Raw genomic sequence first — 72,089 nt, 5'->3', positions numbered from 1 at the left:
CTTCGCCATGCGGGCACTCCCTGACAAACTCCGGTGGCCAGTCTTTTTCAGCTAAAAGGATGTCATAGCCTTTGGAGAGGTTATCCCAAAATAGACCCCTTATTTTCCTAGTCTTATCTCCCTCTATAGGAAATGTTATTTCATTTATTTTATGAGGTTTGCTAACTCTGGTATCTGCAGTTTCCACCTGAATGTATTCATTCGTGTCCACTGTCTCCAGGTGATTCATCAGGATCTTGCGAGCTATGCTCACTTCTGCTGCACTGTCTAGCATTGTCTGAGCCCACTCTCCGTTTTTCAGCTGTGTCCTCAGGATCCTCGGCATGTTTGACTATTTTAATGCTGGCTACCTTCTTTTTTGGAAATTGTAGTTTTTTACTTTGATGAGCAGGTTCGTTGTCTTTGGACTTGACGTGCTCTTCCCTTTGTTCTGACCGTCCTCTTCTTTCCGATTTCTGCGAGGAAGTCTGAAAAGATCAAGAGGGACGTGTATCAATATCTTGATATCTATCAGGTTTCTTTAGATTATCCCTATTTCTAAGGTTGTATCTTTTCTCAGAGGGCTCCCTCTGGGGAGACTTGTGTCCTTGGTCCGGAGATCTTTCTCTCCGCCGAGGAGACTTTACTCTGGACTGGAATCTTTTTTCTTTGGGAGTGGATTGTTTATTTCCATCCCAGTTCTTTTTTGGAGTGTTTAGATTATTTTTAATAAATATCTTTTCAGGATTTTCAGTTAGTTGAGGTTTTACTGGTTTCCCACCCAAACTATCTCTTCCTAGCTCTTCATAGGATTTTTCTATGATTCTGGCAAGTTCAAATGGCTGTTCTGCTATATCTGTTTCTTTCAATTTCTGACGGATTGCCACAGATGCTGCTTCTCCTTTTATATTAGATAATAATAAAGCTGAGACCTGCTTGAAGTCTTTCAGTAATTTCATACCCAGAGTTAAAGCAGGTTCTGGACCACATCGGGTATTACCGCCATGGACGGAACACCATGTGTTTTTGTGTAAATGGAAGCCAAGACTGTGCCCCAAGTGTCACAGTCCTCCACATGTGGTGCGATCCCCATTGGAAGACAGTCAGAATTCTGTGTTTCTCAGTAGGGGTAGTATCCGGAAATACTACCTCTATTTGAGTGAGTTTTTTTGTGCTAACCAGAATGGAATTTGTTCCCGTTTTGCGGGTGTTTTACCAAGACATGATTGTATGTTCTGTGGTGTAATTTTGTTTGTGTTCCCCTGATGAGGGGTCAGCTGTGGAATGTTAATAGCTGGTTGGCCTGTTGAAGTCCGCATTACATATTGGACTAATTGTCTATGTATTTTAATCAGTTGTTTTAACTGTACCAAAAGTTCTGTTATTGAAATTTTTTCGATGTCGGGATGTGGTGTGTAGCTGGCTAGAACCGGCCACGTTGCTCCTGGTCTACCTAGTGGACCGAGCCTGGTGATGTGATTATTATGTTTTAGGGCGCCTTTAAACCAGAGCAGGTGCTCTTGGTATTTTAATGGGATTTCTACCTCCTCGAAAGGAGTGTAGATATCCGGTGGTTCCTCTATTTTGTTATAGTGGAATTCATGTGTGACAGCGTTTGCTGCTGGAAAGTTTATTCATGAATAGAATACCTCGGTGTAAAGTTATGAATAATTGTCCATTTAGTTGTTGATTATCTTCATGTGAATTTATTAAAGATAGGGTCATAGGAATTTAAATATACATATATAAGAAACTTAAGTATATAAGTAAGGAACCCCACCAGGAGCAGTCTGTATCTCGCTCAGCCCTTAGATCAACTGACTCTAAGCTCACTAACATTCTAATTCATAACATTCTAACAGATACATAAGTAGGTTGAGCATTACATTACATTATCTCTCTTTTTATAATGATAAAAGGAGAAACTGAGATGAGAAGATAAAATAGTGAATGGAGGAATCAATAAAGAAGACTAGAAAAATAATGTAAGAGGTACTGAAGGCACTAAAGACAACTCAATGAGAAGATAATGTAGTGAATAGAGGAAACAATGAAGAAGACTGGAAAAGCAAATAAGAGGGATTTAAGGCACTAAAGAGAACTCAATCACCCATCTTCCTTTTTCCAAAAACAAACAACCAAAGTACTCTCACAACACGAACAGGAAGTGACTCAGGTACAAAGATCATGAAAGCTGGCCGGGCTGACGTGAAATAATACAAGAGTACAATCTGAAAAGAAAACATGATACCGTATAAACACCATATGAGTAGAAGTGGGGACACACCATGAAACAAAATACACACAAAATGTTAAACGCATTAAATAGATGAGGACACACTAGATATGTAGATGTGACACACCATAAAACAGTATGAAAAATTAGGTGGGGACACACCACTTAGATGAGGATACACCACATAAGTAGATGTGGGGACACACCATGACGTGGGGAACACACCATAAAAACAATATAACACACAAAGAAACATGTGTAACAGTATGAATGTGTGTTAAACATACTAAATAGATGGGGGCACAACACACATAAGTAGATGTGGGGACGCACCATAAAAACATTACAACATGTGCATAAATTGTAATACATGAAATGTACCTGAGGAGCTTAAAAGCTTGTACCAGTGGAGCTTAAAAGCTTGGTGTGGTTAAGAGTATAAAGATAATGCATTTGCATTTCTAAATGACCACACCTAATAAATTTCATCAACTTAAAGAAAAGTGTACAGTCAAATACATTTGTATTTCAAACAACCTGAGGAGCTTAAAAGCTTGTACACAGACGAATGCATTTGCATTTCTAAAGAACTACATGTAATAAATACTATCAATTTAAAGAACAGTGCATAGTCGAATGCATTTGTATTTCAAAGAACTTGAGGAGCTTAAAAGTTTGTACCAGTGGAGCTTAAAAGCTTGGTGTAGTTAATAGTACACTGACGAATGCATTTGCATTTCAAATAACCTGAGGAGCTTAAAAGCTTGTACCTGTGGAGCTTAAAAGCTTGGTGAGGTGAATAGTACACAGACAAATGCATTTGCATTTCTAAAGAACTACATGTAATAAATACTATCAATTTAAAGAACAGTGCATAGTCGAATGCTTTTGTATTTCAAAGAACTTGAGGAGCTTAAAAGCTTGTACCAGTGGAGCTTAAAAGCTTGGTGTAGTTAATAGTACACTGACGAATGCATTTGCATTTCAAATAACCTGAGGAGCTTAAAAGCTTGTACCTGTGGAGCTTATAAGCTTGGTGTAGTTAACAGTACAGTGACGAATGCATTTGTATTTCAAAAGGACCACACGTAATAAACCACCGAAAATTTTAAGAACAGTGCTTAGACGAATGCATTTGCATTGGTGTGGTTAAAAGTGCATTTGCACGGGAGATTAACTATGACTGTAAAATCATTTCATTTTATACATGCCTACAAATCATGAAAGGTTTACAGTAAAATACTTATTCTGAAATCATCGTAAAATTTAAGTCATTAAGTACTTATGAATAAAGTAACTGTAAATATAATGTAAGTGTAGAGCAGGTAAAGGTAATAGCATCTGCATAATAGAGGTAACACTTAACGGAACTTTCGACGTCTGCATTATCAAACTCCATTTCGCATAAGCATATAAATTCATCATTGAAGTGCAATGATGGAAAATAACCATTAGGTGGCAGTGTTGTGATAAATAAAAGTACTGATAAACAGCAGATCGTCGTGATGAGTTTCCAGAGAAATTGAATTCAGTACCTGTGGAAGATCTGCGCTCTAATTTTCCCTTCGAAAAACAATGGATAGAAAGTACGTCAGTAATTTGTGGAATACAAGTCTGGAGACACGTTGATAGCGGGCCTATCGCTGCGATGAAAATGCAGAAATGCGATAGACAAATTTATTTTAAAAAAAGGCGTGCCTATCGCTGTATTGAGGAAGTTGAAATGACGTAGAGATGAAAACAAGAAGACTGTAAATGAGGTGATAAATCTAAAATGGCTGCACGTCGACGTAAGAGATGCTGGGTGGCTCTCGGTGTTAGTGTGCTTCAAAAAGTTCCAGAGGTGATAGAAAGGCTGACTCACGTCATAGAGTAGGATGACGAGATCAGCTAGGCACGGGAGACAGGTGAGGTTGTAAGTTCTCAGTGCGTGCGCTCGTTGTGAAGCTTAAGTGTAGTTTGAATTTGTATAGCGGTTAAACTGTCATTTATTATGGACAAACATGAGAAAGATATTAATTAAAAATAAAATGTCAGCGCTCACCGGATCTTATAGGGAATGAAAGTCCGGTGCTCCAAGAAAATCTGTTGCCTCGGAAGAGGTGTCAGCACACACGAAAGGACACTTTGGCAGTTGCCTTTGAGAGGAGAGTGGGTTCACCTGAGAAGCGGTTCCCTCTGAAACTGTCATGTCAAATAGACATTACATTTGCCGATTTTGACAATCTCCTTTCCCGCTATACAGATTTCCTTTCAGTTGGTAATGAGAGTCCCACATGGGTTTTCCTACCTTTATCAGATCAAGCATGCAATCTGCTTCGTAGTATGAGTCACTGGTATAAAGGTACTGTGGGTAGAAGCTGAATTGCTGAATAAACGCAATGTGAGCAGGTTATGTGCTTGAGAAACAAAGCTGGTTACTCACATGTCTTTTATGTGAAGAATACGTCAGGGTGGCAGTCAGGCAATTTTAACAGCAGCTGAGGCAGCAGGATATGTTGATAATGGCACTTTAGATGTTGAGGGCGACCGGTGGCAGGTCACTGGTGGGGTTCTCGGTGCCAGTAAGTTTGAGCTGCTTGGAAGGTTTCCTTTTCCGTTTAATTCCTTATCTTTTACTTTTTAAAGATAGATTCTTTCCATTCCGTTTCGTTTTTAAAAGTCTCTTGTAATTGACACGGAGGTCCGTTTAAAAACGTCGCCAGATGTAAAGTTATGAATAATTGTCCATTTAGTTGTTGATTATCTTCATGTGAATTTATTAAAGATAGGGTCATAGGAATTTAAATATACATATATAAGAAACTTAAGTATATAAGTAAGGAACCCCACCAGGAGCAGTCTGTATCTCGCTCAGCCCTTAGATCAACTGACTCTAAGCTCACTAACATTCTAATTCATAACATTCTAACAGATACATAAGTAGGTTGAGCATTACATTACACTCGGTCTGCCGATATTCATGTGCCTCAATTACGAATATGACTGTACCACCTCTCGATGTTAGTCCATTTTCTATTAGTTTAAGAGTTATAGTTTTTCTTATGCTGACCGGGATGAGTATTGCATCTGGGTCTTGCTGTAGGAGACTTGTGTCTTCCGCTAGGAGTTGAGCTGCTATTCTAGCTGTCTCCATATCTCCTTCATTGTCTGACATTTTACTGACAGGAAGGTTTTTTGTTGCAGATCAGGTTTTCAAGGAAACAAAGATTAGGTGCACAATATTTTGGAACACTGTATCCTTCAACGTTGAATAAACCAAAAACTATACATAGAAATCTCTTTCTACTAAGTTCCGGTGGATTTTAACCTTTGACCCACTCCAGACGTCTTTGGAGTATTTACGGGCGAAAGGGTCTGTGTGAAAAAGCACGACTGAGTTACTCTAACGTCTTGCATTAGATTTATCGCCTTACCAAACGTTGGGCGCCATGTAGTGTAGTTCCTATAGTCCCAATAGGCTCTGCGCATTGGAATAATATCTTCAGTAATGTAGACGTAGGACTGAGGTTAACTAGGTCTCCACTGACGATATTTGACTTAAGTTTTTTTTGCCAGCTAGCTCAGAGTTCACTAGAAACTTTCTTGAGTAAGCGAGGAGGAGTTTAACCTCCCTGGATAGACAAGAAAGGATTTAGTTTCTGACAACCATAAAACATGACAACTTTGCTCTCCCTGAATAAGAGTATATCTCTAGAGTTGTGTGAAAACAAAAGACAGCTATTTCACTCAGTCAAAGGTGCGTACTTAGTTTCACCAGATTGCAGAGAAAAAGAGAGACAGGCGTTTTCAATAAAAGGTGTTATTTATTGAGCAGTCTCTTTCCTCATACAATAGAAATTAATTGCTACAATTGCAATACTTATAGTTAAGTAAAGTGCATAAAGTAAAAGCAGGATTATGAAATAATACTGTAAAAGCATGGATATGGTTTCTTAGCCATATGATACATTAAAATGGATAAAATAGATACATACCTATATACATTGGCTAATCGTACTCAACGGGTGCTTCTAACTACGCCTACCCCGGTGTACCTGACCTAAGCCTAATACGTGGGAGGGAGTAAGTAAGTAGCAGTTTAAGTTAAGTTTGTTTTGCCAAGAATCTGACTCAAGAATTCTCTGTAAGGGTGTAGTCAGTTCAGTACCTGGGTATTAGAAGGCAGGAGGGCTGGTATCTCTCTCTCGGGACTCGGTATCCCAGTCACCCGCAAGGGTAGGCTGGAAACGCCAGAGGCTGGATTTCTCGGCAAGAGAAAAGACAGCGTCTTTCTCAGCGCGTCAAAAGGGAGGGGCAGCGTCCCTGGGCTCTCGCATCAGCTGGGCTCTTCGGAAGTAGATAGCTGCTCTGCTCCAGGATTACCACCGTGTGTTTGCTTAAGGCAACGTTGGTATATTTATACCTGAAAGGTGCCGGGTTTGACGTAAGGCTGGACATAAGACGTCAATAAAGATGTCACTAAGAACTGGTCGTTCTTACAGTCCTTTACAGGAGTTCTCGGACGAAATCAAAACAAAGCAGCGGGGATTTCCCAGGTTGCTGGAGGCTTGAATTTGTTTAAGAACTCTGTGTGCTTTCTAGGGGGCTGGAGGAATAGGCTTGCTTAATGTGACAGCATGCGCTATGACAGAATTATGAAAAGGGTTTCTATGCCGTTGTAGGGATATTATTGATTTATAACCGGACAATGGCAAAGAATAGGAATATCTTCAGGTACCTAGATAAAACACACTACAAGGGGTTGAACCAGACTTCAACTCTCCCTTGGTAGAAGGAGAGAATAGTCACCTTTTAGTTCCATCTTTCCATGTCGGGCAACTGGTTTATCAATGAACTGCCAGACAGCAGACAGTAAAGTCGAACCTGGTCCGTAGATTGGAAAAGCAAGACTTGGGTCTTTACTATTCCCTAGTCGTGGGAGTGTGTGAGCAGTGCACCACCTTCAAAGGTTTATATGTGATCAAAGTATCAATTATGTAAGTAAGAGTTTAGGGTGACAAGGTATGGTTGCAGCCAAGCAAACCACGAGACATTGGTCTTGTGAGGGATGACAAATGGGCACATATGCACACAGAGGGTGGATTGAGAGTCTGTTCATGTATGAAATGTGAAACCTAGGAGTGATGGAGGGGGTCAGAGTAGAAGGGTGAACAATGCTGTATGATGAGAAACAGTGAGTACCGGAGGATCCGAATGATGAATGATGCGTGAGACTGACGTGACAGCATCACAGCTCTGCCAAGTGTCACGCATCATGGGTCAGACTAACAGCAATCGTTTTTCACTCCAGAATTAGCGCACTTGAACATTTTGTCACCCAGTTTAAAGAGCTCCTCTCAGCTCAGCAGCAGTCAGTTTGTGCCACCTGATGTCAGTGTCAGAGTCTGAAATTCAGTACGGATTGAATGACCGCTGTGATGCCTAAACCCTCCGGACAGAGTATGATGGTGGATGGCTCCTGCTCTCTGCAGAAGCAGGTCACTTTAACTCCAAAGACAGTCTCCTTCCTGTGAGCAGCACTGTCTCAGTGCAAGCAAGTAAGTCTGAACACAAAATAGGTGGGGCTTACTTATAGCTCTTCATGTTCAGGGCTGGCAGTAGCAGGCACCCTGCATTTCCCTGGTGGGCTACCAGGTTTGGGGGTGGGTTTTGGGCCGCTGGGGACCTATTTTGGTTCAGGGACGTTTTTGCAGCATAGCTGCAATATAGACAGCTGTAATGAAATTGGCTGAAACCGGCCGTGACAAACAGCTCAGCCGTACCCCCAACCGCCAGGGGGGCCAGCCAGCATTTTGCCAGGGCCGGTTTTGATGCCCTGTCTCGCCCTGTTCATTATTACAGCAATTTTTCTGCTTGAATTTGTTTGCAACTATGTTTCTCTGGGAGTGTCACAGATAAGGCACGGGATGTCACAAATAAGCACACCATGGAATGCTACACATAAGCACACCATGGAATGTCACACATAGGCACACCATGGGATGTCACACATAAGCAAACCATGGGATGTCACAAATAAGCACACCATGGAATGTCACACATTACCACACCAGGGAATGTCACAAATAAGCACACCATGGAATGCTACACATAAGCACACCATGGAATGTTACACATAGGCACACCAAGGAATGTCACACATAAGGAAACCATGGGATGTCACACATAAGCAAACCATGGGATGTCACAAATAAGCACACCATGGAATGTCACACATTACCACACCAGGGAATGTCACAAATAAGCACACCATGGAATGCTACACATAAGCACACCATGGAATGCCACACATAAGCACACCATGGAATGTCACACATAAGCAAACCATGGGATGTCACACATAAGCAAACCATGGGATGTCACACATAAGCAAACCATGGGATGTCACACATAAGCAAACCATGGGATGTCACACATAAGCACACCATGGAATGTCACACATTATCACACCAGGGAATGTCACAGATGAGCAAACCTTGGAAAGTCACCCATAGGCACACAATGGAATGTCACACATAAGCAAACCATGGGATTTCACACATAGGCAAACCATTGAATGTCACACATAATAAGCACACCATGGAATGTCACACAAGCTCTAGATTACTCATGATACTAAACTGCACACTGCACTAGGCCACTCTGTGCACTAGAGATAACAATGCTCTAGAGAGTGCACCGCACTATATATCGCAGCACACCGAACAAAACACTCCACTGGAGTCCATATAAGGTACTAAAAGTTACCCTGCACTAGACAGCACAGTGTACTGTAGACACCACTTATCATCAGCATCGGAAACCACTTTAACCCCAAATGGTTCAAAGGTCACCATATAAACATTCCAAAGCATAAGGTTCAATTTGCGAACCCTGATGTATGCCATTTTGGAAGTCCTTGTTCTTTGGGCCATGGTAACAGCCTGACATCTGTTACATAGAAAAGACTGAAACCAATCGGTGCCTATCTCTGAAGCAGAAGGGGATGATAAACAGTGTTGAACTCTGCCGACAGGTCTAACAAAATGAGAGCAGCATTCAACCCCTTGTAGAAGTTCATTTTCATATATTCTGTTACTTCCAACAGAGCGGATTCAGTGCTCAATTTAGGTCTGAAACCTGCCTGCAAACGATGTAGCATCCAGATGTTTCCAAATAACTACAGCTGAATATTTATCAGCTTTTCCAGCATCTTGGAAAAAGCGGGTAACAAAGATACAGGTGCATAGTTGACTTGTAAATTTGGATTGTTTTTTAAATAGGGTTTCCAAGATAGCTATTGAAGAATGAATTGACCACATGATTTAAGACACCAGTAGCTCTGGTCAATACAATAGGGGAACAAGGGTCTGCCGGTGATCCTCACTTACAATTTCTAATTGCCCGAGGTATGCTGCACTTGACATTACAGTGCAGGAGAGGGCACACAGTTCTAGATACACACTGTACTATTAAGCACCCTATACTAGACCACACGCTCCATTCAAATGAATCCTCAAATAGAGCAATGTACCAGGCAGAGCACTGCACCAATTAGCACACTGCATGACATAAACTGGGATGTACCATCTTTAAATTCCTCGTCGGGAATGGCCCAGCTTTCATCTCCTCAAGGATCCAGTGTTATATCCCTTCTCTGGAATTACGGTCTTCCAACCTGAACTTGTTAACCACTCTCTCATTCAAATGTAAAAAGCATGGGGGCCTAGCTCCACAATTCTGGAACTCGCTCCCTTAGGAGCGAGTTCTCTCTATGCACAGTTCAGGAAACAGCTTAAGACTGGGCTATTTTCTCGGGCATATGAGTAAGCCAACTGTCCCGACGATGCCACTTTCTCTCTGCTAACAGCGCCATGAAACCGCTTGGTGTACGCGCGCTTAATAAATATTTTTAACATAACATAACATAATAGGCAGCGTATAATGCTAGGTAATACACTGCACTAGAACTAACACTATATTAGACAGCACACTGCACTAGAAAATACAATATACCAGACAGCATATAGTTCTTGGCAGCATACAGCACTGGAGAGCACAACCCAAAAGACAATACACTATTTAACAAAATACTGCACCAGACAGCACACTGTACTATGTCACACTTACTCGATAATGTTTTGCACTAGAGCACAGTGCACTACACAGTACACTATATTACACTGTCCACAGTGCAGCACTAAGTAGTACACTGCACTAGACAGTAGTTTACTCGCGATAGAATAATGCCGGGAGCCCCGTAACCGTGTACAGCCACTATTTCGGATTCCATTTTTAGTCCTACTAATATTTCGGATGTTTTTAAAGCATAAAGGTAAGTGTGTGTGTATATATATAATTTTGTTTTGAGGGAGGTAGTGGCGTTCTGAAACTCGCGTTTTTGCAAGTGTGGTACATGCTTTGATAGAGGAAAGCTTGCACCGGTGCATTTGTGTCTGACTGAGGGAAGCGTGCACTTCTTTCTGAAGTGAGGGATTATTGCACTTCTGCATCTCCTAAACACGTTCAGAGTGAGGAAAGCTTGCCCCTTTGCATGTGCTAGACCTGCTCTAAGTAAAGGTCACACGTGTGCATGTGAATAGCTGGTCTGAGTGTGGAAAACATATTGTATGTATTAGACCAGTTCAGAGTGACAGAAGCTTGCACTTTGCGTGTCCTAGACATGTTCATAGTAAGGTAAGCTTGCACTTATGCATGTGCTAGACAAGTTTTGACTTAGTAAAGCTGAATACTTGTTCTGAGCCTAAAAAAACAGCTTTGACTAACAGAGACTTCCACTTCTGCACGCCCTGGACATGTTCCAAGTATGTGAATCTCAGTTAAACTTAAGTTGTAGTCTCTTAAGACCAAAACTTAAGTTTAAGTGAGATAGAATCCTAACTTTTCGACTTTCGGTATTCTCAAAGGGCTTTTAGGAGTAGTAAAGGTAGGATTCCTAACTTTACTACTCCTAAATGCCATTTGTGAATACCAAAAGTCGTTAAGTTAGAATTTTGTCTCCGATTACTTTTGAGAATGAGGCCCGATGAATTTAACCCAGATCGGTTGACTAGGGGTGAATATTTGGTTTGTTCTGCATTCCATCCATCATTTGTGTGCCTTTTGCTTTTTTGCCCTAAGTGCGCCTGGTATGCCCAGACGTAGGTGGCTCACTGAGCCACTGGAAACAAACTAGCCTGGCTGATGCAGGGTGTTACCTCAAAACCAGTCTTGGGATGTTTGTTCTGCTCCAGGGAGGACCTGTCTTGGCTGTTCGGGCTGGATTGTTCCTATGAGGAGCAGCGTCCAGACTGATTTGCATATGGCTGGGTCTGAACTGGGGTGGCATGATGAACAAAAAACAATGGATTTAACCCAGACCGCTTGACTGGGGGTGAATGTTTAATTTGTTCGCATTCCGTCCATCATTATTGTGTCTTTTCCTGGCGTGGAGGTGGGCACGCCTACATGACTAGCTAATTTTGCCACCTGTCTAGGTGCCAAAGGTCTCTGGCCGAAGGATGTCAGCTTCCTCTCCAGTGAGGGGAGATAGACTCGCATTTCAAAGGTGACAACTTATGTGAAGTTTGCCTGCCTTAATATGCTAATCAGCAGGTCATCCTGTGGGCGGGGCTGTGAAACCTTTTTCCTGTGCTGGTTTTGTTCCTGACCTCCTGAGAGCAAAAGGCAGGCTGGCAGGAACCAGTCAGTCAAGTCACCAGATGCGGGTAGGTTTTCAGGGGCACCTCTAAGGTGCTCTCTGGGTGCATGTACTAATAAATCCATCACTGGATTCAGTGTGGGTTTATTAACACGAGATGTTTAATACCAAACATCCGTATCTTCAGTGAAGCCATGTGTAGCTGGGGAACGCGTTTTCACCAGTGTCTAGTTCATGGTTTAAAATGGCTTCCCTGGTCATATGTACTGCCAGTAAAGGCAATGACCAGCACAAGGGCGTTTCTGCTCATGCATATGTGTCCTCACATGTAATATAAGGCAACCAGCCTAAGGGCAGTAAGGCCTGCTGTGGAGGTGAATTGCAAATATCATATGCAGTGTTAGAAAGACATAGCTCACAGCCATGTGTGTAATGTCATGTTTTCAATTTTGTCTGCAGCAAAACACGCAGCCTGCAGTGGCAGTTTGCATGAGCTTGGTGCGGGGTACCTTAGGGTGGCGCATTTCATGCCGTAGCCCTTAAAGATCCTATTTAGTACCTCAGGCCCTAGGTACCAGGGGTACCATTAACTAGGGACTTACAGAGACTACTAAAGATATTGAAAATTGGGGGGAGGGGGGTGTACACAATTGTACAGTTTTGGGAGAGGGAAGCTTGAACTTCTGCAAGTGCAGGACCCATTTTGAGTGAGGGAAGTTTGCACCTATGCATGTGCCAGGTCTACTCTCAGTGACACTTGCAATTCTGCAAGTTAGAGCGGATCCAAGAGATGACACTGTGCACTTCTGCATGTTTTGCGTGTTGTGAGCTTGAACTTTTGCATGTGCCTGAGCTGTTCGGATTAAGGAAGCATTCAGAGATGCATTTCCTCAAGATGTTCTGAGTAAGGAAGCTCGCACTTCTGAATATGTGATCTGTTCTCAGTACGTGAAGCATTAAGGGCTGCATTACAATGGCATGTTTAAAGCGAGGGATTGTTTCACATTTGCAGGACATGGTCTGAGAGAAGGAAGCTTGCCCATGCGTATGTGTAGGACCTGTTCTAAGTGAAGGAAGCATCCACCCCTGCATGATTTGGACAAGTTCTGAGTAAGGAAGCTCGCACTTCTGAATATGTGACCTGTTCTGAGTATGAGAAGCATTAAGGGCTGCATTACAATGGCATGTTTAAAGCGAGGGATTGTTGCACATTTGCAGGACATGGTCTGAGAGAAGGAAGCTTGCCCATGCGTATGTGTAGGACCTGTTCTAAGTGAAGGAAGCATCCACCCCTGCATGATTTGGACAAGTTCTGAGTAAGGAAGCTCGCACTTCTGAATATGTGACCTGTTCTGAGTACGTGAAGCATTAAGGGCTGCATTACAATGGCATGTTTAAAGCGAGGGATTGTTGCACATTTGCAGGACATGGTCTGAGAGAAGGAAGCTTGCCCATGCGTATGTGTAGGACCTGTTCTAAGTGAAGGAAGCATCCACCCCTGCATGATTTGGACAAGTTCTGAGTAAGGAAGCTCGCACTTCTGAATATGTGACCTGTTCTGAGTACGTGAAGCATTAAGGGCTGCATTACAATGGCATGTTTAAAGCGAGGGATTGTTGCACATTTGCAGGACATGGTCTGAGAGAAGGAAGCTTGCCCATGCGTATGTGTAGGACCTGTTCTAAGTGAAGGAAGCATCCACCCCTGCATGATTTGGACAAGTTCTGAGTAAGGAAGCTTGCACTTCTGAATATGTGACCTGTTCTTAGTAAGTGAATCATTCAGGGATGTATTTCAATGGCATGTTTAAAGCCAGGGAATGTTACACATTTGCAGGACCTATTCTGAGAGAAGGAAGCTTGCCCATGCGTATGTGTAGGACCTGTTCTAAGTGAAGGAAGCATCCACCCCTGTATGATTTGGACAAGTTCTGAGTAAGGAAACTTGCACTACGTACTATGCCTTTCACTCCACTGGTGTGTCAACAAGTTTAGGACAGTGAGCATGTTCAGGTCACACACTGTGCATCCAAGTGAGTGGTCGTGGGTAAACACATGCCCCTGTGTGTGACTCTTACAACTCTTTGCATTTGACTCCTTTACTGTGTCACTGAATCAATGACAGTGAACATGTTCTGGTCCCTGGCTGTGGCACTGATTGTGTATCTGAGTGAGTGGCAGTGTGCAAACAAACGTCCATAATTGTGACATTGACTGTCACTGTGCCTTTGACGCCAATGCCGTGTCACTAACTCAATTCTGTTCAGCATATTCAGATGCCTCAGTGAACCCGATTACATGTCTGAGTGTAAAATCACCAGTCATGTCTGAATGGAGACTCTTCACAAAATGGAGGAGGATTCTGTGACATAAAATGGCGGCTCTTCTGGCCAATCATATTTCATCGAAAGTTGAAATGTCATTGACAAAGATATACAAAAGTGTTAACGCTTTCAAGTATGCACCGGCAACGTTTTAATATAGTAATAGCTCTTAAACTAGTGAAAGCATTTACACAAAATTACACAAATGCATGTTTTTTTGAGTAAAGTTCCAAGTTTGATGTAAATTCTTTCAAACGTTTGGACTGTAAGGACGAGAAAAATTCTAAGAGGAGTTTGAACGGGAAAACACAACATTTTAAGCCTTCCCTTAACTTTTAACCGTGTGTGGATCCGCTTTAAATTTGTCATGCTGGATGACTGCGGAAAAGCCAAGCGACTGCCAAATTCGGTGCAGATACATTCACGAGATCAAAAGTTATACACAAATTAAAAAAAAATACCTTTTCTATAGAAAGGATGAATGAAACGGAACCACACACTGGCGACTGCCAAGGTGTGATACATTTCAGTGTGTTGCATTTCACTGCTTTCTGTTTTCCCAAGTGAAGCATACACTCCTGCGTTGTAGGACCTGTTCTGTGTGAAGAAATCTTACATTTCTGCATGTTTAAACGTGCGCCAAGTGTGAAAGTGTTGCACTTCTGAATGTGCTAGACCTGTTCTGAGGGAAGCATTTCCTGCTTCATGGACACATTCTGAGTGAGTGAAGTTTGCTCTTCTGCAGCTGTGAACAAGTTTGACTGAGGCTCTTCCAGCCAATAACATTTGAAAACGATGTAAACTTTGATTGACAAAGAGCTAAAATGTTGCAAAAGTGCTAACTATTTCAAACCGGAAACTTCTTTAAGCACTAATATCTCTTCGGCTACAGAAAGAATGTAGGCTAAACGAACAAATGCCCGGCTTCTGAGGACATTTTCACTAGTGCCTAGTTTGGAATGCATCCTTGCAAGAAATCTCCAACGGGCGCGCGGATGGGAAAGTACAACTTTTTTAACCACCCCCTTAATTTTCTTGTTTGCCCTTGTATGGAGCTGCACAAACTGGGACATGCTGGACCTGAGCTGACTTCGCCAATCAATGACCAACATTGATGCAAATCTGTCCATGGGATCAAAGTAATTTTTCGAAGTGCGGCTCAGGTATTACCCAGGTTCAGTAATAGGATTGGTGTTTGTGTAGTAACTGTTTGCAAAGGCGTTTGATTTGGCCAAGTGTGCTGCGTTTTTAGGGTTCTAGTGTTGTGTATTTTACGTAAAGATGTTTTTATGGTTTAGACGTGCTTTAGTTTAGAATTAGAGCTTTCAGGGATTAGAGATTACACTTAATTGTTGAAAAAATAAATGTAAAAGAGGATAGTAGGCCAACATGATGGGAATCCAAAACAAAAATCTGAAATAATACCATGGGAAAAGTAACACAGAGGGGCATATGTACAAGGAAATGGCGCAGAGAGGTGCTGCAGGAAATTTTGCAGCGCAGTGCTGTGTCATTTATGCAGTGGTGCGCTGTATTGACAAGAATACTGTGCACCCCTGTGTTTTCCCTTGCTCTGGCTCTAAAAATAGCTGCCTAGCGCCAACAGAGGGACATAGAAAAAGCAAAATAGAGGAGAAAAAAAAGTCTTTCTTCTCATTGTGCCAATCTAGAGCCTGCTTTTACACATCCTTGTAAATCTGGCCCAGCGGGAAAAAGCAATGGGCATTGCGGTGGAACTCCCACAGCAACACCCATTGCATGGTCCTTTGATGCAGAAACCAGCGAGAAAAGGGCATCATATTTAAAAAGCAGCGTTAAGCCTTGCACAGTGGCTTAACGTTGCTTTGAAAATGCGCCACCGGAACGTTGAAAAAAGTGATGTTCCAGTGACGCAATACCCTTGTACATAGGCTCCCCAATCTCTATCACCGCATGAAAACAGGGTGAATAAATACCATATCATGCAAAGACATGTGGGGAATGGATCATTTGCTTCGCAAAGTCTTCTGCAGAACATTATCACTTCTACATTACTAGGCAGCAGACTGTAGTAAAAGAGCACACTGAATGAGAAGGCACACCTCACTAGACTGTAAACTATGCAGCACGATGGACAGAGCAGTGTGCTAGGCGACACATTGTACTAGATGTTACATTGCACCAGCGAGTACCCAGTACTGAAGTGTCTACAGTACAAAAGTGTACACTGCAGAAGAAACTACTAGCAGTACCCAGCAGGAGAGATGGCACAGCACACTAAACAGCATACTGAGGGATGTAATGTTTACCCGGCAGTCTTTACCCTAGTGGGCTTTTACCTTCACCCCAGATCCTTTACCTTACAGTACCTTACTACACATGTATTTTTTTAAAGCGTATTATGGTAATGCTATTTGTTTAAAAAGGGGGTTAAGGTGGTGGTAGAGGTAATGGGAGTAAAGGTGATTTTACGATTATGGGGGGGGGTAGAAGTAAAAAAAGGGATAACAGTGAATTTAATGTTTAGGAGTGGTTGTAGGTAAAGGGTGGTAAAGATAATTTTAGGCTTAAGGGGTGGCTAGCAGTAAAGAGCATCAGACATCACACTGCACTATAAAATGCACTCCGCTACGGATTACACTGTACTGCACTGAAAAGTTTGACAGACTGAGTGGAGCAGCCCTACTTTTGTTTGCAGGTTCACACTGTTCAGTGTCTACCAGTGAGGGGACTGTACTGCAGCTTATACAGTCCCCCGGATCAGACACACTTTAGTTTCACTGTGTTCATGATTGAGCTCCTCTCTGAAGGGACCCCTTTGGATTGTTCGTCATTTTCATGGCTCCTGTTCTGGGCACGGCCAGATGTACTGGACTTAGAAGGGGTCTTATCACAGACCTGTGTGGGAATTAAACTGATACCTGTCACCCCCCCCCAGTTGTAGACGGTGGGAGCGCTGAAGGTCTGTGTGTGGGCTCCACAAAATAATTACATTCGGCTCAAGTCCACTTACCTTTATATTTGGTGACCTGCTCTGGATCCTGAAACTTCATCTCCTTGCACCTGGAAGGATACAGAAATCATCTTAGAGTCACAGAACACTCAGATGCTACAAGGTCTCAAAAGAAACAGCACATACATCCTGTTCTCTCCCTCTCTTTCTCTCGCTCTCTCTCTCTCTCTGTTTCTGTCTATTTATCTGACCACCAGTGTCACTCTTCCTCTGTCACACCCCTTTGTGTTTCTCCCTCTTGCTGCCTTATTGAGTGTCTCTTCCTAGCTCCCTCTCTTTCAGAAAGCTCCAGGCATCTCAAAGGTAAATGTGAACATTCCTTGTTACTACAAATTCAAACACTCTCACACCCTATTTGCCACATTCTCTCATTTGTTTCACTCTCGCTCCGTCCCCTGTTTTCTCTCTCTCTATCTTTGTGACTATAACAGCACAAACATCATTGTGAACAATGTGTTACTACACTCACACTCTTTCTATCACTCACTCTCTGAGCATCTGTATCCCTCTCATTCTCTCTTTGCTTCTCTGTAACTGAAGAATACTTGTCACTATGCACAAACACACACACTCTCCCTCTCGCCATAACTCGTGGTTTTTCTCTCTCTCCTAGTTCTTAGGATGTCAAAGGCAGATGAATCAGACGCGTACACTCTATCTCACTCCCTCTTTCACTCTCATTCACTCTCATGAATACCACATGTCTTTCATTTTTCAATCATTGTGCTCCTCCACCTTGATATCCTACACTGTGGAATATATGGATCCCTCTACCTTGGAATCTCTAAACCCCCTTCACTTTCAAATCCCGGAGATCTTATATCCTGAAATCCTTGGAGTCCCTGACCATGGGACCTCTGGAGTGATGATCCTTGGAATCTCTGTAGTTCTACACTTCTGAGTTTCTGAATTCCTGTAACTTGGAATAATTGGAGGCCTGTAACCTGAAATCCCCCAAAAACTAAACATTGGACTCACTAAAGTCATGCATCTTAAAGTCTCTGGGAATCTGCACGTTGATTCTCTGGATCCCGGTACCTTCAAATCACTCAATTCCTCCCTACTGAATTTGCTAAAGGTCTGCTCCACGGAATTTATCAAGCACTGCACCTTGGAGACTCTGAACTCCTGCACCTTGGAGGCTCTGAGGTCCTGCAGCCTGGACTCTCCGAATTCCTGCAACTTGGGGATTCTGAGGGTTTGTACCTTGTAGACTCTGAGGTTCTGCACCTCGGAATTTATCCAGCTCAGCACCTGAGACTCTTTGAGGTCCGGCACCTTGGAGGCTTTGAGGGCCATCACTTTGGACCCTGCTGCAAATCTCATTTCAAGGCCAGAACCTGATCTTTGGGTTAACTACTCCTAAATGGCTGCTTCTAATACCTCCAAAAGAGGGATTCACAACTTATCTTCTATTTCATGTTGTTGTGAACTGCTCCCAGGTGCCATTCTGTACAGTATCGGAGAAGCAGCTCCTTTGTTGGGTACCATACAGCTTTATACTGGAGGAATGGATATTTATTCCAGGACAGTTCCGGAAGTCAAACAGAAAAAGCAGATACTCCTCTCTCCAATTCCTTTGTGTGTCTCTTTCGCTCGCCTCTTCTTCACCACCCTCTGCATTTCTCCCTCCTCCTCTTCATAATTCCTTTCCTGTTCAACCGCCTAAGTCTCTTCCTGTTTTCACTTCCTCTCTCTTTCTTCATATTTTTAGCCTCTGTCTCTCCCGTTTTTGCCTGTGTTGTCAGAAGGGAGGAACTGGAACACTGTCAAATGTTCGAAGACTCATTTGATGTTGACCCCTGAGGATGCTTTGGACTGAAGGGAAGTCAATGAGGGCCAAAGAACAGCCTCTTCAGAATATAGAGCAGATATGAGTAGCAGGGTGAGGTTTATGGGGAATGGAAGTGACGTCCGAGGACTGGAGAGAACTTACTAAAGAATGAGTAAAATTAAAAGTAAGTACACGTTGAATAAGAATTCAGGGTAATATTCAGGGTAATATGAATGGAACGAAATCTGAGACAATGAGCAGAACAATACAGAAATTATTAAGTATACTTTTTAAAGAATCGCTCTTGGATCTACCTGCATTTTGGACACATATATGATATTGTGACTCAGAGACAAGTACGAGACCCTTTCTATGCTTAGCATTCTAGTGGACGCAGGACATCTTATTTCAACTGCTACTTTTACTAGCCCAGGGCAATATCTTCAAGTGCAATTCCTTCATGGGCATCTTCTTGACACTGAATGATAATGACATAATCCATGCCCATGTTATGTTACTTTTTTTCCCACTAAGTGCTGCAATCCAACCATTCCAGTAAAATAACCTTTTTTCTTTTAATGCCCTCACTGGTACTGAAACCGATGGCCTGAGATGCAGTCCAGTACACACATGATGGGTGAACATATCACCATAAGAGTAGATGTTTGCTTTTAATTTTAATAACTGCACTAAAACTTTCCCTTTGGAAAACCTTAGTGTTAACCACAAGCAGGCAAAAGTGTGTCAGCACAGTCTTCAGCACATAACGCACCTGTTTTGAATGCACCATTATGCATAAACCTGTGAATGTGACATTTTAAGCCTGAATAACAAATGTATTATAGTATTGTAATTGCCTCAGTTTGAACAACTGAAGTAAACATCTCTACTATACATGTCATTATCTCTGAATTAGTAGTTTTAATTTTGTTGCTAATACAAATTTAACACTTTCATTATTATTGGTAATTTAACTCTGAGTACTGGGGCCACTCAAGGTCAGATACGCACTAACAGCAACTTATGTAGGTTCCTTAAACTAGGGCATACAAGTAGGGTTGTATCCCTCTACAACCCTACATAGGTCATGTAGTGGCATATTAAAGGAGGTTTGGAGTACTGTGGGTTTCTGAAACAGTAGTTTCTGTGGACAAAGGTGCTTTTTGTGGACACAGGCAAGTTTCCTTGGGCTTAGGCGGTATTTTCAAGAGACAGGGAGTCTCAAGGTCATTTTTTGAGAACTCAACTAAAGTTTCTTAGAATGAAAAATAGTTTTCAAAGTCTGTGGATGTTTTGAGAACAAGCCAGGGGCTCTCAACACTGCCTGAAAGATAGGAGAGCAGCTATGAGGTGATTTACATGTAATAATTGTATGAAGTGGTATCGCTCTGTCATCAGAGAGGTGTTATATTCAATTGAGATGCTGCCTGGAATGGCACATCTATGTGATGCTTTGTAGATTCTAGCATGATGTCATCCCTGTGGCATCATTGACAGTTGGGCCAGCTGTGTCTGGCAAGAACATCGTTTGGGATCTTTCTCCAATCAATAAATCTACTTAAAGCTATTCATCACGTCTTCATGTTTTTCATCTACAACAATTTTGGCGACGCTTTGCCAGACACGGAGAAGGCATTGTGTTAGAGAAAGATTAACCCAAACATAAGAAAACAAGAACCCAACTCGTCGTGCTTAGCAGCGTACTGAAGTGTATCTGCAAGGAAAGTGGGGATATCCTGCAGGATGTACTATGACAATACTGCATGAAACTCGTGCTGCAGAGAGAATATTGGCTGAATGGTTATCTCCGGTTGTCATCACGAGTAAAGCTGATAGTTCCCTCAGATTCTGTGTGGATTTGAGGAGTTCAAATAAAAATGTTATAACTGACAAATTTCCTTTGCCGATCATTAATGAACTAATTTTGATGCTTAATGGTGCAAAAGTTTTCACGAAACTTGACATGAGGAGTGCATATCACCAAGTTGAACTTAGTGCTGAATCTAAATCTCTCACTTCGTTCATCACTGGTGAGGGCACTTTTCAGTTTTGCATGCTGCCGTTTCGTTTATGTTCTGCTGCGAGTGTTTTTCAGCGACTAATGAACTCCATTCTTTCAGGTGTTGACAAAGCTGTTGTGTTTCAGGATGACATCCTTGTATTTGACAAGGATGATAGTGAACACAATCAAATCCTTGCTAAGGTATTAGACAAAATTGCAGAGGCTGGATTAACGTTGAGGAGAGAGAAGTGCAAATTCATGACACAACAGGTAGAGTATTTGGGGTATTTGGTTACTAAGGAAGGAATAAGACCTAAGGAAAATCTTGTTAGTGCCATTGTGAATGCATGGGTGCCACATGACAGAGACTCTTTGAGATCTTTTATGGGTCTTGTAGAATATTATTCAAAATGTGTGTTAGATTTTTCACACAAGACCGAGCCTTTGAGAGAACTTTTGAGAAGGGGAAAAAGATTTGTGAGAAAATGCAACAATCTGCCTTTGACATAATTAAAGAAGAAATAGCTCATGCAGGGGTGTTAACTCCTTTTCAAAATGGGCTTGACAACATTGTTACAGTAGATGACAGTGCTGTAGGCATTAGGGCTGTCTTGGCACAAGTGCGTGGGAGAGATGAAAAAAACATGGCGTTTGCCTCACGTTCCTTGTCCGAGTCCGAGCGAAATTACTCGGTTATTGAAAGGGAGGCTTTAGCGGTGGCATGGGCTACTAATGATTTCATTCAGAGTGTTCTTGTGGGGCAGTCCTTTTAGGTTGCGTACGGATCACAAACCTTTGTTAAAAGTATTGGGTCCTGGTGGTATAAGCAATTGTTCTGGTAGATTGGCGAGACTTGCTGTGAGACTACAAGAATTTGACCGCAAGGTAGAGTATGTTCCACGTTGGTGAAACAGGGTTGCTGACTGTTTGTCAAGGCTTCCGGTTAAAGAGGCTGTGGTGTCCGATTTTTCGACTGAAGAAGTAGTAGCAAATGTAGATGATGCGTTGGAGGGGTTTGCCAATGCCATTCCAAGGAAGACTTGGATTAAGGAGATGAAAGAGGATGCAACGTTGATGGCGTTGTCAGGTTGATAAAGGGTAATATCAGAAGAGAGGGTAATCTTCCAGAAGGTGTGAGACCTTTTCTGAAGATTGTGGATCAATTATCCATAACTGCTGATGGGATGATTATGCGTCAAGATAAGTTTGTACCGCCCTTTGGTTTGCGTCCCAGACTGATTAGTTTAGCGCATGAGGGACATTTGGGGCAGACGATGACTATGAAGAGATTGAGGGAGGTTTATTGGTGGCCTTCTATGGATCAGCAGGTGAAAGATTGGGTGGAAAGGTGTGTAGCATGTAAGGAATCTGAGAAAAGGTTGAGGGTTGGTATTGGATCTTCTGATGAGCCCTAGCATGTTTCTTTGGCTGATGAAGTTTGGGAAGAGGTGTGCTTAGACTTCATTGGTCCTTTTTCTTTTCTAAAAGACAGTGAGAGATATGCTGTGGTATTGGTGGATGCAAAATCAAAGTTGGTTGAGGTTGCCTTCATGAGCAGTGTTACCACCTCTGCTACAATTGCTGTTTTTTCTGACATCTTTAAGAGGGAAGGATTTCCTTCTGTGTTGCTTACCGACAACGGTACGCAACTGACTTCAACAGAAATGAAGTTTTTTTTGGGCTCTGTGGGTATAAAGCACTCTTGTTGCTCTTTGTACAATCCACAGGGAAATGGATTAGTTGAGCGCATTAATCGCATGGTTAAGGGTACTATGCAATTAGCACATGGTGCAAGTTTGCCTGTGCATGATTCTGTAAGTGAAATGCTTTGGGCGTATTGCACTACTGTGAACACTGTTTTGGGAAAGCGTCCATGTGCAATGATGCGTGGGAGGGAGGCTGGCACTAAATTACTTCCCTCATGGATGCATGAGAAACCTGTTGTGGGTGGCTCGCATTGTGGCAAGTTGAGTGGTGAGAACAGAAGTTTCATTGATGTGGGGGATTGGGTCAAAGTAAAACCTGGTGGCCATAGCCATTTTTTGAACAAATTCAAAGAACCGTTCAAAGTTAAGGCTGTGGGAGGTAATTGGGTCAAACTGACAAATGGTCAAACATGGAATTCGAGGTGGGTGGCGTTATATCAAAGGCGAGATTGCAAACATGTAGAACATATAGAGGATGAGTCAGAATCTGAGGATTGTTCGCCATGGATGTTGATGAACGATGCTGAATTTATAGAGAACAGCCTGTTGTTCCTTCCTCCTTTGATGAGGTCACTGGGTCTGATGAACATGGTATGGTTGCAAGGGAGGGAGATGGGTCTGGTGGTGTATCCCGTGTATTGAAGGGAGCTGGTGAAAGAAGACTTCCAGCGTATTTGAGTGATTATGTTTCTTGAGTTCACTTGCATTTCCATGCATGTTACTATCGTTTACTTTGTTTTTGTTCATTCCTATTTTGTTTTTCGCATACTTTAGTATGTTCTTACTCTTGTTACTTCCCTGTGTTTAGATTTGTTACTGCAAAGGGGGAGATGTGTTATATTCCATTGAGATGCTGCCTGGAATGACACATCTCTGTGATGCTTTGTAGATTCTAGCATGATGTCATCCCTGTGGCATCATTGACAGTTGGGCCAGCTGTGTCTGGCAAGGAACATCGTTTGGGATCTTTCTCCAGTCAATAAATCTACTTAAAGCTATTCATCACTTGTCTTCATGTTTTTCATCTACAACAAGTGGCTTTCTGTGAGCTCAGTACTGACATTTCCACATTGCAGCCAGACCTGCTCCTTACACACTGAGAGGAGGACAATAAAACAACCTTACCTGTCCAGGTTGCTTCTAACATCCTGCAAAACAGAAGAACAGGCAGAAGGAAATCAGTTTCAATGACAGATTTTAACTCTCTGGCAGCAGTTTAGGTAAAATATAAGTTGTGAAATTCTAGTTCAGTTAAACACATGCAAGTATCTCACCCAAGGAGACACAAGGGTGCCGACCTCACACATCATCACGGTGATATTCTGAATAAGGTCACATGACACAGCACGGCTTGTGATATCCCAAATGGGCCCTCAAGACAGCAGAGCTTTTAAATTTTGAGTGAGGGCAGATGGAGTACAGACTGATATATTCTGAATGTGTTTTGTATTATAGTCTAGAGTGTCTGAGATCAGGCAGCACACCTCCTTAAATTCCGGCATTGCTAGAAATAATTGATGATGTACCAGAGAAAAACTAGGAAATATTTTAGACCACCAGTACAGGAGCTTAATTACAGTTTGGATGAACAGCACTGAACCTTATTGAAAAGCATGAAAACTGTTGTTTGCTACCATATTTCACAATGTAACCATTCTACGAGAAACTTCATTTTTCATCTGTGCACACATGGTTTGTCGGTAAATGTAATAAGGGAAGGTGGGACAGTGCTAGCAGGATGGACCAAAACTGCACACATTAGTAATTTTATTCAGAGGTTCAACTAGTTGATGAATGTAATCAGTGCTCACTCTGTTCTACTAAGTTCCATCGATAAAAGCATTAATTAGAAATGATTTACATTTGTTAACATCATGATGTTTCAGTTTAGGAACAGATTTAAAAAGTATTTTATTTTATACTGTTTTAAGGAGGTTCATCTTTAAACTCTTTGGGAGATTTATAACAATGAAAAATAATGTATTACTACATTCTGAATGAGGTCACACAACACAGCACAGTGTGATATTCTGAACGCAGCAAAGCTTGTGGTTTTCTGAATGGGATCACATATGCACAGTCTGAAATATTCGGAGTAGGTTCAAATGATGCAGTACCATAGGTTAAATGATGCTGCCCTGACGGTGATATTTCAAATAGGGTCAGCTGGCAGGGCCCACTGTGTTATTTTCTGAATATTGTCACATGGCACAGCACCTTCTGAGACATTGTAAATGGGGCCACATAAGACAGCACAGAGACCGTTATAATTTAAGCAGGGTCACAGGACAGCACAGTCTGTAGTACATGATATTCTTAAAAAGTGTTAAATGGCAGAGCAGAGAATGTGACATTCTGAATAGGGTCACCTAACACTGCAAAGTCTGATATTCTGAATAGGATCACATGAGACAGAGCAGTCTATGCCATTCTTAGAGAGGTCACATGATACAGAATAGACTGATATTCTGAATGGGTGAATATACCAAACTCTTTATATCATGTCGGGCTGTCAGTATACAAGGAGGTTATTCTATACTGGACCTGCCTGTACATTGCATTGGGCTGTCAGAACATAATGATTTGCAGTTAATTGAACTTGTCTGAATGTTTTGTTGGGTTGTCAGAATACAGGAGGTCAGTGTGAATTAACCCTGTCTGTTGATCATGCATGTTCTCCACATATATTCAATGCCTCACACACCATATGAATGTAGCTCTTCTGTATTGTCTTGTATTTACCAAGCGGTGTCTCACCTTCAGGAGGTCCCATACTGGTTCCTTGGATTTCTTCTCTAGATCTGTTATCAGGGAATTGATAGACGTGATTTGATTGGACAATTTGGAGATATTTATTTTTTCTACCACAGTAATTCTCTCCTCCAACTCCTCAATCCTCCTGTACAGCGACTGCTCTTTATCTCTCAGGATGTGGTGCAGCTTTTTAATCTCAGTCTCAATTTTCTGCTTCTCAGCTCTCACCTTGTTCTGCCAGAATGAAAGAAATGATGATTAAATTCTGGGAAGCTTTCATTGAGCACCGCCATCTTTCGAGTGCCGGCTGGGGAGGTGGTGTGTGGTTGGGGGGAGGGGGGGGAGGGGTTGTTACTAGGCTTGATACCATATTTAGGGGCACAGTGTATGCTAAAGTAAGAGTAAGCAAGAACAAAGTGCTTTTGTCGGCTGCATACTCCTCTTACCTTCCCTTCTACTGTTGTTGTTCTCCAATCCCATCTATTAGTAGAAAAGTTTAAAGGTGAACAGTATAGGATCAGCCCTCTCTGTCTGCTTGGGGGGTGGTATGAGGCCAGTAACTGGGGAGCTCTACTGACCATGAGTGTCAGACAGAGGTGTTAACACAGATGTGGCAGATGACAATCTGTTGCATGTTCAGTATTTGTCAAACAATGCAAGCAGCCAAATACCTTGAGAATCGAGATTGATGCTAAAATAAAATCATATGCATCCTCTAAACTTCATCAGCGTAGAGGTCCCTGTTTAGCTTCCACTAGGCCTAGTGCTAAATTGATATATTCAGGAAGGTTCCTCCAAGTGCCAAATATAGCCTTCCTATCGCGTTTATACCTTCTTAAATGTGCTTGCAAAGGAACCAGTCAGCAGGGGAGACGGAAATTCGATACAAAGTACAAAACTCACAGATGGCTGAGATTAGATACGTCAAAGGCAGTTTACCTGCCTGACTGCACACAGCTTCCCCCTGCTGTACCAGGCACCTCCCAACAACACATCCACCCCAACTGAGCTGTGCACTGTCCACCAACACAACCCCCACATCCCTTAAAGGAGTTGTGCAAAGTCCCCCACACAGCCCACACATTTACATGTGCTCTCCATACAGCCTCTCCCTCAGCTGTGCACTGTCCACCCACACAGCCCGTCAATGAGCTGTGCACTTCTCACCCACCTACCCATGAGCTGTGCATTGCCCACTCACACTGACCCCCAGAGCTATGTGCTGCACACAGCCACCTCTCTGTACACTACCAATCCACCTCCCAACACTGACCCCAACACTATCTTCTCACACAGACCTCCACACAATCCCCACAGTGAGCTGTGTACTGCTCACCCATTCAGACCTCGACTGAGCTGTGCACTACCCACCCACACAGCCCTCCACTTAGCTGTGCACTGCCCACCCACACATACCCTCACTAGGCTGTGTATTGTCTGCCCGCACAGACCCCAAACATCACCTGCTGCATTGAATTGTTCATTGTCCATAGACAGCTCCCCTCTAATGTCTGTACATTCCACCCACACCACCTCTCACCGAGCTGTGCTCTGCTCAAGCCCTCCAATCCTTAGTTAATCTGCCCACTGAGGTGTGCAGTGCTCACCCACACAGACCAGGATTGGGCTGTGCGCTGACCAGACACCCATCTCTCCACTGAGTTGTGCTCTGCCCACCCACAGCCCTAATTAGCAGCACATTCCACCACACAGACATCCAATGAGGTACACACTGCCCACCCACACAGACCTGACTGAGCTGCGTACTGCCCACCCACAGACCTCCACTGTGCTGTACACTGTTCACCCAAGTCTACACCTGACCAAGTACTGTGGAACTGACTGATCATATCTGTGATAGTATGAAAGAACTTCATAAAATGAATGACAGTTTTAACTTTGATGGATGTAGCATCTAGTCTTGGTAGAAAAGCATTTTTTGGAGAGGGAGGAAGGTATTGGAAATAGTTCTGATGGTTCTCCTCCTGCCTTAACTATTACCACCAAATAAACAAAACAAATGCCAGTACTGATTTAATTTTTTTAAAGCAATTCAGTATAAGCTACACGAAAGACCAATCACTGTAGCCTTGAGAAAATAAATGCATTCCATATTTAAAGAACTGTTTATTATCTTTCTAGAACATTATCCTATGATGCAATAATTTCATACATTTATGGGCAACATAACAATGCAATCTCAACAACACCTTTTGGAGTGCATATTGACAGTATTTACAATACTCTTCACGCCCAGACCACAGAGAACATTAAAACACATTTAAAGACATAGACACCACATAGATGAATGACTTCAAAAGACACAACACAAAACTCCCTGTTAAAAGGTGAGAAATATTATTCCACTTTGTTCTCAAATTCTAGCGGGGTGGCCAAACTGTTAACTAGTTCTTGTTAGACAACCTCTGTGCTACCCACGATATTATTTTAACAATTTCAGGTCTTGATTTACAATACACAGGGGTACTTTTTTGGAAAACACATGTTTTGCTAAACCTAAGGTCGACGCGATTCGAACCCTGCTCAAAGTCTTGGGATTCTCATCAGGACTAACAGACTTCCAACACTTTATGAGATCCGCCGATCCCTTGTCTCCACTCCCTTCACTTCAGTATCTGGTTCTTTCTGAAATGGATCCTACTGTCCTCCATTAATCTGGCTCACTCACATACCATGAAAGTGCTACACTCACAAACATGTGTGACATGCATTTGAAATGTTAGCCGGAGAGACTTGGCATAGACCCGGAACTGGAACTGGAACTTTACACAGGTGGGCCAGAAAGCCTCAATCTGAGTGACACAGATAAAAAGGTCTGATCACATAGATTTTTCTTTGCTATGGTATGGTGTCATCACCACCCTATGTACTCTACCCATGACAGGGACAGTAGTGCAATGCCAACAACGATGGCACATTTGGCGCACCCCTCCAGATCTCAGGATAGGCACAGTACCACACGTCGTCAGGGGAAATCCTAGTGTTAGAACTGGGGGTCTCTAGTTGGCAGAGGTAGGTACCACTTCCCAAATAGGGACCCTACCTTCTAATCAGGGTAAGGAGGAAACACTCTTTAGATAACCTCTGCTCACCCCCTTTTGTAGCTTGGCACAAGCAGTCAGGTTTATCAAAGGAAATGCGTAAATTATTTGTACCAACACTCACAGTAACACAGTGAAAACACCAAAAACCGACTCCACAACAGTTTAGAAAAATAAAGGTATTTAATCTAAACTACACAAGACCAAAATGACAAAAATCCAACATACACAGTTCAAGAATATGGTTGCAAAATAGTTCTTAAAGTTGCGATAAGAATAATCCACAGTGCGTGAAAAGTTCACAGTTGCGTCACGTTTTGCAAACAGTACCTTTTAAATGCGACAAAGTTCCAAAGCAGAAGCTGCTGCGGTGGAAAACAAGCGATGCATTGCTCCTGAGACCATGGGGAGGCGTTGGCAACAGCCCCGCTGCAGCAGTGGGCGTGTTGCAATGAATCCGATCTGTATGGGGAGGAAGGCGATGACTTGTATGGATTCCGGTGCGTAGGTTCCGTAGGAAGTTTATTCTCGCGAAGGCATGATGCGATGATCTGTAGGGACTGCGTCGATCTCCGGGGCGACGATGCGCGATCCAGCGGCGATCTTCCACTCGCAGCTCCTCGATGCGATGGCTCTGTGAGGATGTTCGCAGCAACGTGATGCGGTCCGCAAGCAAGGGGTGCTGCAATCTCACCCAGTGATGACAGGCTCTGCGCCGATGCTCGCAGCGATAGTAATCTTCCCGCAAACGAAGGATGCGACGCCTCCGGCAGCGGCAATAGGCACTGCGATGATCTCGGCCTTCGTATGGGCGAGAATTTCCTTGCACTGTTGGGGATGTGCTCCGCAAGCGAGCGATGCGATAACTTTTCTGTAGCAAAGTCTCTCAAATCTTGGTTTGCAGCTTCCCAACAGAAGTACACCTTCCAGAGGCACCACAACTGGCCCAAGCACTCTAGGAAGGACAGAGCTCTCTAAGCAGAGCTCAGGGAAGCTGGGAGTGAAGTCCTTTTATTCCTAGGACTTCAAAACAGGGAGCCAGCTCTTCTCAGGCCCTTGGAGATTCCTTCAAGCAAGGGGACACAGCACAAAGCAAAGTCCTTCCCCTCTCCTTGGCAGCAAAGCAACAGCAGGGCAATCCAGAATCACACAGCAGGACAGTCTTCCTTCTTCAGCTTTCAGCAGAGGTTCCTTCTTGTTTTCAGGATGATCTAATTTTCTGTAGTCAGGGGTCCTGTACTAATACCCCTAAAAGTCTTTGATCCCTTTGTGCAGGAGGGCTCTGATGCCGGACTGAACCAGCTCTGGGTGTTCCTTGAGCACTTTGTTTTCCTGCCTCTCCTTTCCTTTCAGAGAGAGGGGCAGGGTCGTCAGCCGCCCAGCAGGAGGTGGAGCCAGCATTGTGGAAGGCAGGCACAGCCCTATTCAGGCCCAGGCGCTACCCCCTCCCACCACTTTAGATGCATATGGAGTTATTCAGCCCAGGGATGGCCTACTCAGACTCTGGGAGCCACCCAGCTCCTGCCACTCATAAACCAGACAGTCAATTCACAAACAGGCCAAGGCACACAGAAAGATCAGACAAGAGAACAGCAACTTTCAAAAAGTGCTGTTCTCAAACACAGGATTTTAAAACAACCTTTTCTAAAAGATGTGTTATTAAATTCTGAGTTCGGGGATACCAGACCTTTATGTCCTATCTTGCTCCTATGGGAAGATATGCTGGTAGCCACTGTAGCCAGCATCCCCCATGATAGCCTATGGAGCAAGATAGCCTTCCAATAGTGAAAGACGAAAATGGCTATAATTCACTACCAGAGCATGCCACCTGCACAAGGAAGACATGGCACTTCACATACTGCACACAGGCACTGCGGTGGCAGGCCTGAGACACCATTTTAGGGCTACTCATGTGGGTGGCACAATCAGTGCTGCAGGCCCACTAGTAGCATTTGAATCACCAGCCCTGGCACACTCAGTGCACTTTACTAGGGACTTCTTGGTAACACAAATATGGCAATCATGGATAACCAATTACAATACAATTTCCACAGGGAGCACTTGCACTCTGACACTGATCAGCAGTGGCAGAGGGCCCAAAGCATCTAAACCAGCAAAAATACAGGAGGTAGAGCCAAAAAGATAGGGGAAACCATGCCAAGGGTGCCAGGTCTAACACGTTTCCCCTCTAGCTGAAAGTGGGAAGAACTACCCACCCTGTTGGGAGTTCTCTTCACTAAGGTGGAAAAACCTGGACAGACCTTCAGCATTGGCGTGTTCTCTGCCAGGGCGGTGTTCCACCATAAAGTCCATTCCCTGTAGGGAGATGGACCACCTCAACATTTTTGGGTTCCTATCCCTCATCTGCATTAACCATCTGAGGGGCCTGTGGTCTGTCTGAACACGGAAGTGAGTCCCAAACAGGTAGGGCCTCGGCTTCTTCAGAGCCCATACCACGGTAAAAGCTTCCCTTTCAATTGCACTCTACCTCTGTTCCCTGGGGAGTAGCCTCCTACTAATGAAAGCTACAGGTTGGTCCCAGCCCTCGTCGTTGATCTGTGAGAGTACTACTCTCACACCATGCTCTGAAGCGTCTGTCTGCACTATGAACTCACTGGAGAAGTCAGGTGCCTTGAGTACTGCTGCTGTGCACATGGCAGTCTTCAGGGCATCGAAAGCAGTCTGGCAGGCTTCGGTCCAATACACTTTTCTGGGCTGCTTCTTGGAAGTCAGCTCTGTAAAGGGGGCAACGATGGTGCCATATCCCTTGACAAACTGTCTGTAATACCCGGTGAGTCCTAAGAAGGATCTCACCTCTGTCGGGGTCTTGGGGGCTCCCAAGCCAGAATGATATCAATCTTTGCCTGTAGGGGCACCACCTGGCCGCTCCCTACCTGGTGTCCCAAGTACACCACAGATCCCTGCCCTATATGGCACTTGTTGACCTTGATAGTGAGGCCTGCCCTTTGCAGAGCCTTCTACACTTCGCACAGGTGTTGCAAATGTTCCTCCCATGTGGAGCTGAACCCAGCAATGTCATCCAGGTATGCGGCGCTGAATTCCTCCAGCCCGGTCAGTACTTGGTTGACCAGTCCCTGGAATGTGGCAGGGGCATTCTTCAACCCAAAGGGCATGACTCAGAACTGGAAGTCCCCCTCTGGCATTGAGAATGCAGACCTTTCTTTGGCCCCATCAGTTAAGGCAATCTGCCAGTACCCAGAAGTTAAATCAAACGTACTGAGGTACCGGGCAGCTCCCAACCGATCCACGAGCTCATCAGCTCTGGGGATGGGGTGTGCGTCAGTCTTGGTGACCGCTTTGAGCCCACGGTAGTCCACACAAAACCGGAGCTCTGTAGTGGCACCGGGCACAGCAGCTGTTGGGACTAAGACCACTGGGCTAGCCCAGGGGCTGCTGGAGGGCTCAAATACCCCTAGCGCAAACATCTTGTAAACCTCTTCCTTGATGCTGGCCCTGACCTTGTCAGCTACCCTTTAAAATTTCTGTTTCACAGGTAGACTATCTCCAGTGTCCACATCATGGATGCACCAATTGGTGACACCTGGGGTCAGGGAGAACAGGGAGGCAAACTGACCCAATACCTGGAGACAGTCCCTCTGCTGTTCTGGGGTCAGGGTGGGTGAGAGGACCACACCATCCACTGACCCGTCTTGCTCCTTAGCTGCCAGGAGGCCAGGGAGAGGATCACTATCCTCTTCCCCTCCAGCATCTATAGCCATGAGCATTGTCACTTCAGATCTCTCAAAGTGTGGTTTGAGGCGGTTTACATGCAAGACTCTCAGGGGCTGCCTGGGAGTCTTCAAGTTAAGCAGGTAGGTTACTTCGCTCTAGCGCTCCACCACCGCATATGGCCCAGTCCACTCGTCTTGGAGCGAACAAGGCTCCACTGGTGCCATCACCCACACTTTCTGCCCAGGTTGAAATTCGATCAGAGTGGTATTCTGGTCGTACTATCTTTTCATTTCTTCCTGTCTAGCTTCCAGGTTCTCCTGAGCAAGCTTCCTGAAGCGTTGTGTCTGGTTGCGAATGGCCAGCACATAGCTGAACACATCCTGGGGGGTTTTCCCACAGGATTTCTCCCACCCCTCCTTCACCAGTGTGAGAGGTCCTCTAACAGGGTGGCCATACAGGAGTTCAAAGGGACTAAACCCTAAGGACTTCTGAGGCACCTCCCTGTAGGCAAACAACAGGCATGGTAGAAAGACATCTTACTTCCGATTCATGGGCTCCACTAGGCCCATAATCATACCTTTCAGGGTGCGGTTGAACCTTTCAACCAAACTATTTCCTTGAGGGTGGTAAGGAGTGGTCAACTTATAAGTTACCCCACACTCCTCCCACAGAGACTTCATGTACCTAGAGATGAAGTTGATACCCCGGTCGGAGACCACCTCTCTGGGGAACCCCACACGGGAAAAGATCCCCATCAATGCACGGCCCACCACGGGTGCTGTGATTGTCCTGAGAGGGACTGCTTCCGGGTGGCATGGTCCACCAAGACCAGGATTGCCTAAGGTGGTCTTGGGGTGCAGGGGCCCCACAATGTCGATGCCCACCCGCTCGAAAGGGGTGCTCACCACAGGAAAGGGTTGGAGGGGTGCCTTGCACTTCACTCCAGTCTTGCCACTGGCCTGACATGTTTGGCAAGATCTACAAAAGGTACCAACATGCTTCTTCATCTGGGGCCAGTAGAAGTGGGTGACAAGCCTGTGGTAGGTCTTGTCTTGCCCCAGATTTCCTGCGAGAGGCACGTCATGAGCCAGACCCATTAGGAAGTTCCTGAAGCGCGCGGGTACCACCAGCACACGGGCTGCACCGGGCTCAGCAAACTTAGGGTCACTATACAACAACTCATCTTCCCAGTAGATGAAGTGATATCCGAAAGCTCCACCTGCTGCCTGGCCTGCAGCCTGTTGTCGCATACCAACGAGAGAAGGGCACTCTTTCTGCGCCTTGCAGACTTCCTCCCTGGAGGGCTCACCTTCTTGCTGCCAATGGGTCAGCTCAGGTAGGTCGCCCAGTTTGGCCACCTGTTCCCCTGTAGGTTCCAGGGCATCCCTTCAGGTTCTTCTCCCTCCTGGGCCGTGGGAATGGCTGGGGCTGGTTTATCCTGCCCCCTGCCTCTTCCTCTCTTGGCAGGTCTATGGTCCACTGTTTCAGGCTCCAGTTCTGCTGAACCACCCTTACTGGCTGCCATAGCACGCGTGGTCACACAGATCCACGCAGGCAAACCCAACATCTCCAAATGAGTTCTGTGTTCTACATCCTTCCATGGAGAACCCTCCAGGTCATTACCTAGCAGACAGTCTACAGGCAAGGCATCACTGACAACAACTTCCAAGAGACCAGAGACCCCTCCCCATTCAAAGGAAACACGTGCCAATTTGCAGAGGCGCACTGAGCGGTCAGCTGCAACTATGGGGCGGAGTACTTTGGGAATGACCTGCTCTTCAGACACCCACTGACACCTCACGGATGTCACGCTGGCTCCTGTGTCTCTCAGAGCCTCTATCTTCCTCCCATTGATGGTCACTTTCTGCCCGTATTTCTTAGTGTTAGGGGGCAGTAAGGTTTCCTTGACCATCTCTTGGTCTCCTAAAGAGACAAGGGTAATTACTGCTAGCCCCTCTCCCCACTAGAAATCAAATCCTTTCCCAAAGCTACACTTGATAACCCTGGGGCTGGAAGTTTCTTGGGACATTTAGGGGCAAAGTGTCCCACCTCATTGCAGTGATAGCAGGCAGGGGGGCCTCCGTGGTTCCTGTTGTCCCTGTTGTCCCTGTTGTCCCGCCTGCCCCTGGGGTGCCATGTCTGTCTAGGTCTGGGGGGTTGGGATTCCTTTCCTTGGGAACTATTTTGGGGCCCTTGAGAGAACTCCTTTTGGTTACCCTTGTCCCCCACTCTTCTGCTGGGGACCCTGCCCACCTTTGGCTGTGGTACCCACAATTCCTCTGTGGACCCTGGTGCTGGTCCAGTGGTCCGCCTCCTTAGCAAGCTCAATGGGGTCTGTCAGCTTCATGTCTAAAAGATGCTGGCGCAGCTCTGGGACACAAAGACTACTCAAGTGCTCCCAACTGATTAAATGCAATATCCCCTTAAAATCAGTTACTTTACTGCCCTTCATCCAACCTTCCAGTGCACGTAAGTACGAATTCACACATTCCATCGAAGTCTCAGACTCTCTCTTCTTGGAATATTCTAAACTGCCGTCTATACTGCTCTGGAGTAAGTCCATACCTGAGACATAAGGCCTCCTTCATATTGGGGTAGGTCATGGCACCTGCTAACTCTAAGGGCTCTAGAGCACTCCTCCCAGAAGCCTCAAAATGTTTCCACAGCCCCCCCCCCCCCCCCCCAATGTTGATCAGGCACACCATTCATTCTCAATGCAATCTCATAAGAAGTAAACCAGGCCTAGATATCCTCACTCCTATGGTAATTCTGTACCAGATCCTTGGGAATATATACTTTACCCCCCTGCACTGGCTGTGCGCTGCCAGCATTTGAACTGGCATCCACCTCCTTGGCTTTAAGATCCAGTTCTCTCATGCTCAACTCATGAGCCAAAAACAATTTATTTTCCTCCAGGGCACGGGCATTTTTGCTCTCCTCCGCTGCCCTCTCTACTTCCAATTGCTTCATTTTCATCCTCATGACTTCCAAGTCATAGTCTCTTACTCTCTGTTTTTCTTGTAACTTTTCTTGGGTGTAGCCCCTACTGGAATGGTTGCTGCCAGGCCTTGAGCTTGTTCTGCTCACTGGCAGATCTGTGGTTTGAAAACCATTCCCTGTACTTGTATAATTTTCCTCTTGTGCCTCCCAATGGACCTTCAAGATTCTCTGCAGCTCATCCTTCCTGTAGCCGCTCTTTATGGGGCACTCAAACTCGTGGCAGAATTTATTTCCTAAGCTGCTCAACTTTGTATGAATACAAATCCTCAATGCAAAACTACAATTCTGCCTCCACACTGAGTGCCTTTCCATTCACAGACATAATGCTTTCAAGAGTTACTCAGAAATAGAAGCAACCAAAAAAACAGCAGTATGTGTTGGCGTAGTGGTCTGCACTCACAAGTGATATACACCAACCACTGTGGGTCTAGTACAAATACAAGTTCAAATCCCACCGCTGACCAACAATGTTAGAACTGGGGGTCTCTAGTTGGCAGAGGTAGGTACCTGTGGTGACCGGATAATTTGTCCTATTTGGGCTGATGGTGACTGTTGTCCACCGCCATCTCAGTATATACTCATGAATCCTTTATTTCAGCCTTATGTGTGCCTATTTGTAGGGTTTACCTATTGGCTTTGGCATGATTCTGTGCCTTCTTTGCCTCTTTTCGGGCATAGAGGCCTAAACTAGAGAGTACATATTGGCTTTGGCATGATTCTGTGCCTTCTTTGCCTCTTTTCGGGCCTGGAGGCCTAAACTAGAGAGAAGCCATCTTTGTTCTTGCCTCAGCTGCCTGAGATGCTTGTAGGGTAAAGGTAATGTTTAGAGTTCAGCCTGTTATGTGCTAGAGAGGAGCCAGTGAAGACTGGTTCTTATCGATGGAATGTGTTTGTCTCTTGGGCTTAGACGCAACACGCAAGTGGCCACTGCGGTTGCGTAGAGAGCCTTGGAGCTGGCACAGGAATTCGGTGGGAGGCAGCCTACTGCTGGAAATTTCCATGAGTAGAGAGCATTCTATATTAGCAGAGGGCAAGGAAGCAGAGAGGCAGATGATTTTTGGACAGGCAGACGAACTTTGGGAGAGAAACAACACAGATGATTCTTGGACATGCAGATGATCTTTTGGAGAGACCAAAGCTCTACCGTTAATTGGTCTGTTAGAGCAGTTGGAGTTAGTTTGGAGCCAGAATTGGCATAATCAGAGTGAAGAAGTTAGTTGATTAGAGTGAAGCTTGGAAGTGAAGACAGTCCATGGGAGAGGAGAAGCCAGTGCAGATTGGACGGTGCAGAGCTGAGAGACAGAGACGATCCTAGGGAGAGAAAGGGCAGATGGTTTTTGGAGCAGTTGGAATTACATGTGCAGAAGGGAACGTGCAGTGTGCTGAGAAAGACCCAGCTATAGTTTGGATCAGAAGGATTTGTCTGTTGGAGAAACCAGAGAGAGTTGGATCCCCTTTCTGAGGGTGAGGTGTTAGTAATTTCATTATATCTGTTTATATTCAATCACTTTTCTTTCAGCTATGTCACAATTAATCACTTTCCTTTTAGTTTCCCATATGGGTTGGTGATTGCATTCTATCCTTGTGTCATAAAGAGCATTCATGTTTAACCATCTTTACCTTTCAGTTCTTTATATAAATGTCTGGTTAGTTGTTATTCTATCACTGTGTCATAAAGAGCATTCATGTTTAACCATCTTTACTTTTCAGTTCTTTATATAAATGTATGTGTAGGTGATTGTTAGTTGTGTAATAAAGAGACCCCTTTTGCATCGGAGTATTGTTTCTATGATAGTTAACCTTTCTTTTTAGCCAGGTGCTGACGAACAGAAGGATGGGACATTCCCTTCGGAGAAAGCAACTGATGACAGGGGAGAGTGTGAACTATATTAGGGAATAATTCTTGAATGTAATAATTCGGATGATAATAACTCATGTGAGATAGATACTTCCAGTAGATATTAGGTACTTAGGAAATTCCCAACAGAGAGCAGGAGGTATTAATAGGATAGTGGGAACACTTTAAAAGGAGATCGCTCAAGATAGGGCGTTACATGTTGGAGCTGCTCCCCGAGAAGCGAGGGGGTAGAGTAGCCCAGGCCGGATCGTCATGGGGTTACAAGTGGGGATATATATTAGAGCTGCTCCCCGAAGAGAGAGGGGGTAGAGTAGTCCAGGTCGGATCGCAGTGGGATTACAAGTGGGAACACTATAAATAGCTGCTCTCTGACACGAGAGAGAGAGAGAGAGTAGGTTAGCCCGAGCCAGATTGTTGTGGGGCTATAAGGTTCAGGGTTACCAGACCTTATGTCCTATCTTGCTCCTATGGGAAGATGTGCTGGTAGCCACTGTAGCCAGCATCCCCCATGATAGCCTATGGAGTAAGATAGCCTTACAATAGTGAAAAACGAAAATGGCTGTCATTCACTACCAGAGCATGTCACCTGCACAAGTACATGCTCTACCTTCCACATACACTGCACCCTGCCCAAGGGGGTACCTTGGGCCTTCCATAGGGGTGACCAATGTGCACAGAAAGTGAAGGGTTAGGCCTGGTAAGTGGGGACACTGACCAGGAGGACATGGCACGGACTGCACACAGGCACTGTGGTGGCAGGTTTGAGACACCATTTTAGGGCTACTCATGTGGGTGGCACAATCAGTGCTGCAGGCCCACTAGTAGTATTTGAATCACCAGCCTGGCAAACTCAGTACACTTTACGAGGGACTTCTTAGTAACACAACTATGCCAATCATGGATAACCAATTACAATACAATTTCCACAGGGAGCACTTGCACTCTGACACTGATCAGCAGTGGCAGAGGGGCCAAAGCATCTAAACCAGCAAAAACGAAATCCAGCATAGCATCAAAAATACAGGAGGTAGAGGCAGAAAGATCGGGGGAAACCACGCCAAGGGTGCCAGGTCTAACACCTAGTGTTCTGTGCACATGCTTATATTAGTTTGATGAGACTAGGAAAACAACCTCCTAAGCATAAACACACATTTAGAGGTATAGGCAAAAGCATTGCATACTATGCATAGATCACATTAGGCAAGTATCATATTTGCGTAAAAGATCACAGAACTGACCCCAGGCCAACTTGGCCTCTCCGGGGCTCACAGGCCCAATGTCCAGAATGTCTGGGCAGGCTGCGCAGGCAGCCAAAGAAGAATGCGCAACCGGCCTAAACAATGCAGCTGCCCACTAAGTGCTGGGCAGCGGGGAACTGAGCCTGGCACCAGCGTGCACCCTGGCTCCCCTCTGGGCTCTAATAAACCACAGTGCCCAATTACAACGTGGGAGCCTTGTGGGCTTTAATTAACAAAAATGCGGCCACCCATTGGAGCCTCGTGGGCTCGAATCATCAAGGAATGTTTTCACCAACACGGGGGTGCCACGTGGGCTTGGAAACAAAGTGTGCCCCGAACCACGGTGGAGCGGCCGGCTGCCTTCCTGGGCCGCTCAACAAGCCAAAAGAAACTGCGGAGATTAACGGCGGGGCTCCCCGCTGCCAAGTGGGGCCGCCCGAGACACCAACAGAGCCAAACATCGGAGCAGCCCTCTGCAGAGCCTGGCTGCTCGGGTAGAGGCACCGGCGGGGTGCGCGACCTCGCACCTTTCCTCCCCCAGCCGGCTTTCACACACCGGATGGCTGCAGCGGGGATCTCCTCTCTCCGCCCGGTCTCGGGGCGGCGGCGGTAAGGGAAGTTCTCTCCCCCCTCGGCTTTCTCCCAGCCCCTCACAGTAGTGGGCCGGACTCTGCAACAGGCAGAGCTCTCCCCTAGCACGGGAGCCCCGCTGCCTCACACTCTGCTTCCGGCCTCACATCTCGGTACAGGAGCGCGGGCAGGGCTCCCGTCTGCTTCCTGTCTTCGCGGAGGCACTTCCGGGTCGCCGCAGGCAGAGCGGCGGCCCTTAGTAGTTCACTTTGCGGCGGTTGCGGCTGACATATGGGGTAGGCTCCCGATTTAAGAACACAGTCCCTGGCGGGGTGGGCACCCGCTAGGGATCTCCAAGGGGCAGATATGCGGGTTAGGCACCCGCAGAGCACAAAATGCAGGGTGGGCTCCTGCTAAAGCTCCAAGAAGTACGGCAAATGAGCGGGGTGTCACCCGCTCCGAGAATGAAGACAAGAGGGGGTCCCTCTCTCTCCCCCAGCAGTGCGACGCTGCAAAGAGCCTTCTAGAGCAAATCAAGCTGCTCCGATGTTTGGCTCCCTTGAAGGAGAAATCAAGCGCTGCCCAGGCGCTTTAGGAAACAAGGTCACCAATCCAGGCAAAGTCCAGAAAAAGTCCTTAGGTAGCAGGGGGGGGCAAAGGCTGGGCCCAGGGGCCAGCACAAAAGGCCCTCCAGGCAGGGAGGCAGTCCCCAGTGACAGTTCCTCCTGGCGCCCATCAGCAGCAGCAGGCCCCCCTCAAGTTAGGATCAGGAAACATTTTTTCATGGGGTAACAGCCCCTTCTTATACACCAAATCCCTTTGTCTCTAGGGTGCAGGGTTAAGGAAAAACCAGATGCAACTGGTTTTGGAGCAATCTGCTGTGCTCAGCCCCTCTCCCCATTCAGAGGACAGGCTAGTGACATCAGTCGCACCACTGGGGTGGAGCCAGCATTGTGTAGCAAGGACCCAGCCCTATTCAGGTCCCAGGTGCACTCCTCCCACCCATCTGGCTGTCAATCTCTCTATTCACCACCGGGGCAGACCCATTCTGACTCCTGGAGCCAGGCACACCTGCCAGCTCCAGCCAATCACAAGCCAGACAGTCACTTCACATTTATTACACAGGGTGATGCACCGTTACATCGCAACTTTTACAACGGGAGTCTATTACAACGGAACTTTTACAACGCAGGATCCATTACATCGGATGCCATTACAACGCATGGCATTACATAGCAGATGCTATTACAACCCATGGCATTACATCGTAAGTATAGGTAAGTATTTAATATTTATTTAATAAATTTAATTAATATTAATTATAATTAAAGGGTTTGGGTTTTGGGGTACAGGGTTTTTTTTAGGTTTCAGGGCAGGGTTTGGGTTTTGGGGTACAGGGGTGTTTTTAGGTTTTAGGGTAGGGTTTGGGTTTTGGGGTAAAAGGGTGTTTTTAGGTTTTAGGGTAGAGTTTGGGTTTTGGGGTAAAGGGGTGTTTTTAGGTTTTAGGGCAGGGTTTGGGTTTTGGGGTACAGGGGTGTTTTTAGGTTTCAGGGCAGGGTTTGGGTTTTGGGGTACAGGGGTGTTTTTAGGTTTTAGGGTAAGGTTTGGGTTTTGGGGTAAAGGGGTGTTTTTAGGTTTCAGGGCAGGGTTTGGGTTTTGGGGTACAGGGGTGTTTTTAGGTTTCAGGGCAGGGTTTGGGTTTTGGGGTACAGGGGTGTTTTTAGGTTTCAGGGCAGGGTTTGGGTTTTGGGGTACAGGGGTGTTTTTAGGTTTCAGGGCAGGGTTTGGGTTTTGGGGTACAGGGGTGTTTTTAGGTTTCAGGGCAGGGTTTGGGTTTTGGGGTACAGGGGTGTTTTTAGGTTTTAGGGTAGGGTTTGGGTTTTGGGGTAAAGGGGTGTTTTTAGGTTTTAGGGCAGGGTTTTGGGTTTTGGGGTACAGGGGTGTTTTAGGGTTCAGGGTTGGGTTTGTGCTTAGGGCTAATGAAATTATATTTACCATTTATAAATTAATTAAAAAATATTTATTAAATTAAATTAATTATATTATTTTAATTAATTTAATTTAATTACAATTTTAAAAATATTTAAATTAAATTAATTTCATTATATTAATTAATTAAAATTAATTACAATTTTTATTAAAATTAAATTAAATAAATAGATTTAAATCTATTAAATTAAATTAATTACTATTTTAAAATGTATTTTAATTAAATTAATTAAATTAAATTAATTAAATTAACTTAATTACATTTTTTTTAAAAAGGTATACTTACCTATACTTACGATGTAATGCCATGCGTTGTAATAGCACCTGCTATGTAATGCCATGCGTTGTAATGGCATCCGATGTAATGGATCCTGCGTTGTAAAAATTCCGATGTAACGGAATGCGTTGTAAAAAACCGCGTTGTAGTGACACCAATCCATTACACAGACATGCCAACTTCTAGAAGTGGCACTTCCACACTAGCCACACATCATCGCGCAGCATTTACTCTCACGAGTTCGCACATACCAAACTCGAACCCTGCACTCACCACACATCAGGAATTACCATGGACACATACATTCCCCACGCATTCCTATGGGAGGGCAGGCCTATCTCACAACATGCACTCAGAGTGCGCACACACTTTACATTGGGACACAGTGTTAAAGTGCGTAGAAGCCAAAAATAACTAACACCAGGTCACATATAACAGCAAAAAAAAATGTAGGGGTGAACCTGCCAGAAGGGCCAAGTCCAACAGATGTGCACTGCCAATTCACACAGCCCTCTACTGAGCTCTGCACTACCAACGCACATAGAGCTACTGAGCTGGGCATTGCACACCCACTGAGCCCTCTACAGACGTGTGCACTGCCCACCCACACATACCCTGATGAGATGTGCACTGATCACACCCACACATCCAGATAGCCCTCTACTGAGCTGTGCAGTGCCCTCTAACACACTCTCATTAAACTGTGTAGTGACCACACAGACAACCACAGCTAGTGGCGTAGAAAGGATGGCATGGGCTCTGGTGCAAGCAAGGAAAATGCCCTTAGACTGCTGTTACCAAGGTTCAACAGGCCCCTCAGGGCTCTGGGCCCTGTTACAATGGAAACTACAACACCAATGGTAGCTACGCCCCTGCTCTTTTCCCCGCCCCAACATTGGGGTGGTGTATGTCCTCCGACACAAGCTTTGGGATGTTCTGATTTTGGGGGTGGAGGGGGACAGACAACCCAAACACGTCAGAGTCATCCACAGAAACCTCTGGACTGGGCACATATACGCACCAGCTGTTATTTAATTACATCTCTTGGCCAAGAGCCGTGGTTGAGCTTCAATGATTGACTGAAAAAAGTAAAGAAATGTTGTTAGGGTTTACCCTCAGCACATGGGTCGACCTCCTTTGGGGGCCATATCTAATTGTTTTCAAATGTTTTTTTCTCGGGGGCAAAAGTGTTTTCCCCTGGGGGGGGCAGACTGTACCCACCAGGGGAAAACACACATTGTAAAAAACATGCACACTGTATATGCCACAGAAATCTATCATCAGCAGGTTATGTAGAAAATTGCAAATGCATGTGCTGTATCCAGTATACCTTATACAAACACAAAAGGTAATCACGGCCTCACAATCTTTAATTCTATTACCAATATCACACAGAAATAGGGCAGGCCAGTAATCCACACACTCTAGTCATAGAGTTGCTACCTATTGTATCCCTATTCCCTCCTTTAATTCCAGACGAGCATCATTGTTTATTGAGGGAAAGTCCTCATCCATGTGAATGTGGCATACTTCCTTATTTGGCCAATCCGCCCTATCCGGTAAGATGATACCAACCTGGAAGTCTGAACCTTGATCTGAGAAAAACCCTGGTAGAAGAGAGCTCTGAATGAAGTATGCTTTGGTATATATAGGCGACCAGATCCTCCAATCATAAAACTGCCTCTGCGCGTATCTTGGATATATCCTTCATTATTAGGATCGCACAGGGTAGGATTAAAAATGGATGCTCCTCTGTCAGGATCAATACTATATGGGTGTATGGGAGTGATGAAGAATCACTACACCCTCACATCCACTAATAACAACATGTTTTGACCAAATAAAAAGATACCCGCCTGGAGAAAAATATATTATAGGTGAAGGGTCTTGGGCCTTCTTCAGGACATGTCAATCAAAGGTCCCTACGGTCTGTAAAGCATGCACATAGCATGAATTTAAGTAAGAATACGTCTTACCTATAACAACCACATAAAAACATCAATCCAATATGTGGGATAAAAAAGAAAAAGGGGATAATTCTAAAAACAAAGATTTTAAACAATTTTTATGGTATGGCTCACAACTGTACACACAGTGAAGGAACACCTGTGATTCACTTCTAGATAAATTGTTTGCATTCTTTTTGAGCCAAATCCAGTGTGGCCATGCAACACTCAGGTTAGTATAATTTGCCCCGCATCCACCAAACTTTTGCCTCACCAGTCACTAAGCAGTGGGACCTCTTCTGTAGTCACACACTAAAAGATATTTTACGAAAAGTATTGGTTGCTTCATATCTGAGCACATTCAAGCACATTCAATTGGACCTGCATTGAGAACTTCAGACTCCGATACGCATCTCACAATTAATATGCTGGTGGGCCTGGTATATACCAAGTCAGTAGTATGACCAAAATTGTGGGTGGTAGTGTTGCCCACAATAAAAATCATTTGTGGAAACAAAGAAAGCTTGACCCTACTATCTATGTGAAATGTTGATTGATTTTAGTAGGAAGTTTTTAGGCATTCAGCATAGATAGTGTCTTGGTGAATAACTGCTGCCTAGGCCCTGATACGGGTTATGGAGGACAGCTCTGAGGCAGCTACTGAGGGAAAGGAAAATAGAGAAGAATCTGGAAGCGATTTTTCAGCTGGTAGAGTTCTATCCAATGACTTGTCTTCCAGCGATTCTGAGGGGCACGATGATGGCATTTGTCCTGTCCCTTCTTAAGCACAGTTTGCGCAGCAGAGCATCTGTAGCAGAGTATATCAACCCCAAGAGGGGACCCTTGCAGTGGTAAGCACAAATGGAGTGCTCTCTTGGCTGTCCCCAATCTAGTTCAGCGCCAAATTCTGTTGTTCACTGGCGACGCTGGATGTAAAGTCGATGGGGCTGATATTTTGCCAATTTACTACGCCCATCTCTTTTTGAATGTTGACTTGCTTGAGGAAATTGTGGACTCCCACTTCACTTGAGGAGTGAAGATATTTTTTGACCTTGCGCTCAAAATGAGGCTAGTGTACAAACTAAGCTTGCAGTCCTACTGGTCTACTCTCACATTGTAGGTAACACCCATCTTAGCATCGTACGTGAGCAGAGATTTTTTTGTCACAAAAGATTCCCAGAGGACATTGTTCGTGTAAAAGGTCCGAAAATCTCAAAGCACTGTGCTCCAACGATCTGCTTGCAGTCAAGTACTCTGATAGGTGTGATGTCACTACAATTCATAATGAGAACACTTCCCCCGTCATGTTTGGGGTCAGATGGCCAAAGTTCACAAGCCCACAATATACTTCATTACTAAAAGTACATGTGCGAAGTGGACAAGAATGACCAGGTTCTTGAGCCATACAATTCATGCCATAAAAAACACTCTTAGTATAAGAATCTGTTTATCCATGTGATAGAAATGGCAACATACATGATTGCAGATCATGGTGGTGGCATGACACCATGCAAAGGTGTGCTTTACCAGAGTAAACCATTTAACACTACAGGATAGTCTAAAGAATCAAGTGGCCCATTTTGAATAATTGGTACAAAAGGGGGTGGTGATGGATGGAGCTTCTGAATCAATCAAACACTCACACCCAGTCAAAAGAGCTGGGTTTAATCCATCACCGTTCTTTAGCCCACTCTGCCACCCCAGTTCAGACATGGCTATATGCAAATCAGTCTGACCCTGTGCCTCATGGGAACAGTCTAGCCCGAACGGCCAAGCCATGTCTTCCCTGGACCGAAAACAAACTTCCGAGGACCGGTTTCTGGCATTCCAGCCGTCTTCAGCCCGGCTTGCTTGAATCCAGTGGCAAAGTGAGCAAGGGACTCACGTCTGAGCATACCCTGCCACACTTATGGCGGCCAAAAGCGGTACAAAAGGGGGTGGTAATGGACATGAGTCCCTTGCTGACTTTGCCATAAGATTACATGCTGTCAAGGTACTTCTTTTCATTGGCGACAAGGTTCCCAACAAGACGTCCACGCGTGCAGGTTCCTGAAGGGTACCGCTTATCTAAACCTGGAATCATCTCGGGAACGACCGATGAACAATGAGGATCCATAATCGACATATTTGACATCTACGTGCGGCCATTTTGAGTCTCAGCACATACTCTGTTGCTTGGCAACCGCAAGCATTTACCCCGGAATTTACTTTGCTGCCTTTAACCAGCGCCTCTTGCAGCAACAGCGATGCGCACGCTAATAATTTTAACTAACTTATATATGATACGCAAGCTAAAAATTTAAATCCACAAGGGCACTCATCATTCTACAGCGACGTGTACATTAACAACTAATTTAAATTCATAAGGGGATTCATTATTGCAGCGCATTTTGCAGCAACAGCGATGCGCACGCTAATGATTTCAATTCACACACTAACAACTTATTTAATGCTCGACGATCAGCTTCACAGCGACGCGCACACTGGAATTCTACATTTAAATGCTTATAAATCTATAACATATGCTTTCCATTCATTCTGTACTATTTCAACATATATTATAATTATATCTTTTCTTCATTACACTTCATTGTTCAAAGAGTTTGTAACAAAGGGTGTTGTGTGACAATAGTGTACACATTAGCCAACTAACACAATGTTTGCCATTTTTTTACTAGTAATCTATAAATGTGTTGTATTTACATTGCTGTTTATTTTTAGTATCATCTGTTGTATTATACATTAATTATATTCAACATGCAACAGTCTTTAACAGCTCCTCCAGCTTCTTCACCAAATCCAGCTTATCCTGAATTAGATTGGGAGAAGTGGAAAGAAAGTTTTGCGGCGTATTTAGACGCTCTGGATGGTGATTCCTTTACTCACAAAAATACATTTGCAATTTTAAGACATTGTCTTGGATCTGAGGGTCGCACCATCCTTAAACATACCACGAAAATAGCAGTTTTATTAAGTGGTGACGAAGGTAGTGGTGGAGTTGAAGACGAATATGCCACAGCGATTAAATCTCTTAATAATAGATTTAAAGCTTGTAAGAATATAATATTAGAGAGAGATACAAATTTAGGAAAAGAGCACAACACACAGGTGAATCTGCTACTACCTATGTTGGAGCATTATGCATTTTAGCTGAATCTTGCGACTAGAAAACATTTGAAGAAGAAATGATAAGAGATCAGTTGGTAGAGAAAACTAACAGCAAAACAGTACAAGAAGCTTTGCTTAACAAACCAAACTTATCTCTACAAAAAGCATTAGAGATTACGGTGGGAATTGAGAGCACGTCTTCTCATCTAGAACAAATATCAATTTCTATTCCGGATAATCAAGCTCAGCCTCAAGCTGTTTCTGCTATCAAAAGCAAATAGAATTCATCAAGAGATGGACTTGTCAATCCTGAACATTACTCACGATTTTCGAAACCTTGGGAATGTTATCCTTGTGGTAGTGCCTCTCATCTTGAAAATGCAAGATTTTGTCCTGCACTCAACAAAAAATGTACTAAGTGCCATAAAAAAGGTGATTTCGCAAGTGTCTGCAGGTCTAAATGTAAACCATAATTTGGAAAATCAACTACATCATGCTTAAAAAAAGTCTTAAATATTGAGCAATCATCTGAAAAGTCGTAGTCAAGTGAGGAGGATCAAATCTGCATACTATCTATTCCTCAAGAAAATGGTGTTATAGCTGCTGTAGAAACAGAATCCAGATGTTCCATATGCACATTAAGTATTAATGGAATTGACAACAAAGTTTTAGCGGATTCAGGATTGCCTATCACTCTCATATCAGAGAAAGTGTGGGAGGATTTGTTCAAAAGTCATGGTCATACTTTAAGGCACTCTATTGTTAAGCATGTTGCATATGGAAGGAAAAACATAGATGTTTTAGGCGAATTCGATGCTAATTTAGAATTCATAGGAAATTGTACAAAGGGGATTGTTTATGTAGCCAAGGATGACACATGTTTATTAAGTTGGAAGTATCAAGGTAATTTAGGAATAATTGTAGATCCTAATAATCCTGAACAAGTTATACTCAAGAAAGATTTGATTTCAATATATGCACTTGGAAATGCACCTTGGCTGGCTAGTCACCCTGGAGTTTTTAATGGTAAACTTGGTTTAATTAAAGGTTTCAAGCATACAATTAAATTGTAAGAGGGGTGTAAACCTGTTATCCATCAGGTTCGGAGAGTACCATTAGCACTGCGTGAAGATCTTAAAAAAGAGTATTTTGTACTGATGATATAATAGAACCCATAGAATCTTCTGATTGGGTTTCGCCAATTCTTTTGGCACGCAAAGCCAATGGTTCCCTTTGGATATGTGTGGATCTTCGTGAACTAAATCGCAACATCTGGATTGATCAGTACCCAAAACCCAATATAGTTGAAATGGCTGGCACTATGAAAAACAGCAAAAAAAATATTTTAGTTGATATGACATCAGCTTATCATCATCAGCTTATCATCAAGTCGATTTACATCCAGATTCACGTCATTACACTGCTTTCATCACTCTGGAAGGATTATTCCAATTTAAACGCATGCCATTCGGACTTGCGTCTGCTTCAGCAGTTTTTCAGACGATTGTTGAGAGCATGTTTAAGAATATTCCCAGAGTGATGACGTCTTGGTATATGGTTCTGATCAGGGTCAACATGATGTGTCTTTAGAAAAAGTTTTAGGAATTTTGAAAGAAAAAGGTATCACTCTAAGTGTAGAAAAATGTAAGATGAATGTATCCTCTGTTGATTATTTAGGGTACAACATTTGGGAAATTGGAGTTGAACCTAAAGCTAGTTTAACCAAGGCTATAGAAGATTTTAGTACTCCTACTGACAAAGACCAGTTAAGATCCTTCATGGGGTTAATTGAATTTTATGCCAGGCGTTTTCCTAATTGTTCTTCCAAGACATTCCACATGAAGAATCTTCTTAAGAAAAATTATATTTTTAAATAGTGCAATGAGTGTAATGAGGAATTACAAAAAATTAAATATGAAAATGCACATGCAATTCCTCTTAAACCCTTCAATATCAATGATGAAACCATACTCATGACAGATGCCAGCCTTAAAGGTCTTGGTGCGGTACTTATGCAACGAAGAGAAGGAAGAGAGGAAGTAGTGGCATTGCATCAAGAAGCCTTAAAGGTGCAGAGGCAACTTATTCCGTAATTGAACGCGAGGCTTTAGCGTGTTGGTGGGGCATTGTTCACATCAAACATTATCCATGGGGTTCCAACTTTACTGTTAGAGTTGACCACAAACCCTTGGTACAACCTTTTACGACTAAAGGTGCTGAAAAAGCAACACCTCACATTGCTAAAGGCAATATAAATTTTTGGAACGCAATTTTGTTGTAGAGTATGTTCCAGGGAGGAAAAACATTGTAGCAGATTGTTTATCGAGGTTACCAAGTGAGATTAATGATTTTGGAAATGTTGATGATGGAGAGTTATCTTGTTTTGCCATTACTGAGTCAGGCGATTTCAGAAAATGAATGGAGGAATTTTTACTCTCCTGATGAGAATATCAAAAAAGTGATAGAAATGATTTGCACTGGGTGGTGGAACCAGTCTTCCTTGAATGATTCTCTTAACAAGTTTAAACATGTTTTTGAGGAGTTATCAGTAATTAATGATTTTTTATTTCGCTCCAATTCTCTTGTTGTTCCAATAGACATGAGAAACAAAATACTCACTTTAGCTCATGAAGGACACATAGGTATACGAGCCATGAAGAGAAGAATTAGGGAACAATTTTGGTGGCCTGGCCAAGCAGGTGGAACACTTTGTGAGAGGTTGTTTGCACTGTGCAATCAGTTATAAGAGTCAAGTAACTATTCCTAGTCCTGTTCAAGCTGTGGAAGTGCCTTCGAAACCTTGGTCTAAGTTGGCTATTGATATCATCAGTCCCTTAAAACTTTCTGATCATGGTATCACAGAATATTGAATTGTTGTAATTGATTATTATAGTTGTTTGCCTGAATTAAAGTTCATAAAAGATCCTACTATGTCTAACATTATAGAATTCTTAGAATTTCTTTTTGCTAGAGATGGTATGCCAGACGAATTTGTATCTGACAATGGTAGTCAATTTACATCTGCGGAGTTTAAAGAGTTTTTGAAATTTTTAGACATTAAACATGCTAAGACATCTTTGTATCATCCTAGAAACAATGGCCTTGTGGAAAGGTTTAATAGGGTAATTAAAGAGAATATTCAACTTTCCAAAGCCTGTAAACTTAATTGCAAAAAAGAACTAAAGAATTTGTTATGGGTTGTTCGTACTATACCTAATTCTGACACTGATGTTTCTCCCTTTATTTTACTAAGAGGACGAGTTCCATCTGCTAAAATGTTAAGAAGATGGGTGGGTGCATTTAGTGTACCTATAGCTAAATTGGAAGAAGTTGATAAAAAAAAGAAGGGAAGCTCAAAATAAATACATACAATCTAGCACAAGACAGCTCACGCTAAAAGTAGGAGATTTAGTGTGAGTTAAGTGTTCAAGAATTTTACCTAAGGGTTCATCAAAGTTTTCTCATCATCAACTAGTGGTAAGAGTTAATAAAAATGCTGTACAATTGGTAGATGGTAAGTGGTGGAATAAAAACAATGTATCTATTTTTAATACCATGAAGTCAGCTTGTATGAATCAATCCATATGTGACAATAAACCTACTACCATTGTTAATCAAAATGTTTCTAACCAAAGTGTTACTGATCAATAAACACACAAGCGTGAGCCTTCTGTTAGGTCTACAAGGTTACTAAACAAGTTTTGTGATTACTTGATGCATCAGTAATTGTCATATATCAATTTTGATTAATTAATGTGGTTGTCGAAACATTTCATTTTCAGTTGTATTGTGTAAAATGTTTCATTGATTTCTGCTTTCTTTTAATTTCTTTTTAGTTTTTTGTTCAATTGTAAAAGGGGAAGATGTGTTGGGTTCTACTCTATGTGTTCTGTAAAGAACCTTCGGATGAGAAGTTCTAGAAGCGGAGGTATGACAGTTGGCAAGAGTACAGGAGGCAGTACAGTTGTATGCTCCGTGTCTTGTTGGGAAATAAAGAATATACTTAAGATTACCTGCTATCAAGGTACTTCTTTTCAATTACTAACCTTGAAAGCGAGCCGAGGATGTGGCTAATGTCCAGAGCTGCCAATGGAGCTGGTGCACATATGGCGGCATTGGTTAATTTGTAAAAAATAAAGTACGAGTGCCGGGGCTTTAATCACGAGGCAGCTTGCACCCTCCCATTTCACAAATCCACGACGTCTAACTCTCAGGCTTTCGCATCATCCTTCATAATGACATGTTCTTTCTGAAACAGACTCACTCCAGTACACGTACGCCGACTCTCACACGTCCTCGCAGTTTCAAGCACTGTGACGAGATTTGACATACACACTGACCGTCAGAGATATCTGATCCTCTGTGGCAGCAGCAGGCATTACCCCCAGAGGTGCCTTGAAGGTGAATTAGGGGCCGCTTGGCCAGGACACACTCTCAGAGCCTTGCATTCCACCAGTGGTTAATTTGTAAAGAAACAAAAGTACCAGGGCTCGTCAGGAGGCAGCTTGCATCAGTCCATTCCTCCTGTTAGAGCCGCCTATAACAGAGCTAGCTAACAACCATGCAATTGGGGAGAGGATGTGGAGTAAAGGCAGCAGCTGATGACTTTAGAGCAGGTTAGAGTCTCTGCGTCAGCTCAACATCTTGTGATTTTGGGAAAAATCACTTAATCTCTCCCTCTGGAAGTCTTCTCATGCATTTGCAATAAATCTAGGGGGAAGTAACAGTGGCGGTAGGCGGGCCCTGGGCTTTCAAAATCTGTCTCCAAGGGTTTAGCCCACGGGGAATCTCCCAGTAGGATACAAGGCCTGTTTATTTCTCATTATAAGGCTTTCTGTGATAGAAGCATCCTGATTTCGCCCTCGTCCACACTGCACATAGAGCATGCCCTCTGATAGCCCTTGTGCCCCTTGGCAGGTGCAGTTGCCTTCTGGTTACAGAGGGATGGGCTGTGTTATAATATACGTCCTGTGGCCCCTGGTCTTAGGCTCTCCCAGGGCCCGCATGGAGGTCGCACCGTGTGATCCTCTTCCAAAGGCAGGAAGAGCGTGCGTGGCTCTGCGGCTACCTGCGAGGCCCAGGGTGACAGCTGGCGCTCTCTCCCCCAGGCTGACACCGGCGCTTGCTGCAGGCAGCACACCTCTGATTCACCCTGATGTTGCACAGCAGTGCGGGCCAGTCAGCTCGCCAGTCAGCTCGCCCTGGAGTGGGCTTTGTAGAAGCTTGGAAGCCGCTTGTGAATTGACAGGCGGACTAGGAAACCATGCTAAACACCTCACTGGTGTACTTAAATAATTCAAAAGGATTGTAAAAGCATTTCTCTTCAGACTTTGTTTTCGCACACTGGAGTGTTCCGAGGCTTTTCTTTTTTGGGGTACTCACAGGCTTGTGCACAGGCACCCCATACTGGGCATATCCCGGGGGCAAATTCGGGGGCTGTGGGGAGAATAGATTCCTACAGATGCCAGATGCACCCAGCTCTGTGCCTGGAACATCTCTCACCACCCTGCGGGTGCCTTGGCGCAGCACAGGGCGAGGCGACATGAGTCCAGGACTGGCATGTGCCCTGTCTGCAATGCATGCCTTGCCATCCACCACCTGACCCTGCATGAGCCCTAGAGTGTACATTTACTCTCCCAAACCCAACGGTGCTCTCAGGGGTGGCATGTGCACGTGGGTATTAGCCAGCTGACGTCAGCAGGCTCTGGGCACCAGACCCAAGTGTATCCTGGGTATGAATGCGCGGGCCAGCTGCAAGCATGCTGTGTACTTGGACCAACACGCGATCACCCCATGTATCTGCATCCCCGTTATTCTCACTGCCCTCAGGTCAAGATCCTACACTGGGATAAGTGATCTGCAAACTGCAGCGAAACTTTTGCGAAGCACATTTTTGCGCCTTGCGATTGCGCTGGCTCAGTTTGTGAAACCAGCACATGGAGACCTTCAGTCTTTTTGACGTTTGGTTTGTTTGTACCCAGGGTACTGGACACACCAGTAGCCTCTTCCGGTCTAATAAATGACTGTGGAATTCTATTGGATGCCGTGAGAGCTTGTCTGGAGAACCGGGTTATTTAGAACCCAGCGGTGCCTTGGGACACACCCGAAATCTCCGGATTCACCTGTCTCAGAGTTACAGAAACGCGGCAACTTCTTGGTGACGTCAAAGTTCAAATTTATTGGCTGCAACCAGTAACAGAGGTCCACGAAGTACAGTGGCTGTATATTCGTAGGAGACTGCTCAATCTTACAAAGCCAGTCAACCCTTTTTATACGAAATATTACGCTTTGGGCAAACATTCCTTCTTTACAGTAAACCAATCCCATGTGTACACGATAAAAGCATTGCATGACGAACCCACATTTCATTGTCCAGCCCACCATCAATTACCCGGCAAGACCCAACATTCTTCATCAGATAAATCGGCTGGACCCCAAATAAAAACGGGCACCTCCTCATCGTAAAACAGGTCATAAAGAATGGAGCAGAGACAGGTGTGTGTAAGATTAGACATAGTTGTGTGCAATAAAGGGTTTATGGTATGCTGTGCCTTGATCCTAATCTCGATCGGCCACTAGGAAAGGAACTGGCCGAACAGGTTTGGCTTCGGGCAGTGGAGTCAGCTTGCCCAGGTCACACAGAAGTCAGCTAAAGGTGTACGTGTCCCAAAGACTCGTTCGGCCTTAGTCATCGGCCTACGTGAGGGCAACCAAAAAAATGGCTGCCGTACACAAAAATGGAACCCGAGGATTCAGAACGGAATCTCTGATTTCATGGTGATCTCGTCACTCGAATACGACGAAAATACTCGTATATAGTATACTCGTCATTCTCGGTCTGCTGATACCAAAATCGTCATGATACGACGATGTTTATGACACGGGTCCAGAATCCACGGAACCTCAGATCCTCCTTTTGCCCTTACATAGGCAATAACCTACACTCACGCTAATCTGAGTCCAGGTCTATATTCATAAAATCATTGAGATGTTGCTGTAGCATCATCCTATTACTTAGCACGTCTCTCGATACAGGTTTCCTTACACACGATATAGCACAGAGGCCACATATAGCAGGAGCATACTGTACACAAAGACAGATCAGGAAAAGGATGACTAAAATCATCCCAATGACCATCAGAATCTTCCATCCCTAGGCGGGTAACAGTTCCCAAAACCGTCCCATCAACGACCAATCTCCTTTATCCACGTGTATAGATTCGGAGATCTTATGTAGCTTGGAAATGGCCTGGTACACTGTTGGAGCATTGTCTGGAATGAAAACACTGCAACTTGATTGGATCACTTTACATACCCCACCTCGATCTGCAAGTATGATGTCTAACGCGATCCTGTTCTGAAGAGTCATAAGACGATCCGACTGGAGCTCAGCAGTCAAGTTACTAAGGGCACCGCCAGTTTCAACTACGGTGGACTCCACCACTCTCGTCAATTGCCGTATGTCCCTGCTGTTAACCATAGGTCCCCAAAACGGCAGAAAACCCTTCAGAAAATCTCCCAATTCTTGTCCTGCTGTATCTTCCTTACTGAAGACACCTCTAACAACTCTCGTCTTGTGGTAATCTGCCACAGCTGTATAGGTGGGAGGCAACAGGAACGATACAAAACATGTGCCCGAGAAATCAGGGGGCAACCATGTGTATGCTCTATCGTAGCAGATGAAATAGGTACCCCTAGCTGCTGGGAACGAAGGGGAAGTCTGGGACGCAAAGATATATGTCTCATTGCAGATACTCTTCCCTAGCTGAGCTCTTGGATTCTTGCCATTACCCTGCAGACAGTAGTGACCCTGATGAGGTACAACCCAAATTGGGGAGGATCTTTTAGCTCGCTGGTTCTCACTCAGACTAACTCCATATCTGGTTACGTTCCATCCAATGTGCGCTAGTGTCTCATCTCTTGGGATAGTCTCATAGGAAGTAGCTCCTCTAATCATGTCGACTATACCCTTAACTAGAGCACTATTCTTTGGATTATCTTTTACAGAACGTAGGGGGTGGACTTCACGAGCATAGATGAACATCGTTCTGTATGCCCACACAGAACCATTATAGCTGAATGGCAGGACTAGGTAAGGAATACCTTTATCAGTAGTACGAGGCATAAGACCACACACCCAACAGTTAGTCGTGTTCACTAATAATTGGTGTTGGTGTAGAAGTTGAACGAAGGAGTTATTGACAAACTCTAATCTTATAACAGACTCATGTTCAGGCAGAGGGTGAAAAGAATGTGAGGAGACAGTAGAAGAAGGCATAGGCTGTGCAGTGGGTAAAAACGTCACTTGAAAAGAGAATAAAACATATCCTATTAAAAACATCATTACGCTAAACAACATAAAAAGGCATAATATCAGAAAACGTTTTCTAATCATCATTGTACACATTTTGGTTCTGAAATTCATCTCTTTGGCAGGTCTCTCCATCTCGAAAAACTCCATTCTCTAACCTTGCTGCTCGCGGAGGTAGGGTGTTCCGTGCTAAGGAATGCGCCTGTCAGTCCAAGAGAAACGCCCAAGAACCAACCAGAACCGTCAACCTTGTGTCTTCGGCTTGTACTCCAAAGAATTGACGCCGCGACCCTACAGCTGAACCCGGATGGTGGTTCGAAAAACAAAAATCAAAATAGTTTCTCAGATGAGAGAGCTGCACTTTCAAAAATAGCAAGGAAAATACATTTTGTTTATTTGTCCATAGGTCTCGACCTCAAATTATAACGGCTTTTCAAAGGTAATGTCTCGTCACGAAACAGAAGGTCAGGCTCAGTAGTGTCCAATCGAACTGAAGATGGCACAGCTTCTTGCAGAAGATCGTCGCTTTCACGCTCAGAATTTGTCCCTTTTACACGTGCATCGCTGAAAGGAAGAAAACGAGGCACAGTCTCAGTCTCAGAATCTGCAATACCCTCCTGGACCAACCGGTCGTACGGACATACAGCGTGAAAGGCTTACTTAGTCGGGGGTACCCAACACAGGAGCCGAACACAACGCATCACGCAATTCGGAAAAACTTTTCTGACAATCTTCGGACCATGGAGGGAATTCGGTGTGTCTTTACAGGTCAATGCCACCAGCGGTTTGGCCAGCAGAGAAAAATTTGCTATCCATTGTCTGCAATATGACGTAATACCCAGAAAAGCACGCACTTCTCTCTGTGTAATTGGCACACTCATTTTCGCAATCGCTTAAATTCTCTCTGGGGGTCAATCTTCTTCCCTCCTTCGATAAGAGATGACTCAAGTAGGTCACTTCTTGTCGACAATACTGTAACTTCGAAAGAGACACCTTGTGATGGAAGTCAGACAAATGACGCAGCAATGATAAAGTAGCTTTCTTACAAATTTCCTTTGTATCGGTGGCAACTAACAAATCGTCGACATACTGAAGAAGAGTAGCGCCATCAGGTAAAACAATCGCATCAAGTTGTGTTTTCAAAGCCTGACTATAGATTGACGGACTCTCACAATAGCCTTGAGGAGCGCGTTTGAACCGGAAGCTTCGGCCTCCTAAACTGAAGCCGAAAATATCCCTACTCTCCTCGGCAATCGGGATGCTGAAGAAGGCATTCTTCAAGTCAATCACCGAGAACCAAGTCGCTGGAGCTGGAATCATAGTCAATAAGGCAGTGATATCAGGAACAACTGGAAACTGTGGCACAACTATCTTATTCACCTCTCTAAGATCAATCACAAACCTGTAAACAGGTGGCTGAGAAGAGTCAGTACGTTTCAGAACAGGCAGAACAGGGCTATTGCAGACGTTACCTCTTGTTTCTTCAATTACATCTTTCTCAATCAAATCATAAATGATCGTTAGTAACGCTCTTTCACCTTTGCTAGAGATCCTATATTGGGGAATGCGTGGCATTTTAACGTTCGCTTTTAACGTCACAACATATGGCGGTATCTCCAGGAGAATTTACAACAAGGGGTGGTGATGGACAGAGTCTCTGAATTAAGCAGAGTACTCTCACCCAGTCAAGAGATCAGGGCTAGATCCAACACCGTTTTTTAGCTCATTGCACCATCCCAGTTTCAGAACCCGGCTGTATGCAAATTAGTCTGTCCCTGGCCCAGTGCATCATGGGAACAGGGCAGACCAGACTACAAAAGCCAATTCTTACACTGGGAAGGAAACAAGCTTCCGGGGAACGGTTTCTGCCATTTCAGGCGTCTTCGGCCCGGCTTGCTTGAATCCTGATGGTGCAATGAGCAAGGGACTCACATCTGAGTATACCCTTCCACGCTTAGGGTGGACAAAATAATTTACAACAAGGGGTGGTGATGGACAGAGTCTCTGAATTAAGCAGAGTACTCTCACCCAGTCAAGAGATCAGGGCTAGATCCAACACCGTTTTTTAGCTCATTGCACCATCCCAGTTTCAGAACCCGGCTGTATGCAAATTAGTCTGTCCCTGGCCCAGTGCATCATGGGAACAGGGCAGACCAGACTACAAAAGCCAATTCTTACACTGGGAAGGAAACAAGCTTCCGGGGACCGGTTTCTGCCATTTCAGGCGTCTTCGGCCCGGCTTGCTTGAATCCTGATGGTGCAATGAGCAAGGGACTCACATCTGAGTATACCCTTCCACGCTTAGGGTGGACAAAATAATTTACAACAAGGGGTGGTGATGGACAGAGTCTCTGAATTAAGCAGAGTACTCTCACCCAGTCAAGAGATCAGGGCTAGATCCAACACCGTTTTTTAGCTCATTGCACCATCCCAGTTTCAGAACCCGGCTGTATGCAAATTAGTCTGTCCCTGGCCCAGTGCATCATGGGAACAGGGCAGACCAGACTACAAAAGCCAATTCTTACACTGGGAAGGAAACAAGCTTCCGGGGACCGGTTTCTGCCATTTCAGGCGTCTTCGGCCCGGCTTGCTTGAATCCTGATGGTGCAATGAGCAAGGGACTCACATCTGAGTATACCCTTCCACGCTTAGGGTGGACAAAATAATTTACAACAAGGGGTGGTGATGGACAGAGTCTCTGAATTAAGCAGAGTACTCTCACCCAGTCAAGAGATCAGGGCTAGATCCAACACCGTTTTTTAGCTCATTGCACCATCCCAGTTTCAGAACCCGGCTGTATGCAAATTAGTCTGTCCCTGGCCCAGTGCATCATGGGAACAGGGCAGACCAGACTACAAAAGCCAATTCTTACACTGGGAAGGAAACAAGCTTCCGGGGACCGGTTTCTGCCATTTCAGGCGTCTTCGGCCCGGCTTGCTTGAATCCTGATGGTGCAATGAGCAAGGGACTCACATCTGAGTATACCCTTCCACGCTTAGGGTGGACAAAATAATTTACAACAAGGGGTGGTGATGGACAGAGTCTCTGAATTAAGCAGAGTACTCTCACCCAGTCAAGAGATCAGGGCTAGATCCAACACCGTTTTTTAGCTCATTGCACCATCCCAGTTTCAGAACCCGGCTGTATGCAAATTAGTCTGTCCCTGGCCCAGTGCATCATGGGAACAGGGCAGACCAGACTACAAAAGCCAATTCTTACACTGGGAAGGAAACAAGCTTCCGGGGACCGGTTTCTGCCATTTCAGGCGTCTTCGGCCCGGCTTGCTTGAATCCTGATGGTGCAATGAGCAAGGGACTCAAATCTGAGTATACCCTTCCACGCTTAGGGTGGACAAAATAATTTACAACAAGGGGTGGTGATGGACAGAGTCTCTGAATTAAGCAGAGTACTCTCACCCAGTCAAGAGATCAGGGCTAGATCCAACACCGTTTTTTAGCTCATTGCACCATCCCAGTTTCAGAACCCGGCTGTATGCAAATTAGTCTGTCCCTGGCCCAGTGCATCATGGGAACAGGGCAGACCAGACTACAAAAGCCAATTCTTACACTGGGAAGGAAACAAGCTTCCGGGGACCGGTTTCTGCCATTTCAGGCGTCTTCGGCCCGGCTTGCTTGAATCCTGATGGTGCAATGAGCAAGGGACTCACATCTGAGTATACCCTTCCACGCTTAGGGTGGACAAAATAATTTACAACAAGGGGTGGTGATGGACAGAGTCTCTGAATTAAGCAGAGTACTCTCACCCAGTCAAGAGATCAGGGCTAGATCCAACACCGTTTTTTAGCTCATTGCACCATCCCAGTTTCAGAACCCGGCTGTATGCAAATTAGTCTGTCCCTGGCCCAGTGCATCATGGGAACAGGGCAGACCAGACTACAAAAGCCAATTCTTACACTGGGAAGGAAACAAGCTTCCGGGGTTATCTCCAGGAGACCTACATCATTAGGACCAGTTGCCCAAAGAACATCAGGAAGAGAGGAAAATTCCGTCGAAAGTTTATCCTTCGACAAATACATCGGGTAGACCACTTTCTTACCTAGTGTAAGTTGTACTCCCGAGGAAGAACAATACAACGTCGCATACAATCTTTTCAACAGATTCAATCCCAACAAGTTTTCACCACAACCTGTCGTCAGAATAAGGGGTGCTTCGAATTCACAAGGTCCAACAGAAAGGGACAAAGGATTAGAAATCGGGTTTCTAACTGGGGCGCCAGAAAAACCTACTGAAACGTTTGTTAAGCCAGACAAAGGTGCGCCAGGGAGTTTAGAGTGCATAATAGAACTCTTCGTAGCACCAGTATCCAACAGAAAAGGCTCTGACACACCTGATGTAATCACTTCAACATAAGGTCCACTCTGATCTACTGGAACTGAAACAACTCCCTCTCTTTGTCCATGGCTGTCCTAGCAATCATTATCATCTACATTTTCACCTTCGATATAGTAGTCGTCAGCATAGTATTGAGTCGTCCTACCAGATGCACCATTCTGCTGATCAAAACTATTCATCGAGTTTTGTGGAGGAAAGGAACGCGCGTTCTGTGGCAAACCTCCACGTCCCCTACCTCTAGGAACTTGTTGAACACCTCGACCTCTTGCACCAGAAACACCATTCATACGTTGTAACAAAATAGGACAACTATACTTGAAATGACCCTCTTCCTTACAGTATGAACACTGATTGGGGCCTGCCAGAAAGCGCGGTTGAGGAGACTTGATCCTTTGCGAGTTTCTCTGAAACTGCTGAGGCTGCTGATAATCACGCTGATTATTACGGGGCGGATACGCTTGCTGTAAAAGCACCTTCGTCTTCAACTCTTTAGTCTTCTTGTCGGCTCTATCCTTCTCATCCTTATCTCTGTTTTCATAGTACTGCGCAGTAGCCAATATCTGTGCTGAGGAGGAAACGGCCCAAGAACTCTCTGAATCCTTGAATTTCTTACATAATTCAGGGAGTAAATTATGTACAAACTTGTCAACAAACAACCGTTGACCACCTTCAGTACTCATGTCTTGACCACTGTGGTCGATAAACGTCTCTTCAAACCTGGTGAAGAAATCAGACACGGTTTCCTCTTTCTTCTGCTTACATGCAGACAATTTATCCCAATTTACACGCAATGCAGGCATTAGAGTCTTCATGTAAGTAACGATCTTACCAGGGAGGTCTGCTACTAAAGGCTCAGGTTTAGCACCACCAACTTGTCTATCATTTGCAGCGCCAATATTAGCGCATGAATCACCTAACTCTTGTGCATGATCCGTATGACGAATCAATCCCCATAAAGGCTGTGGAACAACATTCCCAAACAACATGTCTATATTGGCTAAATTCATAACACATGAGTCTGCAGTCTGTGATAATTCCTTGTAATACCCTGCAGGATTTTTACGGGGGTCAGGTAAAGTTTGCTTAAGAGCCAAAACTTCAGTACGTTTCCATGGAACATGTACCCAAACACGTTGAAAATAAGCTGGTGCAGCTACAATACCAAGACCTACATCAGCCTGAACTGCTTCCTTCCATACCGGAGGAACTTCTCTCATTGGATATTGTCGCACCTTTCTCCTAACAGAAGAATCAGGTTCAAACAACGGCTGAGAAGGAGACTCACTCCTAAACGACAACAACGTCGCAACTGCTTTCTCAACATCGGAACCTACAATCCTACCTTTCTCAAACTCCGACTGTACGTGGAGCAACTCAGGCGGAGCCTGTTCCAACTCATCATCTTCCCATTCTTCACGAAGGAAAGTACACACCTTATCAAAAACATATCTCTGCTTCGGTGCTTCCCATTGACGGAAGACATCCGTAACAGACTCCACATCATATCTTAAAGGGCGAGTAACCCATTTACGCGCCATACGATCAAACATTTCTCTCTCGAGAGAATCAGGCAGTTGGCTACGCAACTGTTTACGCTCCGAAGCAGGGGCCGTACTCGATCACCCAAAGAGAGGAGATAAAAGACTAGCAACAGTATCAGTCATTCTCTGTTGAACAGAAGGAGAAGTCGACAAAAGAACAGGAGGAAAAACAGGATGAGGCAAAACAGACGCAGAAGCAGTATCAGAAGGAGAATCAGAAAGGGTAGACAATACAGGAGGCAAAGTCGTAGGAAGTATAGACGGAGCATGTAGCAAAGTCGGCGGCCCTTGAGGAGGCTGCGCCATAGGAGTAGGAGCCAGCTGAAGAGGAGCTGGTGGCTATGGAATAGCAGGAGGCTGCACAACTGGAGGTTGCACAACTAAAGGTTGCGGAGGTGCTGTAGCACTCTGCGCATAAGGGGGTGGCGAACTCAACAAATGCGACATTAAAGGGTCTTTCTCAAGTTCCTTCGCTGCATCTTGCTGAAGAAGCGGCAAAGCTGGATAACATTTATCGATCACCATTTTACGTTGCCTGTGCAACTGCTCACTCATCTGTTCTTCTTCATTATCTTTAAACTGCATGGCAGCTTGCATTATCGAGATACCCCTTTCTCTTATATTTCTCTTCGCTAATTTAATCTCTTTCTGTTTGGCTTCTTTTCGCCATAGGCGGAAACAGTCAAACATCGCCGGCCGGGCTTTCTTCTTAAAGAGTTTAACCTCTAAATTATCTAGAACTTCGGTGTCAAAACTACCATATTGGGGCCACTTTAGGACACCATCTTTCCTTGTGTACCTAACCCATACTTCATTATACGTGATAGGGCCCACGCCATGCTTTACATAGAGCTCATAGGTTGGGGTTCCAATCGGAGGAACCGGTCACGAGTCCTCCAATCGGGAATCTCTATTTCGACCACAACAAAACAAATTTCCAAGTCTGCTAAGACCAGGCATCTTCGCTCACTAGTCTAGCTTCAAACTTCAAAGGATTATCAAATACGATAGTCTCGTGAATACACGAGTCCCTCGGCTTTGGTACTTGCAAGTTCCAAATCAAAGATCCCAAGGGATACCCAAAAACTAAGGACTGGGAGACGCTCCACTCATACTTAACTGAGGTATCGATGACGTCACCAGAAGACCCATCTATCGTCTCGCTCTACAAATCGTCTAAGGCTCCAAGACAGGGCAACAGTCAGGGCAACAGTCCTTCGTAGCCGTCGGAAAGCGGGGAACCTCGCAGCAAAGACTTTCGAACCACGACGACATACAGGGGTCGATGAGGTGGCTGGCCTTCCTCCAGAATTTTCACACGAAGCTCCTCACGATCTTCAGGCTTTGGACCGGTACCGCTGAAGTCGCGGGCGCCAAATGGAGAACCGGGTTATTTAGAACCCAGCGGTGCCAGGGGACACACACGAAATCTCCAGATTCACCTGTCTCAGAGTTACAGAAACGCGGCAACTTCTTGGTGACGTCAAAGTTCAAATTTATTGGCTGCAACCAGTAACAGAGGTCCACGAAGTACAGTGGCTGTATATTCGTAGGAGACTGTTCAATCTTACAAAGCCAGTCAACCCTTTTTACACGAAATATTACGCTTCGGGCAAACATTCCTTATTTACAGTAAACCAATCCCATGTGTACACGATAAAAGCATTGCATGATGAACCCACATTTCATTGTCCAGCCCACCATCAATTACCCGGCAAGACCCAACATTCTTCATCAGATAAATCGGCTGGACCCCTAATAAAAACGGGCACCTCCTCATCGTAAAACAGGTCATAAAGAATGGAGCAGAGACAGGTGTGTGTAAGATTAGACATAGTTGTGTGCAATAAAGGGTTTATGGTATGCTGTGCCTTGATCCTAATCTCGATCGGCCACTGGGAAAGGAACTGGCCGAACAGGTTTGGCTTCGGGCAGTGGAGTCAGCTTGCCCAGGTCACACAGAAGTCAGCTAAAGGTGTACGTGTCCCAAAGACTCGTTCGGCCTTAGTCATCGGCCTATGTGATGGCAACCAAAAAAATGGCTGCCGTACACAAAATGGAACCCGAGGGTTCAGAACGGAATCTCTGATTTCATGGTGATCTCGTCACTCGAATATGACGAAAATACTTGTATATAGTATACTCGTCATTCTCGGTCATGATACGACGATGTTCATGACACGGGTCCAGAATCCACGGAACCTCATGTCCCCTCTGGTAATGATATTCCACTCACCAGCACTCTGCTCCATGAATCTATGCTGATTAGGTGGGCTATTTTTGCGCTGAAGGAATATTGGATGTAATTAGAAAAAATGAACACATTTGCTTGAAACCTGTGGCTGATTGTATATTCGCACTGACAGAAGATTAACAGCACATGCCTTCGATACTATTTTAAAACTGAGGCATATGGAAAAAGTAAGCATGGAGGTCCATTAACAGAGTCATTAGTTTGGCCGCATACAAAGAAAAGCAAACATTTGCCGGCAACCAGAAAACGCAGGTTAAAAAACACTTCTGGAGCAACCTAGTGTTTTTTTCCGGTGCACCCCAGAAATGTCAGTTCCAGTACACTACGGCATCCTGGGGAGTGCCTGCAAAGGACTGCGTACTACTTAAAACAAGCATTTGCAATGCAATACGATTCGCATTTACGCGAGACGCATTGCATTACAAATGGGAGATTACGTATTGAAGAAAGCACGAACAGGAGTGTGGGGGGTATAAAGGGGGCAAAATATCTGCAAACTGCAGGAGGGGGCAGGGGGACACAGGGCAGCAAATAGTGTTCGAGTAAAGGGGCTGATAGCCACAGAAGGAGCTAAATGATGACATAGGCGTCTGGAGGCTGGACTAAAAAGCCATTCACCAATCATAATTTTATGATTAAAGCAAATTAAAAAGATGGGCGGAAAGTGGGTGGAGCTTCCCCCACTATAGTATATACTGCATCTCCCGACGAGACAGCGCATGTGCTGGATAGGCAAGACCTAAAAAGGAGGGACAAATAGGAAGGAAAGTATACAAGAGGTCTTGAATGCTTTACCTAAAAAAGGTACTTTCTTACACCTGCCAATTTCCAAAGTTGAGAGAAACAAATTACAAGCAGTCAGAGCTCTTTTCACCTTTATAAATCACACTATAAAATTAATACAAATGTCTGTGTGAACACATTCTAATACATTTGCCCCATTATCAATGGCCCCACATTATGTTACACCGTATCTGCTTTATCAAGCCAAGTCGGGGTTGAATTAGCATTTAATAAGTGTTCACAAATCTATACATTTGTAAGTATGAATGAAAACTGTACCAACTATCTTATTTTCCTTGATAAATGTTTATGAAATTAAGAGCATTTCTTAATTCTCCTTGAGTTTCAAAGTCAGCTCTGTTTTATGAACTCAACTCAATGAAATCCCACTTTGAAACTGTCTAATGATCAGCAATCTAACATTTATCCTAGTAAAGACTTGGTGACAATCACATGTGAGGAGATGAACTGTTGTAGAATAAAAGCGATATAATTATGTTTCCTGAGGGACAAGGTAGTTTTCTCAATAAATCCAAAGTTTATACCTAAGAGACCTTGATCATTCCATGGAATGATAATGTTGTAGCTTTTGTTTAGATGGCTTCTCCTCCTTTTTTGTGAAGGCTGTCCCAGGCTTGGGAGGTCGACCCAAGGGAGGATTGCACTTGCTGACCTCACTAGATAGACCTCGGTAGGATCATTTAAAAAGCTTGACTTTGCCTCTGATAATCTATTAATTGTGGAATGGGGTGGCCCCAACCACACCACTTTTTTGTTAATTAATTTTTACAATGTTTTAGAGAGAGAAACACGTAACTTTCATCTCAGCACTGTAGAGCGCTTCTTAGACGAATATAAAAGTCTGCATAGCACTTCATTCGAAATCGTGTTAATGGGAGATTTTAATATTCACCCTTGCAGATGGGATTGTCTGGCGGAACAGCAGATGTGCCCCGTTGGTTCCTCCGCCGTACATTTTGAACACACTGAACAGGGGGAAGCCCTGGAGGCACTGCTAGCCACTGTTAACCTTTTTGAGGTAGATGGGTTTAGGGGTGAAGAGAGGATAGCGACATTCAAAGGGAGAGAGTCTGGTACCATCATTGATTATATATTTGTTTCAGTAGGCCTGATTTCTGTAGTTACCTCATACAAAGTTCAGGACTCGGCATATAGTGATCATAACCCCCTTATCCTGGAGTTGGATCTAGGGGATGTAATAATCAGACGAGATACCACTGGTATGACTACAAACACCCTGAAACTAAAAGATCAGTTCAGGAGGCTTAACTGGGCAAAGATAGTTCCTGACTCGTTTATGTCAGAACTACTTATCGAGGCAGATGCAGATTTTGCTTGTCTGTCTTGATATTACGGCTTGTGGAACCAACATCATTGAAGCCTTTATTTCCATCTGTAATAGGGTCAATCAGGACTTAAAAATCAAATCCAAAGTTCTAGCATCCAACTACCCACGTTGGTTTGATGGTAACTGCTCCAAAGCACATAAAGCACTACTATATGCCCTGAAACAGAAACCAAGGAACAGGGAGGTTGTAATTAGGATGAAGAGCGCTTATAAGCAAGCTGTAGCTGCGAGGAAGAAGGACATTAAAATTGCAGAATGGAATGATCTTAGTTCAATAGATACCCAGAAGGATAGCGGTAAATTCTGGAGCATAATTAAACATCCGTATTTCTCCAGTACAGAGAATGCTGCCCTGGACTGTGTGATTGCAGATGATCTATGGGTAGCTCATTTTAGTAAGATTTATGACAACGAGGATGTTACTACAATTATACCACCCGATCCCATACTCACACATAGTTCCTGACCGTTACAATTCGAATTGGCTGATGTTGAAAGGGCAATTGTGGACACATCAAAAAATAAAGCCCCGGGCCCTGATGGGGTCCCAGCAGACTTATACAGGACTCAACCTACTTTATGGGCCAGGGTCCTTACAAACGTTTTTAATTCAGTTAGCACTAAAGGCTTCCCCCCATCCTGGTCTACATCAACTATAATACCGGTGTTCAAAAAAGGCCTGAGATGTGACCCCTCCTGTTACAGACCAATTTCCTTAATCGACTCTGCCGTTAAGATCTTGGGCAGAGTGATTCTTTCAAAACTGGAGGATTGTCTGAAAGATGGAGGGGTCCTCTCTAACCTTCAGTATGGGTTTCGTGCAAAAAGAGGCACATTAGACCAATGCCTCAATTTGCAGATGCTCATCAGTAAGTATACTCAGGCGAAGGATGGCATGCTCTATATGGGGTTCATGGACCTGTCATCGGCCTTTGACCTGGTAAATCGGGGGAAACTTTGGGAAATCCTGAAGAATCTGGGAATTGATATATCCTTGGTTAATTTTCTAGATACTCTTCACCGAGGACTGAAGGCGAACATCCGTGTTAACAGGGAAGAGGTGTGTACCCGCCACTTTGACTCTAAGCGGGGGGTAAGGCAGGGGTGTATCCTGGCCCCTCTGCTTTTTACCCTCTACATAAATTCCCTAGATAAACATCTGGAAACGGCCACCCAGGATACCCCCAATGCGGGTAACTCTGCAGTTCCGGTCCTCCTCTATGCAGACGATGCGGTACTGCTGGCCCGCATAGGACTGGGGCTGCAGAGACTTTTAGCTTCTTTTGGTGGCTTTATGGAATCATTAGATCTGAGGGTGAATAGTAAGAAATCCCATGTCATGGTGGTTGGAAAACGGCTAAAAACACACAAAACACTGCCCTTTTCCTGCAATGGTGTAGTTCTATCTATTGTCCCAGTATTTACGTATCTTGGTGTCATTTTTGACTTAAAGGGAAGCTGGGCCCCTCAAATAAATGCGAAATGCTTAGCGGTCGCAAGATCGTCCTCTGCCCTAATGGACTTTGCAAGGCGGTTGGGATCTAGGCCTATGGAGGCACTTTTATCTATTTATAAATCTAAATGCCTTTCTATAGCGCTGTACGGGGCCTCACTATGGGGCTATCTGCAACAGGATAAATTACAAAAAATTGAGAACAAGTTTTTAAGGATCCTGTTAGCTCTCCCTCAATCCACGCCTGTGTTTACATTACATACTGACTTGGGACTGAGCTACATCTCCTATCTCATACGCTTAGCCCCAATAATGTGTTGGGCTAAAACTTGGATAAACAAGGAGATTTCACTGAATCATGCTATTTTAACAGATGTAATGGCACTTGAAAAAGCACATAAAATACCCTGGTTATCTTATATTAGAGATGTCTTGGTTAAATTGGGGCGGCCTGAGCATTATTATTCCCCGCATCTGTTGCAAAAAAGTGATCTGAAGTGGATAAAGATGAATTTTATGAGAATGGTTGAGCAAGAGCGGGAAAATGTGGAAATGAATAAACCTCTCGTCAGATCCAATTATGTTTTAAAGACTACTCCACATCTAGAACCATATCTCAGAATTGTATCAATACCATATCACCGACATCTCTTAATTAGATTTAGACTAAATATTGTTCAGTATAATCTGGGTATTTCATATGTGTGGGGGAAACCAGATCTTACACCCCCCTGTAGTTGTGATAACGTCTTTCCCCAAACCCTTTTGCATTTTATTATGTTTTGTCAGCACTATTCTGATATCAGGAAGCAACACCTAGTGCCTCTGTTAAGAGAAGCAGGGTTTACCCAAGTCAAACCAGCACTGATGTTTTTACAACTGTTAAGCACTCCGAAAGTAATGTTTGGGGTTGCTAGCTTCCTGGTGGCTGCTGTACGTAATAAGAACAGGAGAGTGGCATTTAGAGACTTGGAGAAGTGATCATATCCCTCTGTTAATGAATTTTGGTATTTGTAATGTTTAGATATGCCCATTAACACCAATTGTCTTTGTGTAACCTTTATATGTTATATGCATAATACTGTATATTAATCATGATAATATTTTAATGTTTTTAATATTTTTGTATAATGTACTTCTGGGACTGCTTTTATGATTTTTATTAATCAAAATAAAGTGCTATTGACTTGACTTGACTTGATAATGTTGGTTATGTATTGTATTTGTACATTTAATAGCAGTATGTAGAGATTGGATGAAATCAAGAACTTTCAACAGGTCAACTTTTGTAATAACTATGGGTGGGGGTAACTGATGTAATTCTCTCTAGTGCGATTACTCATAATTACTGCAAAATAATGATGCATTATTATTATTATTGTTATTAATTAACATTTATAGAGCGCCTTAGGCATCCCCGCACTATCTGAAATAGGTAGGCACCAACACAAGAGGTGACCTCATTGACGCAATCTCTGGAAGAGCAACGTCTTCAGCTGTTTCCGGAAGCATAGGTGGTTGTCTGTTGCCCACAGCTGAGCCGGAAGAGTATTTAATAATTTAGTCGCGTTATAAGAGAACATACAACCCCCTGATCGTTCTCTCTTGATTTTAAGTATCACTACCAGAAACTGGTTGGCTGACCGGAGTCATAATTATACAAGCAGCACAATCTAGCATTTATGGGGGTTTTCTTAGTGCAAAATGCAGCCTCTTGCCCAAAACGAGACTGAGGATGCTTTTTTTGCTAAAACTAAATGCTACAGGACCCAAACAGCAGTATCCAGCAACCACTTGTTCTCTCTCAGTTTGTTGTTCATGAGCTCCTGGGGTAGGAGCTTTCTCCCAAACCTTTCTTATTTACTCAAGCTGACATGATCACATAATTTCAGTAAATGTGCATTATAAGAGTAATAACATACTTACTGAGATTGTTTCAAATATTCAGGTATAATTAAAATGTCACACTTGCCTAGCTGTAACAAAAGTAAAACTTTGGCAAAACACCTAATTTCAAGGTGGATTGTCTCTTATATTGCTACAATATACACCCACAGTGGTGTAAACATCTGCCAATCAAACCTTTGATTTGTAAATATGTCCTAAATCCTTCCAAATTCACCTTCCATTCTTAGTATAGCATTAGACACATACTGATAGAACAATTAAATACAGGCCAGAATTTGTGTAGGGAGAGATTTATAACAGCTCTGAGAGGATCAGTGAGAAATAGACTGCAGGAGACTATTGAATGAAATGTAAATGCTGAAATATTGAGTTTGAAATGTGGGATTGTCATCATGACTCTGCTTTTCCTTTTTAGTGAAAATATGTGAATGGTCAACTGTAAACTAAAGAATGTTTGCCTGAAGCATAATATTTTGTATAAAAAGAGAAGGCTGGCTTTGTAAGTTTGAGCAGTCTCCTGAGAATATACACCGTGTTGTACTTCTAGGATACCTGTTACTTGGTTGCAGCCAATAAATTCGATCTTTGACTTCACCTAGAAGACTCTGTGTTTCTGTAGTCTGAAACAGGAAGGACCTGAAGTCTTAGGGTGTTGTCCCTGGCACCGCTGGGTTACCGGTTCAGTACCGGTTCTGAAAAACCCAGTACATCAGTTGGCGCCCAACGTGGGGCGATTTCAGCGGTACTGGTCCAAGCCAGAGGTTCGTGAGGAGCTTCGTGTGAAAATTCTGGAGGAAGGCCGCCACTTAATCGACCCCTGCATGTCGACGTGGTCCGAAAGTCTTTGCTGCGAGGTTCCCCGCTTCCCGACGGCTATGAAGGACTGCTGCCCTGACTATCGCCCTGTTTTGGACCCTTGATGCTTGGTAGAGCAAAACGATAGACGAGTCTTCTAGTGACGTCATTGATACCTCAGTTAAGTATAAGTGGAGCGTCTCCCAGTCCTTAGTTGGTTCTTAGTTTTGGGTATCCCTTCGGGATCTTTGATTTGGAACTTGCAAGTACCAAAGCCGAGGGACTCATGTATTCACGAGAATATCGTAACCGATAATCCCTTGAAGTTTGAAGCTAGACTAGTGAGCGAAGATGCTTGGTTTTAGCAGACTTGGAAATTTGTTTTGTCTTGGTTGTAATAGGGATTCCCGATTGGAGGACTTGTGTCCGGTTCCTCCGATTGGAACTCCAACTTATGAATTATATGTGAAACATGTAGTAGGCCCCATCACATATAATGAAGTATGGATCAAATACACCAGGAAGGATGGTGTTTTAAAATGGCCCCAATATGGCAGCTTTGACACGGAAATCCTAGATAATCTAGAAGTTAAACTTTTCAAGAAGAAAGCCCGGCCGGCGATGTTTGACTCCTATGGCGTAAGGAATCCAAACAGAAAGAAATTAAGTTAGAGAAGAAAAATAAGAGAGAAAGAAATATTTCGATAATGCAAGCTGCTATGCAGTATAAAGATAACGAAGAAGAACAGATGAGTGAACAGTTGCACAGGCAACGTAAAATGGTAATCGATAAATGTTATCCAGTTTTGCCGCCTCCTCAGCCAGATGCAGCAAAAGAACTTGAAAAAGACCCCCTAATGTCGCATTTATTGAGTTCTCCACCCCCTTATGCGCAGAGTGCTACGGCACCTCCGCAACCTTTAGCCGCACAACCTTTGGTTGTATTGCCTCCTGCTCCTCCACAACCACCAGTTACTCTTCAGTTGGCTCCTACTCTTCTGGTGCAGCCTCCTCAAGGGCCACCGACTTTGACATCTGCTCTGCCTTTACTTCCTACAACTTTGACCACTATATCGACTACCACTCCTGGTATTCCCCCTGACACTGCCTCTGTGTCTGCCTTGCCTCACTCTGCTTTTCCGCCTTGCCTCACTCTGCTTTTCCGCCTGTCCTTTCATCAACTTCTCCTTCTGTTTGTCAGAGAATGACTAGCACTGTTGCTAGCCTTCTATATCCTCTCTTTGGAGCAACAGGTGTATCTCCTGTCTCAGAGCGTAAACAGTTGCGTAGCCAGCCTGATTCTAGGGAGAAGGAAACATTGAACTATTTAGCACATAAATGGGTTACCGAACCGACTAGATATGAGCTGGAGTCTGTTATGGATGTCTTCCATCAGTGGGAAGCCCAAAACAGAGATACGTTTTTGAGAAAATGTGTACTTTCCTGAGTGAGGATTTAGAGGAGAATGATTTGGAGCCCAATCCACCTGAGTTATGTCATATACGGTTCGAGTTTGGGAAAGGCGCAATTGTGGGTTCAGATGTTAAGAAAGCAGTTGCGACATTGTTATCATTCAGGAGTGAGGGTGTTTCTCGGTCGTTGTTTGGGTCTGATTCCTCCGTTAAGAGGAAAGCAAGACAATATCCCATGAGAGAAGTTCCTCCAGTATGGAAGGAAGCTACTCAGGCTGATGTTGCTAATAATATCGATGCTGTTCCAGCACACTTTCAGCGTGTTTGGGTACATGTTCCATGGAAGCGAGCTGAAGTCTTGGCCCTTAAACAGACATTGCCTGATCCACGTAAAAATCCTGCAGGGTATTACAAGGAATTGTCACAGACTGCAGGCTCGTGTATTATGAATTTAGCGGACATAGACATGTTGTTTGGAAATGTTGTCCCACAACCTTTATGGGGAAAGATTTGTCATGCGGATCATGATCAAGAGTTAGGTGACACATGGGCTAATATTAGTGCTGCAAATGACCGACAAGTTGGTGGCGCTAAACCTGAGCCTTTAGTAACAGAACTTCCTGGTAAGGTAATTACTTACATGAAGACTTTAATGCCTGCGATGCGAGTGAATTGGGACAAGTTGTCTGCGTGTAAGCAGAAGAAAGATGAGACCTTGACTGATTTCTTCACTAGGTTTGAAGAAACGTTTATCGACCACAGCGGTCAAGATATGAGTACAGAAGGTGGTCAACGGTTGTTCGTTGACAAGTTCGTGCACAATTTGCTTCCCGAATTGTGTAAAAAATTGAAAGATTCAGAGAGTTCTTGGGCCGTTTCCTCTTCAGCTTAGATATTGGCTACTTCACAGTATTATGAAAATTGAGATAAAGATGAGAAAGATAGAGCAGACAAGAAAACGAAAGAGTTAAAAACAAAGGTTCTTTTACAGCAGGCGTACCCGCCTTGTGGTGGTCAGAGTAACTATCAGCAGCCTCAGCAGTTTCAGAGAGACACGCAAAGGACCGAATATCCTCAACAACGTTTTCCTGTAGGCCCTAATCAGTGTGCATATTGTAAAGAGGAGGGCCATTTTAAAAGTAGCTGCCCTGCTTTATTACAGCGTATGAATGGTGTTTCTAGCGCAAGAGGTAGAGGTACTTCACAAGCGCCTAGAGGTAGAGGACGTGGAAATTTCCCCCAGAACGTGCGTTCCTTTCCGCCTCAAAATTCAATGAATAGGTTTGATCAGCAGAATAACGCGTCTGGTAGGACAGTTCAGTACTATGCTGATGACTACTATGCAGAAGGTGAGCACATGGATGGTAATGATTGCTAGGACAGCCGTAGACAAAGGGAGGGAGTTGTTTCAGTTCCAGTAGATCAGAGTGGACCTTATGTTGAGGTAATTACATCAGGTGTGTCAGAGCCTTTTCTGTTGGATACTGGTGCTACAAAGAGTTGTATTATGCACTCTAAACTCCCTGGCGCACCTTTGTCTGGCGAAATGAATGTTTCAGTAGGTTTTTCTGGCGCCCCGGTTAGGAACCCGATTTCTAGTCCTATGTCCCTCTCTGTTGGACCTTGTGAATTCGAAGCACCCCTTATTCTGACGACAGGTTGTGGTGAAAACTTGTTGGGATTGGACTTGTTGAAAAGATTGTATGCAACGTTATATTGTTCTCCTTCAGGAGTACAACTTACACTGGGTAAGAAAGTGAT

This window comes from Lissotriton helveticus, chromosome 4_1 (genome assembly GCF_964261635.1).
Source record: "Lissotriton helveticus chromosome 4_1, aLisHel1.1, whole genome shotgun sequence".
Taxonomy (NCBI): Eukaryota; Metazoa; Chordata; class Amphibia; order Caudata; family Salamandridae; genus Lissotriton; species Lissotriton helveticus.
Note: the sequence above shows the minus strand (reverse complement) of the source record.